At 43.0% G+C, this 72,089-nt stretch overlaps 1 protein-coding gene across 1 annotated transcript; it reads right to left on the bottom strand.

The window, feature by feature from the left end:
* Positions 1-32,407: 32,407 nt before the first annotated feature.
* LOC140071094 (NADP-dependent alcohol dehydrogenase-like) lies at positions 32,408-57,108 on the bottom strand. The gene is made up of 9 exons (XM_072118391.1): positions 56,938-57,108; positions 55,384-55,485; positions 50,533-50,671; positions 49,649-49,736; positions 48,478-48,700; positions 36,938-37,198; positions 36,640-36,775; positions 33,665-33,800; positions 32,408-32,639 (listed from the first exon to the last, which is right to left on the bottom strand). Exons 1-9 carry the CDS (start codon positions 57,010-57,012, stop codon positions 32,615-32,617), a joined length of 1,185 nt encoding a protein of 394 aa, XP_071974492.1. The 5' UTR covers positions 57,013-57,108; the 3' UTR covers positions 32,408-32,614.
* Positions 57,109-72,089: the final 14,981 nt, after the last annotated feature.

Below are 72,089 nucleotides of genomic sequence, written 5' to 3'. Positions count from 1 at the left end.
ATAATACGTCACTGATTAGGACTGTATGGCATGACAATACATGTTGTGTATGTTGACTTAGAGAAAGCATGCGTAACTAATGGGGTCATACTCAGGGAGTTCCCCTCATGATTTTCACATACATGTCTAGCGATGGTGGTATAATTCCCGTTCAGTATATCCCTGACATGTTCTCGGATTCGCACGCGGAACTCCCTATATGTCTTACCCACATATTGGGTTCCACATACGCATGTCATCAGGTAAACGTGACATTGGGCCACAATTCTGCAGCATAAAAAAAAATTAACCAAAAAACTTGCAGTTTGCCTTACTAATGTGCAAAGTGCACCAGATTATTAAAGACTTTAGTGCACCAGTTTTATTTTGCTGCACCGCAACGTGCCTTTAGGTGCACAGTTTTGTGTGTCACAGTGGACGCCCTGGTGCAAATGCTTTATAAATACAGGCAGTCCCCGGTTTACATACAAGATAGGGTCTGTAGGTTTGTTCTTAAGTTGAGTTTGTATGTAAGTCGGAACTGTATATTTTATCATTGTAATCCCAGCCAGAACTTTTTTGGTCTCTGTGACAATTGGATTTTAAAAATGTTGGGTTGTCATAAGAATCAATATTAACACTAAAGCTTCATTACAGACACATTTGATAACTGTTATAGCTGTTTATTGTAGCCTAGGACTAAAGTACAATAAATTACCAATATCCAGTGGTCTGTTTGTAACTATGGGTCGTATGTAAGCGAGTGTTCTTAAGTAGGGGACCGCCTGTACATGTGTAAGGCGTTTGCACAAGTATTTATGTGCACAAAGCACCAGATAAATGACAATTGTGGACCAATGTGTTGTGTTTTTTATGTTAAAAAATGTAAACCTTTTGTACAATAAAAATGTCTTTGTTCTCCATATTCTTATGCTAATAACTTCTTCATACTTCAGCATATGAAAAGTGTCATTTTTTTGCAGGATGAGATGAGGTTTGATTTCTACCATTTTGAGATCTGTAGGACCTTTTAATCACTTTTTATGTATTTTTAAATTATTTTTTTACATTTTTTTTATGTGTTGCAAAATGTGTTGCAAAAAAGTCTCCATTTGGACATTTTCGGTTACGGGGTTCACGGAAAGAATAACAGAATTATACTTTGTGTATTTTAACATCAGTTCTAGGGAAACGGTATTTTTTTTACAATTTTATAGCATCCATAGGGTACTTTAAGCCTAGAGTGTCTGATCCCTTCTACCATATACTAAAATACTACTGCATTGCAGTGCATGGCAGTTTTGCTATGTATCTGTAACAATGTGCCACCTGATGTCCTGGAGGGTTATATAGACTCCAGGCTGACATGGTTACAGATCGTTGCCAGAAGCACTTAACAGGTTAGCATCCATGACCGATGTCAAGACCGATCAAGGATGTTAGCCAAAGGTGCTTGCTGCAATATGCTCTATTGAGAGAGCTCAGCCTTCTTACCCCCTTGCTGCCCACCAATGTACTTTTACAGTGGTTTGTGAAAAGGCGTTAAATTAGAGATTAAAAAAAGAGATTATGACATTTCCTTGAATATTTGGGGGTAAAAAGATCTGTCTGAACAGCAGACAATTTTACATTTTTCCAAATGTTTTCCAAATGTGATTTCCTTGGTTTAAAATAAATAAAAACACATTGGAGCTCTTTTATTAAGGGTCGCACGCACACTTTTGTCAGTGCACCTTTTTTGGGGCTAAAACAGCTCGCACAGGTATTTGAGAAGTGTCCTGATAAATAACCCCCACAGTATCTGTTTCTGCAACATCTGACCACCACCATAACTGGATCGAGACACATCCTGAAAAACAGTGAGGTATCAGTTAATAATTTAGCCAACATATGCCAGATACTCTACTGTTTTGCCGTACATATAATTTAAAAGACAATTTACATGAATAAAAATTTAAAATAAGAATTATTACTAGAGGCTAGACATGATACATCCGGGCCCATATTATATATTGGATTTGATGGAGGTCCACAAGTCAAAACACTGATGAGACTCCCACTCACACCAACTGTTCATGTGTTCTGGTTACTTTATATTGAAACAGTTTACTGCCTTTTATTATTGAGTTTAAGGCTTATAAACATTACCACATTGGAATAGTAGATCACCCTTATTTGCCTCTGTGGATCATGTGAGACAGTTGTAACCTTCATAAATTCTTACTTTTGAACAACTGAGCTTGAATTGCCCTTGTTTTATATTTTATAGTCATGCTTTGTGCTTGTGCGCAAATTCTAATTATTTGCTTTGTGCACATCTTGCCCTACATAACAGATGACCTGTAAATAAGTTTTCAACCTCAATGATTGTTTTTTTTATAACAATGTAACAATATCTAATGTTGCTTGGTGCTATTTAGTAGAATACAAAAGAAAGACTTCAAATAAAGAATAAGGTCCATGACAACCAGATAGCCTTCAAAAGTCAAAGCGCCTTTTATTGGTATTGTGCGTTTTTCATACTATGTCAAAACAGGTTAACTATTAACTTGTAAGACCAGTTCTATCTTGTTCTATTGGTCTTCATTTACATTCATGTAACAGTTTTATGGAGTTAAAGATTAACTTAAAGAAATATCCTTGACAAATGTTCTGAGATATAATACAGTTACAAATCATTCTAAAGATCCACTGTATGTTCTGCTTGGCTTATTATTATCACAGTTATGCTTTATAGTTGTGGTGAAAATTATTGGCACCATTGATTGTTTAGTGTAAAGAAGATATTCTCTGAAAAAAAGCATATATGTATCAACATTTTAAATGTTATGCTATTATATTGAATGGGAACAATTAGGTGGGCAGAACAGGAGGGTCTGATTTGGTAGCAGTTTTGTGGCTGGTGTCATGGTGGCTTGATCCTAAACAAGGCCTCATCCACTCCTGTATGGGCCTGCAGGGTAGGAGCAAGAAAAGAAGGGGGAGACTATGTTATAGTAGATAGTGCCCTTGGGGCATGGTGTATAAAGGTGGTCAATCCCTGGCAGGGGGCAGAAGGTAGGCCCTTGGTGTTAATGGAAGGCCAGAGATGCACCCTGGAGACACTGAAATAACATTTTAAAAATGTAGAGCTCCTTTAATAGAAAAAAGCAGTCCAAATCAGCCGCAGGCTGTTTCGGCAGCAGCAACATGCTGGCAATGGTTTCTCCTGTGACTAGCATGTCTGTTGGATGGCTTGTGTTGTAGACACTAATCCTTACTTGTAGGAATGTTTTATGACCACAACCCTGGATCTGTGGGTCAGCTAGGCTGGATTATCTCCTTCGGAGCATGTTTGGCTCTGCTGCAAGAGCAGCTCAGCTATACAAAGAAGACCACAACTAAATTATGACTAAATTCAGAACTGCAGACTAAGTTTCCTGTGTAGGAGTATTTTCCTCACTATTTCCTCACAGAAATGCTGAGGGAGGAGGGGGAGGCATGCACTCGCACATTGTAACAGCCCGTGAAGCAAAAGCATGGAAGGGCTAGGGTAGCACTTCTGGCTCATTAGCACAATTTAAAACATTGATTTAAAAGGAATCAAGACATGGATAACAGATATAACATGATTACCACAGTCACAGTGTCTGGATATATGAATAAATGTCCATGGTTTACCATGCTTGATTTTTTTTACTTTTTTTATTTATCAAATCAGCATACCAAATTACATACATTACCTTTAAAAATAGTTTATTAATAACCCTCTTATTACATTCTATAAAATTTTTGTATCATATGACTTTATAAATCACACATTTTAAATGTTAACATATCAAGCATCTTATAATGTACATGTCAGGACTTGCAAATTGCATTGAATGGCTCAGGTTTAAGGCTTTTTGCTGGAAAGCCACACCCAGAGCTGCCTGTGATTGACAGCTGCATTTCTAATCTTGGGAAAGCTGGGTGTGCCTCTGAACTCGTTTTGCCTGCAGCTGTGGTTTGAGTGATGGACGGCTGAGCCAGTCACTGCTGGAGGCAGTGTCCATTACTGCTTTATATTCTGCTCAGCCCCTTCATTTGGTGCTGGTTATTGCAGTCTATCTGTGTATCTAGTGCTCTTGCTATTGTGTTTCTGGCTATTCTGTGTACTGACTTCTGCTTTGCCTACTGACCATTCTATTTGCTATACGTATCTGTACCTTTGCCGCTATCTTGGTTTTGACCCGGTTTGTTGACTTTGCTTGTCTGTCTGTATTGTTGTTTGTCCCTCAGTATCGTTTATCTCCTAGTGTGACCCCACCTTCCTGTCTATCTAGTGTCGGTTTCTGTTACCAGTGTGAACACTGACCTATATAAGTATCCCGGTCACCAGCAGTTGCCGGACAAAGTAGGTTTTCTCTGTCATCTTGTAGGGTCACTCAGGGACTATCAGTTAGGTTCCTGATAGTGGGTTCGCCCTTACCAGGGCGGTTTATCTGCTTTAGGCAGGGCCTTAGCCTGCAGGGACGTCGCAGGGTGAGTTCGCCACCACCTACCTAGTCTGACAGCTAGCGCCGAGCCTGGTTGTGGTTGCGCGATTGCTGGACAGGTGTTGACAGTACACTCACCGGCCACTTTATTAGGTACACCATGCTAGTAACGGGTTGGACCCCCTTTTGCCTTCCGAAATGCCTCAATTCTTCATGGCATAGATTCAACAAGGTGCTGGAAGCATTCCTCAGAGATTTTGGTCCATATTGACATGATGGCATCACACAGTTGCCGTAGATTTGTCGGCTGCACATCCATCATGTGAATCTCCCGTTCCAACACATCCCAAAGATGCTCTATTGGATTGAGATCTGGTGACTGTGGAGGCCATTTGATTACAGTGAACTCATTGTCATGTCCAAGAAACCAGTCTGAGATGATTCCAGCTTTATGACATGGCGCATTATCCTGCTGAAAGTAGCCATCAGATGTTGGGTACATTGTGGTCATAAAGGGATGGACATGGTCAGCAACAATACTCAGGTAGGCTGTGGCGTTGCAACGATGCTCAATTGGTACCAAGGGGCCCAAAGAGTGCCAAGAAAATATTCCCCACACCATGACACCACCACCACCAGCCTGAACTGTTGATACAAGGCAGGATGGATCCACGCTTTCATGTTGTTGACGCCAAATTCTGACCCTACCATCCAAATGTCACAGCAGAAATCGAGACTCATCAGACCAGGCAACGTTTTTCCAATCTTCTACTGTCCAATTTCGATGAGCTTGTGCAAATTGTAGCCTCAGTTTCCTGTTCTTAGCTCAAAGTTCGACGTACTGTGCGTTCAGAGATGCTCCTCTACCTACCTTGGTTGTAACGGGTGGCAATTTGAGCCACTGTTGCCTTTCTATCAGCTCGAACCAGTCTGCCTATTCTCCTCTGACCTCTGGCATCAACAAGGCATTTCCGCCCACAGAACTGCCGCTCACTGGATGCTTTTTCTTTTTCGGACCATTCTCTGTAAACCCTAGAGATGGTTGTGCGTGAAAATCCCAGTAGATCAGCAGTTTCTGAAATACTCAGACCAGCCCTTCTGGCACCAACAACCATGCCACGTTCAAAGGCACTCAAATCACCTTTCTTCCCCATACTGATGCTCGGTTTGAACTGCAGGAGATTGTCTTCACCATGTCTACATGCCTAAATGCACTGAGTTGCCGCCATGTGATTGGCTGATTAGAAATTAAGTGTTAACGAGCAGTTGGACACGTGTACCTAATAAAGTGGCCGGTGAGTGTATATCTATATACAAGCTGTCTTACTCTTCCCCGCCCACAACCACCCACAACCCCAGGCCAGAGATGGGATAACAAACCCCCCTTCTTTTCTCATTTTATTATGATTATCATCTGGACCAAATGTTATTCCAATTGTTCATCCTCTTTCTACTAGAGTTATATACTTTTTCATATTCTTTCACCCTATTGAGTAGTGTTTCCCATTGCTGTATTGAGGGTGATACAGTGTTCTTGCAATTTTTGGCAATAATCACCTTTGCCAGAAGTGACAATCTGCATATGGATATACAGTAATGTGGACCTCTATTTTTTGTGGACTTCTTCCCAGAAGTATCCAGTTTTACTCCAGCACATATGGAAAAATCCTGCTTCTACATCTCCACACCACCAGCACGCATCTTTCCCATTCTTGCTATTTTTTGTAGAGTGTAATATAGTCTATGTATATAACTAAAATGCACCATTCTATGATTCATGTTTAGTGATGTGCGGTTACTATTTTGAAATATCATGTTCCTACCCTCAGTGGACAACACATCAACTTCCTCTTCCCAGTGTCTTTGTGCCTTAAGCTTTGAATATTTCTTATTTTCCTTGTTCAACACTTTATATATTCTTGAGAGTAAGCACTAATCCAATTTGTCCATATTGTGTCAATCACAGTGTCCTCTTCTATCATGAATTCCGTTTTACCTGTACTAAATGCATCCATTACCTGCTCATAAAAATAATAATGTTTATGTGACATTCCGTACTCCTTTTGTAGTTCAGAAAATGTGATTTAGCTCCCATTTCTAAACATTTGTGCTCCAATTGCTCTCCAAAAAAGTCCAGTTTCTTCTATTTTCCCAAATTCCATAATCTGAGTCTTGAACCACAATGGTGTACTCTCTATTGGTCCTCCAATTCTTCCAATTAACCGTGAGTTGATTTGCACAACGTTGCCCCAATCTGATCCCTGGATACGGCAGTCTACCACCACAGGCTTCCCCATCCATTACCCAGGTACTTATCTTACAGACACTCAGAAGTTGCCCCAGGGAGAACCAGTACCTTAGCCTCTCCCTCCATATTTCTTGCACCCACCACCTGCTGGAGACCTGCCAGGCTGTAGGACAGCTCTCCGGTCCCCATACCAGCACTGTGACATCAGAGCGCCCTAGGCTGCAATCTCCAGCCACTCCAGTATTCTGGACCTCGGATGCCTCCAGGACCCCAGGAAAAGGCTAGGCCCCGTTGGGGGATGTTGCACATGTATCAGGATTTCTATCCCATACTACCTCAGCTAGTATTGTTTGGCTCTCTGGGAAAGAAGCAGGCGGAGAGTGTCAGGTTCACAGGAAGTGCAGTCCTCAATTAAAGGGGTTATCTGGGTTTAAAAAATTTCTTATGGCCGGGCTGGGGAGGGCTATTTAAACACAATAAACATGTACTTACCTCGTCCGGTGCTGCCGATGTCCCGCGCCGCGGCCGGTCTTCTCTGTTCAGCAGTTTCATTACAAGTGCGCACAGGGAGCTTCCGGCCGGCTGGAAGCTCCCGTCCGCACCATGTCCCAGCGCTTACAATGCTGAGAGATAGGGACGGATGGGAGGAGCCGGCCACATTGCGGACCGGAAACTCCCTGTGTGCGGCTTCCGTGCCCCTGTAAACAAACAGGGGCGCGGAACAAACGGACCGCGGCGCGGGACATCAGCGGCGCCGGACGAGCTAAGTGCATGTTTATTATGTTTGACTAGCCCTCCCCAGCCCGGCCATAAGTAATTTTAAAACCCGGATAACCCCTTTAAATAAGCCACCTTTGCAAGGCCGCCGCTATTACATCCTGGACATCAAAGGGTTAATGCACTGACATGGGATGTTAGACACTGGGGCAGGTAAAGACTTATCTTTTACTGTGCTCTGGCAATGTTAATGGCCTGCTTCTGCCGGGCACTGCTGTAAATCAAGAGATCTTGAATTAATTTGATTTTGGCATAAGGCCTCACAAATAGTGGGAAAAGTCAAGGGTCTGAAATTTATGGATTGTATGCATTGTATATAAACCTATTCTTTAACCACTACACCTATGAGTTCACTTATTTGTAGTTAGGTATAATAACCACAAGGTGGCAGACCTACACCACACTATAAATCTTGGAAGATGTCAAAGTACTGAGGTATTTTAGTTGTTGTTTGATTATTAACTTTTCAATTCTACAGCTTTATGCCAACAGGACCTTTCGCTGGTTATTTCTTTGTTATTACTTTATTATTTTATCTTTACATGCCATTCCCTTTGCCCACATTCAACACATTCATTTTTTACACCTAAATACTCATAGTAATTTATCACAAAATAATACGTATACCTATACGAATGGAGTCCTCCAAAATTCCTATACTACATATTTAATTGATAAATGTTGCATATATTCAAAAGTATCAATCATTTGCCTTAAAAAAAGTTTGTGCATGGCACTGCATTTGCCATCTCACTAAGCCCTGCTTTGAACCTTGCTTCTCATTTGTATTACAAGTGGCTGTTTGCTTTTTTATGATAACATCAGGACCGTATTTACCATGAGATAAGGTAAGTGTTTACTCTTAGTTGAAATATTGTAGGTCCCTATGGAGAGCGAATATAATGATTCAGTCCATTAAGAGCATTATACAGAGGTGCTGCCTCCTGCTTATGCTGAAAATGTGACTGCTGCAGGAGGGAAGGAAGGAGGGAGGACATAGTAGAAAGACGACTGCAACCGACTCCTCTACTATTCCCATTTCCACACATGCCACTTCAACCGAAAGTGTAATCGTCATTTAAAAATTATTTTTTAGATTGTGTATAGGAGGATGTAGTGACTTGCCCGACTTTCTTCAATATCTAATTTTACCAATTCTTCCTTTCCACTTTCAGACCATAACCTCCTTTATTTACTTTCAATAATCCTTCACCTTCTCTGAATCTCACCACCAATCGCTCATACTGGAATATGATACTCAATAGATACTCACCATCTCACAGAAAACTTACAGTCCATCCCCCATCTTCTCTTTCACCTGTCCAAACCTGGCTACTAACCACTATAATCACACTGTCAGAAGTACCCTAAATGAAATGGCACCACTCACTATCCGAAATTTTTAACACAGACGCAGGCAAACTTGGCACACAGAAAAAACTTGTTTCCTTCGGCAGTGCTCCAGGATTGCTGAACATCCGTGGAGAAAATCGCGAACAAATTTTGCTTTGTTTCTAAAAAAAAAAAATTAAGCTACTGTATATATACTCGAGTATAAGCCGACCCAAGTATAAGCCAAGACCCCTAATTTTAACACCAAAAAATTGAAAAACCTATTGACTTGAGTATAAGCCTAGGGCAGGAAATGCATTGGACACAGCCTCCACAGTATATAGCCAGCCAATGCCGGAGCATTGCTGTATAGAAGAGGACCTGCCGGAGGTAGTCGGAAGGTGAGTACACTGTTTGTTTTTTTCTTGACCTGTGTATAAGCCAAGGTGACATTTTTTGTGCTGAAAAACTTGGTTTATACTTGAGCATATACAGTACTTCCTCCCACCATCATCATGGGGGACTTCAACATCCCTGTTAACACTCCCATTTCCCCTCCTGCCTCTCAGCTCTTAGCACTAACTACTTCTATAGGTCTTTCACATCTCTCCGATTCCCCCACTCATAATGAGTGAAACATCCCTGATTTCAGTGGCGTAACAATAGCCGTAGCAGCCGTAGCGCTTGCTACGGGGCCCGGGCGGCACAGAGGCCCGGGAGGAACAGCCAAGACAAAACTTATAAATGCTTACTGTGACGATGGGACCGCCCTTGGACAATAATACGGGCCCCTGTACGGGCACAGCAGCCTGTCTACAGGAAATGTAAGGAAGTCCCATATATATATATATGTAGATTGATGTACGTATGCTGTATGTGCTGTATGTATATACTGTACGTATGTATATGTGCTGTATTTATGTGTATGTGCTGTATGTATATGCTATGTGTATGTGCTGTGTGTATGTGCTGTATGTATATGCTGTGTGTATGTGCTGTATGCATGTGTGTATATGCTGTATGTGTGTATGTGCTGTACAGTATATGCTGTATGTATGTGTATATATGCTGTATGTGTGTGTACAGTATATACTGTATGTATGTGTGTATATTCTGTATATACCGTATATGTATTTGTGTATATATTGCATGTATACGCAGTATGTGTGTATGTGTATAAACTGCATGTAGACACATGCATATAAATATTTATATCTATATGGTGTGTGTGTTTATCTGCTGTATATACTGTATATATGTGTGTATATGCTGTATGTGTATGCATTGTGTGTATACACTATATATACTGTATATATGTGTGTATATGCTGTATGTATATGCATTGTGTGCAGAAGATTCAAGACAAGGAAGCAGCACTCCGTGGAAAATTCAGTGTTTTATTTCGCCAGTGGGCATCTCGGAGTGCTGCTCCCTTGTCTTGAATCTTCTGCTACATACGGGATTTGCAGTCAGATCCTTGCGAAGCTTGCACCCACCACGAATTTTAAATTCATTTTTCACCGTGCTGCTCCCCCCAGTTTTTCTTTGAAGCTATATGCATTGTGTGTATACACTATATATACTGTATATATGTGTGTATATGCTGCATATAGATTCAGTATGTGTATATGGCGTTTTTATACTACATGTATGTGCAACACCCTCGCCGATGCAATGGCGAAGGAGTGCTTGCGAATAAGCCCCATAGCATGTCACCACATCACACAGGGGACATTGCAGTGGTGAATCCTGCCTGGCAAGGCAGAAGTTAAGTGTTTTGTATGATGCAAGATGCTATTATCCAATGATCTGTGTTACATCCTGTCTCTGTGAACTGAGAGGTAATTGGAGGAGCAGCCACCACCTGACCAAGGGGAGATGATAAAACCCCTGGCCAAGAATATTCTGCAGAGCAGTTAGCTGAGCAGTAGCTCAGAAGCAGACTGGAGTCTCTCCAGTACAGACTCTTCGGAGTCTGTACAGCCAGCACACCAGACCAGAGCAGGAAGAGCCTAGCCCCTGCCTGAAGTGGAGCTAATAGCTAGGTAGTGAGGAAAGGGGTATCATCCTACCTTCAAGGGTGATACCTGAAGATATCCAGGATCAAGCTGAAGCATCCTTCCAGGACACAGCTACCTCCCAGCCTGCCATTGTATCCAGGCTGGTGATCTACATCCTGTGGCTCCCTCCAAATACCTCTCCAGTACTCCACCATCTTGTTAAAGGCACGTTGCTGATGTTCCTGTCGGTTCCAATAAAGAACTGTAAGTGTTTCTGTTCAACCTCTGCCTCCGTCTGGTCCCTGCTACTACAACTCCGGCATTCACCATCACGGGCACCCTGTCCACCACACAGAGACTCACACTCGGGACATTAAGGGGTTGCCCCAGGGAGATCCGCTATAGCAGCCTCTCCCTCCTCATTTCTTGCCAACACCACCCTGCTGGAGACCTGCCAGGCTGTAGGACAGCCCTCCGGTTCCCCCGTACCAAGCACCGTGACAATAGCATGCTTAGGCCGCAACCGCCAGCCACTCCGGTACTGCGGGCCCCGGCTGACTCCAGGCCTCACCGAGAAAAGGCTAGGCCCCGGTGGGGGATGTTGCATATGTGTATACACAGTGGGTGTATACCTTATGTAAAAGAATGGGGGTCATTTACTAAGGGCCCGATTCGCGTTTTCCCAACGTGTTACCCGAATATTTCCGATTTGCGCCGATATCCCCTGTATTGCCCCGGGATTGTGGCGCATCGGCGCTGGCATGCACGCGACGGAAATCGGGGGGCGTGGCCAAACGAAAACCCGGCAGATTCGGAAGAACCGCCGCATTTAAAAAAAAAATGTGTCGCGGAGCTCGCACTTACCTTCACTTAGCCCGGCTCGGTGTATTTCAGTGCGTTTCGGGGAACTTCAGCGCAGAGGAACTGCCTTAATAAATTCCCTCCGGACCCGAATTCACCGCAGAGAATGCGCCGCTGGATCGCGAATGGACCGGGTAAGTAAATCTGCCCCAATGTGTTTATGTGTGTATGTATGCTGTATGTATGTATATATGAAACTTTGATGTATATATACTGTATGTATATACAGTTTGAGTTTGTATATGCTGTATATGTTAGTGTATAAATATATAAATGAGTACATAAACTTGGGCATATGAGTGTATATGTATGTATGTGTGTACGAGTACATAAAAGTGAGTGTAGAATGTTATGTGTATATAAGAAGGAGGAAGCCACAGCACCGAGGAATAGAATATGAAGAAGTCTTTATTGGTGCATCATCAAGGCATTGATTGAAAAAGATTCGCATTAGAATCGAAACGTCGCTTTTTTATGCCTTGATGATGCACCAATAAAGACTTCTTCATATTCTATTCCTCGGTGCTGTGGCTTCCTCCTTCCTATATGCCACTTTAGAAGTTCTGAACGCCTGGACTTCTGGCTGCGGGCACCAAACCCCTGAAGGGATTAATGTGGATTGCTGTCCTCTCTCTTGAATGTTATGTGTATGTATTTGTATCAATGTGTGTGATTGTATAAACGTGTCTGTATGCATGAATTTTTTTTTTAGCGAGAGGGGGGCCCCATGAAGAAATCTGCTATGGGGCCCTGCCTCTCCTAGTTACGCCACTGCCTGATTTTCTTCAATATCTAAATTAACCAATTCTTCCTTTCCACTTTCAGACCATAACCTCCTTTCTTTTACTTTCAATAATCCTTCACCTTCACTGAATCCCACCACCAATCGCTCATACTGGAATATGATACTCAATAGATACTCACCATCTCACAGAAAACTTATAGTCTTCACTGTCTCCCATCTCCTCTTTCACCTGTCAGAAGTGAAAAATAGAAAGAAACACAGGCGGCTCACCTAGTGCAATATGTCACTTAGATGTGTTGTGTAGTGACTATGATATCTGTTCACCTTGAGACACCTTGTGTCTTGTGCGTTAAAGCAGATGTGAGAGGTTCAGTCTTTTTCTTGGTAATCATGCGTAGGGTATGCTGCGTCTTTCCGGGATCCGGTAGTGGATTGTGTCAGATAGGGAAATCATATAGATATGGTAATGAAAAAAAGATCAACAAGAGTGCTTGATCCAGAGTAAGATGCTGCCTGGCTTGCTGCGCTTGGTATGACATGTCCACGGCTGTGTGTGCAGTTTATTCATTTTTGGTATATACTTGTATGTGCAGGATATAATTATGGGCTGTTTATTGCTGGTAAATATTTATATGTGTGGCATAGTATCAAAGTATATAAGGCTGTTTTTCCCCATAACCCCTGATGTATTTTTGCTCTCCAGAAAGGCATCCAGGCCTCTCTTGAACATGTACATTGTCTGTAGTGGAGGCCAAGGCGAAGTACAGAATCATAAGGCAAGATTGTGATCGGGGACAGGAAGGAGGTCGAGATAGGCAGCACAGGATCACAGTCGGGGACATAGAGGAAGGTCAGGATGGGCAGCACAGGCGCGAAGTCAGGAACAAAATCGAGATCACAATGGGAAATCGGCATAATCGCACAGGGCATCAGACAAGCTTTCTCTAAGGCTATGAGTCACAAAGATCTGGCAGGGAGCACAGAAAGGGGCTAGGAATTTATCAAAATTGGAAGCCGACCACCGCCAATTATCCAGGTATTTGTACATTGTAATAAGGATATTGGTATCTATGTGTTTGGTATATTGATTGCTGGAATATACTTATATTGATATTTGTGGTATATAGATTTTAGGTGTATATATGTGTATTTTTAGCTAAAGACATGTCGACTGCTGGAAGCACTCAAATAGTAGTATGTGTCTTTGCAGTTAAAAACATTTGTTTGGGGGCACACTGAGATGTATGCGCCCCACCTGTCCTGAAACCCTAACTATGCCTCTGTTAAGAAGAGAAGATGATGAAGTGAGGTACCTAAAATTTTTGTGTTGCTTAATTTGCAGAGATAAGTTGTGGCTGGAAGAAGCTGATATGGCAGCCAGGTAGAGACTCCTTCAGATCAAAAACATAATGGGGCAGATTTATCAAGTGTCTGAAAGTCAGAATATTTCCAATTGCCCATGGCAACCAATCACAGCTCCCCTTTAAAATATTCATGAGCACTGGTGAAATGAAAGCTGAGCTGTGATTGGTTGCCATGGGCAACTGGAAATATTCTGACTTTCAGACTGCTTGATAAATCTGCCCCAATGTGTAAATTACCAGATTTACAATAAGTGCTGATGTTTCTCATGAGCTCACAATTCAGCAGTATCTCACCTGTGTTGTGTCTGTTATCTTTTCTAAGACTGTCTATTATCAACACAATTTAACCTCTTTGCGCACCTAGACGTGATACTACGTCATAGGATGTGGGTCGTTCCCGTACCTTGACGTAGTATCACATCATGGCGATCGCCCGGGCTCAGAAGAATTAAGGATTTTTTTAACCACCACCAAGAAAGAGTTAATAAAATATGATTGATTATTAGCTATTGAGCCCCCCGTAAATGCTGTACCTGAAAAGTGGATCTCATCCACAAAAAAAATAATCACCACATATGGGGCATCCTCATACTCGGGAGAAATTGGGTATCAGACTTTGTGGAGTTTTTTGTCATTTAATACTTTGTAACGGTTTAATTTTTGGCCAAAATTAATACATTGTCTAAAAAAAATTACAGCTTGTAAATTACACCTCCATTTCGTTTTAACCCATGTGAAGAATCTAAAGGGTTAACACACTTCTTAAAGTTGATTTTTTACACATTGTGGGGTGTAGTTTCTAAAATGGCGTGATATATGGGGTTTTACTGTTGTTTAGGCCTCTCAAAGTCAGTTAAAGCTGAGGAGGTGCCTCTAAATAAGGGTTTTGGCGATTTTCATAAAAATGAGAAAAATTGCACCCAAAATTCTGAACCTCCTAACAACCTAGAAAAGAGAGAGGATGCATAAAACCCTATGCCGATATAAAGCAGACATTCCGGAAATGTTAGTTATAAAGTTACTTGGGTGCTATGACTATCTGCCTGAAAAGCAGAAAATTTTGAACTTTGAAAATGAATAATTTTTTTAAATTTTTGCCAAATTTAAATTTTTTACATAACTAAACACAAAAGATATCATCAAAAATGTTCTATTACTTTGCAGTACAATGTGTGACGGTAAAACAGTCTCAAAATCCCCTGGATATGTTAAAGCGTCACAAAGTTATAACCTCCTTTAATGATACAGGGCAAATTTTAAAAACCAGGCCTGGTCCTAAAGGTCTAAAATGGCTTAGACACAAAGGGGTTAAAAGTTAAATACCATGCTTGTGTCGCATGGAAGTCAGCAGAGATGCGCCACAAAAGGGTCACGTGCGCCACAATCCCAGTGCACACACTTATTTAATACCTCTGCAAGCTGTTTTAGCCCCCAAAAAAGTGCACAGTCCAACAAAAGTGTGCACCGCGACCCTCAGGTAATAAGCCCCGATGGTGCACATTTAGTAACATTTAGGGTTTTTTTGGTGCACCTTTATCATGGGGTGTGCAACACAATTCTGTCGGACTTTGCTTGTTCAATATGGCGACCAGTCTGACTGAGCACCAGAACGCCCCATGATTTGTGTCTATTGCAGCTGCATCACAAATGGGTCACTTGCGACACAATTGTAGGCAGTTGCAGGCACTTCTTAAATACCTGTGCAAGCACTAGAAAGAAAGTGCAAAGTCCGACAGAAAACTGGCGCACAATGCTTAGTAAATGTGCCCATTGTGTGAATGCTGCATACAACAGTTTTTGAATCTATATCTATCAGTGGATCATTGGAGAGACTCTTCCTGGGTCCAGCACTGCTCTCTTCTAGTAATGTGCTGGAAAGAGGTGTTAGCTTGGCGGCTCTGATAGGGGACATAAGCACTGAGAGTACACTGAGAGGGCAGCATCAACACTAAATGGGGCCCTCGTCATCTGTCCACTATATACTCACTGTTAGCCATAATTGGCATTTTTTCAGCCCCCTCTAGATTTTGTTCTTAGGCACAGATCTAATTTTAACATATCAGGGGATAAACCAACCCCATGTTCACTGACTGGGTCTTGAATAGAGATGAGCGAACACACTCGTTCGAGCTTGATGCTCGTTCGAGCATTAGCGTACTCGAAACTGCTCGTTGCTCGGACGAATATTTCGCCAGCTTGAGAAAATGGCATCTCCCGCCGTTTTGATTTTTGGCGGCCAGAAACAGAGCCAATCACAAGCCAGGAGACTCTGCACTCCACCCAGCATGACGTGGTACACTTACACGTCGATAGCAGTGGTTGGCTGGCCTGATCAGGTGACCCTGGAGTAGACTAGTCCCTGCCCGCGCTGCTTGCATCATTCTCTGTCTGGATGCCATTAGGCAGAGAGCTGCTGCTGCTGCAGGGTGTTATATTAGCTTACTGTTAGGCAGGAGTGAGTCTACAAGAACCCAACAGCCCTTGTTAGGGCTAGAATATATATTTTTTTTCTTTGCTTGTGGCTGGGCTTGCTGGCACTAGTAGTGCAGCTAGTACCATAGGGGTTTGATTGAATTAGGCACAGTTTGCTTTTTCTTTTTTTTTTTACTTTTCTTTTTTTTATAACTCAAAGTCATCAGGCACAGCACAAAATCCAGTTGTGTGCTGTCAGTGTAGGCTAGAAACTAGCCATATGAGAACCCAACAGGCCTTCTTAGTGCTACAATAGCGTTATATATTTTATTTTTGGTTAATTTGCTTGTGGCTGGCCTTGCTGGCACTAGTAGTGCAGCTAGTACCATATTGTGACGAATTTGCAGGGAGTCTTGCGAACATTCTGTTTAGCTCTTAGTGACACACATATCCATCTCAAACACCTAAGTGGGACAATTTATTAGGGGTTTGATTGAATTAGGCACAGTCTGCTTTTTCTTTTTTTTTTTTTTCAGAACTAAAAGTCATCAGGCACAGCACAAAATCCTGTTGTGTGCTGTCAGTGTAGGTTAGAAACTAGCCATAGCAATAGGATAGCATTGTTTTGTTAAAAAAACAAAAACACAAAAAAACACAAAAAAAAACCACACAAAAAAATTTTACAGTTTACACTTTAATTTTGAAATTGTTGAACCCGAGGGCTAGGGGTAGAGGACGAGGGCGTGGGCGTCCAACTACTGCAGGGGTTAGAGGCCCTGGTCCTGGGCGGGGTGAGACACCACCTGCTGATGAGGGAACAGGAGAACGCCGCAGAGCTACACTCCCTAGGTTCATGTCTCAAGTTATTGGGACTCGTGGTAGAGCACTGTTGAGGCAAGAACAGTGCGAACAGCTGATGTCGTGGATTGCGGACAATGCTTCTAGCCATTTGTCCACCAGTCAGTCTTCCACGCAGTCCACCCATGTCACCGAAATCAGCACTCCTCCAGCTCCTCCACCTCAGCCTCCTTCCCCCCAGTCTGCCCCCTCTCAGGAAAATTTGTCATTTGAACCGGCATACTCAGAGGAACTGTTTTCTGGACCCTTCCCAGAGTCACAAACCACTTGTCCGGTTGCTGCTGAGCTCTTTTCCGACGCCCAGGTTTTCTACTGGTCACAGTCTGTGGGTGATGATGACATTGTTGACGTAGTGGAAGAAGTGTGTCGGACGATGAGGAGACACGGTTGTCAGACAGTGGTGAAGTTGTTGTCAGGGCAGGAAGTCCGAGGGGGAAGCAGACTGAGGGATCAGAGGATGATGAGGTGACAGACCCAAGCTGGGTTGATAGGCCGGGAGAACGCAGTGCTTCTGAGACGGAGGCGAGTCCTCGACGAGAACAGGTTGGAAGAGGCAGTGGTGGGGCCAGATGGAGAGGCAGGGCCAGAGCTGGTGCATCAGCGCCAAATGTTTCACGTAGTGAAGCCCCCGTGGCGAGGGCTAGATTTTCAGAAGTCTGGAGGTTCTTTAAAGAAACACCGGATGACCGACGGACTGTGGTGTGCAACCTGTGCCAAACCAGGATGAGCAGGGGTTCCACAACTACTAGCTTAACTACCACCAGTATGCGCAGGCATATGAATGCTAAACACCCCACTCAATGGCACCAAGCCCGTTCACCTCCGGCCGGGCACACCACTGCTCCTTCCCCTGTGTCATCTGCTGCCTTTGCTAGTCAGCCCCCTGCCCAGGACCCCGGCCCAAACACCTCCCGTGCGAAAACCACACCTTCGTCTCCACGATCCTCCACAGCATCCACCAATGTCTCCATGCGCAGCGTTCAGCTCTCCATACCCCAGACGCTGGAGCGCAAGAGGAAGTACAGTGCATCCCACCCACACGCCCAAGCCCTCAACGTCCACATCTCCAAATGACTTAGCCTGGAGATTCTGCCCTATAGGCTGGTAGAGACCGAGGCCTTTCGAAACCTCATGGCGGCGGCCGCCCCTCGGTATTCGGTCCCCAGCCGCCACTACTTTTCCCAGCCCTGCACCAGCACGTGTCAGACAACATCATCCGTGCCCTGACCAACGCCGTTTCTGACAAGGTCCACCTGACCACGGACACGTGGACGAGTGCTGCCGGGCAGGGCCACTATGTATCGCTGACGGCACATTGGGTTAACTTGGTGGAGGCTGGGACCGAGTCTGACCCTGGGGCTGCTCATATACTGCCGACGCCGAGGATTGCGGGGCCTACCTCGGTCCAGGTCTCTCAGGCCTACTATGCCTCCTCCTCCACCCACCCTCCTCCACCTCCTCCTCCGAATTACCATCCATGGGCATGGCGCCATCAGTCGGTAGCTCTAGGCACAGCAGCAGTGCCATCGCTAAGCGACAGCAGGCGGTGCTTAAAACTGCTGAGCCTAGGCGATAAAAGGCACACTGCCCAAGAGCTATTACAGGGCATCACGGCGCAGACTGATCTGTGGCTGGCACCGCTGAACCTGAAGCCAGGCATGGTTGTGTGTGACAACGGCCGTAACTTGGTGGTGGCTCTGCAACTCGGCAGAATGACACATGTGCCATGCCTGGCCCATGTGTTAAATCTCATAGTTCAGCGTTTCCTCAAGACATACCCCAATCTGTCTGATTTGCTCACGAAGGTGAGCCGCATCTGTGCGCATTTCAGGAAGTCCAGCACAGATGCTGCCACTCTCAGGGCAGCGCAGCGCCGCCTCCAACTGCCCGCTCACCGACAACATTAACCATGTTATCCAGAGTTTACCAGCAGCGCAGAGCGATTGTAGACTGCCAGATGTCAACTTCCACCAGAACTGGTAGTCTGGTCAGTCAGCTTCCTCAAGTCTACAATGAGGAGTGGACGTGGATGTCTGATATCTGTCAGGTGCTGAGTAACTTTCAGGAGTCAACACAGATGGTCAGTGGCGATGCCGCCATCATCAGCCTCACCATCCCGCTGCTTGGCCTGTTGAAAAACTCTCTGGTCAGCATGAAGTCAGAAACTTTGCACTCGTCACAAGAGACAGGGGAAGAAGATTCCCTTGTTGATAGCGAAAGCACCCTCAGGTCTGTTTCTCAGCGCATATCGGAGGAGGTGTGGAGGAGGATGAGGAGGAAGAGGAGGAAGAGGAGGAGAATGTTGGCGAGACAGAAGAGGGGAGCATTGCTCAGTCCTCCACGTGTATGGGCAGAAGAAGAGGAGTTGGAGGAGGAGGAAATGGACAGGCCAGTGAGGGGAGTGAATTCTTGCGAGTTGGGACTCTGGTGCATATGGCAGATTTTATGTTAGGCTGCCTATCCTGTGACCCTCACGTTCAAAGAATTTATTCCAGCACCGATTACTGGGTATTCACTCTCCTTGACCCACGGTACAAGCAAAATCTTTCCACTCTCATCCCTGGAGAGGAAAGGAGTGTGAGAATGCATGAATACCAGCAGGCCCTGGTGCACAAGCTGAAACAGTATTTCCCTTCTGACAGCGCTAGCGGCAGAGGGCGTACTTCTGCGGGACAAGTAGCGAGGGAGAGTAGGTGAGCAGGCAGCTTGTCCAGCACTGGCAGGGGTATGCTTTACAAGTCCTTTGCCAGTTTTATGTCACCCCAGCAAGACACTGTCACCTGTCCCCAGTCTCGGCAGAGTAGGGCTGATCTTTACAGAAAGATGGTGAGGGAGTACGTAGCTGACCATACCATCGTCCTAAATGATCACACAGCTCCCTACAACTACTGGGTTTCAAAGCTGGACATGTGGCACGAACTGGCGCTGTACGCCTTGGAGGTTCTTGCCTACCCTGCCACTAGCGTGTTGTAGGAGCGGGTTTTCAGTGCAGCTGGTGGCATCATCACCGATAAGCGTACACGCCTGACGACTGACAGCGCTGACAGGCTGACGCTTATCAAGATGAATAAAGCCTGGATTTCTCAGGATTTCCATTCTCCACCAGGTGAAAGAAGCACCACCTGAATAATGTATGCACTCCTCCTCCTCATTTTCCTCCTTCTCCTCCTCTTTGTACACTAAAGCAGAGGAAACTGGCTATTTTTTGCCAGGGCCAACTGGCTCTAGCTATAGTATTATATGTATTTAATTTTTCTCGGGAGCCCCCTACCCGGTCCTCTGTTTTAAACAATTTTTGGGAGTGCCACATACAGGCACTCAATCTATTTAATTTTTCTGGAGGACCACCTACCTGCTCCTCTGGTTTGAAAACTTTTTTGGACTGCCACATACAGGCACTATCCAAATTCAATTGTCTCCATAGCAGCCTCCACACGTCGTCTTTATAGCTGCCTCCACACATTGTCTCCATTGCTACCTCCACACATCATCTCCATAGCTGCCTCCCAAAGTTGTCCATATAGCTGCCTCCATACATCTTCCCCTTAGCAAACGAGCTGTGTCAGGCAGAATTTTGGGTTGTTTTCATGGCTTCCACATCAAACTTGTTAACTTTGTCGCCACCCTGCTGTGTTATCCACAAAATATACTGGCAAACTTTTATCATTTACCGATATTATTTCAGCGCTTCTTGCGCATCTGTTTACATTCCCCTCACCCGCCATAACCAAGCCAATTACTTATAAGAACAGTACTACACTTGATCTTATACAAAAGGTTCTTAGAGGTGCTGTTTGTAGCCCTCGCCTGTTTGAAAAATATAATTTTTTCAAAGTAAACGCTTCTGGCCCGTGTCCCATTTTGGGTGGGGAGGAGCCGAGAGACAGGGGCTTGGACAGGTGAAAGCTCGCCTGGCAGCGGACCGCCAGCTCCATCCCAAGATCAAACTAACATAGTTTTAACTGCAGCTCCTTTAATAAACTCCTACTTTACTGCCTGCATACATCGTCCCCTTATCAAATGAGCTGTGTCAGGCAGAATTTTCGGGTGTTTCACCAGATACATAATGGAACTCGGCCCATCTGTCGCCGCCATGCTGGAGACCTGAAGTTGCAATCATAGCAGCGCAATATGGATGCCCCACACTGTCGCACTTAATCATGGAACCATTTCCGAAAAAACAATTAAAAATAGAACCGCTATGCTATTCCATTATTCCTAGATGAAATATTCAAACGACCCCGCCTGCTTTGAAAATTATATTTTTTTCAAAGTAAACGCTTCTGGCCCCCAGGCCCATTTTGGGTGGGGAGGAGCCGAGAGACAGTTGCTTTGACAGGCAAAAGCTCGTCTGGCAGCGGACCGCCAGCTCCATCCCAAGAATAGGCAGCCTCAGAGGCATCCATGCATACTGCCCCTGCTGTTTCCTGTCCATTTTGCCTCCACAATCCTCCACAGCGTCCACCAATGTCTCCATGCGCAACTTTCAACTCTCTATAGCCCAGACGCTGGAGCGCGAGAGGATATACAGCACATCATCCCCTTTATCAAACGAGTTGTGTCAGGCAGAATTTTCAGGTGTTTCACCAGATACATAATGGAACTCGGCCCATCTGTCGCCGCCATGCTGGAGACCTGAAGTTTCAATCATAGCAGCGCAATATGGATGCCCCATACTGTCACTCTTAATCATGGAAGTCGTCTCCATGGCTGCCTCCACACATCGTCCCCTTATCAAACGAGCTGTGTCAGGCTCATTTTTCGGGTGTTTCACCAGATACGTTATGGAACTTGGTCACTATGTCGCCACCATGCTGTGTTATCGACTAAATATACTGTCAACCTTTTGTTCACATAGGAAATCATTTCAGCGCTTCTTGCTCACCTCCTTTGGTTCCTCTCTGCCACCCATTGGTTTGAATCCTGAGTCCATTTGGGGTATGTCGCCATGCCACTCTCTAGCCTGCCGCTGCTGCCACTGCCCATTGACTTCAAAGGGGTTCGTTATTCGAGACGAGCACTCAAGCATCGGGAAAAGTTCGTATCGAATAACGAGCACCCGAGCATTTTAGTGCTTGCTCATCTCTAGTCTTGAAGTCATTTCTCCAGTGTTTGCTCTACTATTAGGTGGTATGAAGTTAGACTAGTCAGTCTTCTACTGTGTAAGGTTTATTACACAGATTCAGCTCATGGCAAACAATCAGAGCTCAGATTTTGTTTTATAAGCTGCGGTAGGAAAATGAAAGCTGTGCTCTGACTGGTTGCCATGAGAAACTAGAAGAACTATGCTCTCAGATACTTCTGATAAATCAGCTCCAACGTGTTTAATACTGTACAACGTTATCTGCATGTTTTACACTTTCATTAGTAGTCTGGTATTCTTTCTAGTAAAAAAGCAGGGTGGGCCCGAAGATGATTTCCTCTGGTGGGTCCAAGATACGCAGTCTGACCCTTCTTGAAGGGGAACAGAGGTTGCGGTTGCATCTTGGCCAAGAAACCATGTGAGGAGACAAATACATTATATTTGGGGGATTGGTAAAGATTTTGCATTGTGGTGCAGCAGCTACAACGCAAGACAAAATGTGTTGGCATGTTATTCACCTTCCATATTGCTGTAACTGCATTTGTTTTAATGGATAAAGAATTAAGAATTTTGGAACTTTACTGGAACCCTCGGAGTACTGGATAAATCTATCTTTGCAGCAGCTACAGTAGTTACAAAGAATCAAAATACACAACATCTTAGTGCATATATCAAAAGATATCACAAGGTTACAGAATACAACAAAAGAGAATAAATACTGGTGATGTAGAACCCTCACAGGTGTACACCACCAAAAAAGTTGTTTTCTATGTACAAAGTAAGGGAAGAAGGGGAAGAATGGAAAAGGTGTGAGTGTGTCTTTTATTGCACTCATTTAAAAAGGAATGGGTTATTGAGTCCCTTTTTTATATATTTTTCTAGTATTTTTTTATTTATTTATTTTTCTAGTATATTTTTTTTTAGTAGTGAGGGACGCCCACTAATAAAAAGTGTACAATTTTTCCCTCACTACTATTGAAACTTCCAAACTTCCAAACCAAACTGCAAGTATAAATTATTTGTTGACACTTTGGTTGCTAAATATTTAGACTCCCAAGAGAATTATATACAATTGAATGCTACAATGTTTCTCTGCTATCTTTGTGAACAGGATCCTGCCCTGGATTAACCCCTTGATGGCTGTGATGCAGTGTGTATGAGTTTACTTTGAATGCAGTAAGAAACATTGTTGCATGTAATTGTATATAATTCTCTTGGGAGTCTAAATATTTAGCAATCAAAGTGTCAACAAATAGTTTATAAATGTGGTTTTACTTCCCTGGAGTAATTTTCTCCTTCTATATAAACTAATTGGGAGTTTCAATAGTAGTTGGGAAAAATTGTATACTTTTTTTTGTGGGATACACCTGACTGTTTAAGGAAGGTACCCCTAGACTGGGGGCTGATGTTCTTAGATGAAAAGGGGTAAACATTTGGGTACTAATGCACTTTAATAGGGTTGGTGATCTGTGCCTTTAAGATGTGTTCTTACTCCTCCCCTGTTGCTTACCTCCTGACCTCCTCCCCACCTACAGGGTATATACGGCTGATGACTCAAGGATAACTTCCTCTTTTAGGCAACACTCAAGCTGTGGGGGAGCAGATCTGTGTAGGGGTACACAGATCTGCTGGTGGCGGAATGGTGGAAGATTTGAGATGGTGGTTGCTCGGTTGGCTGACTTGCCAGCTGGGAGGCGAGCTGGGCATACATATTCCAGAGCTCAAAGATTTCTCATTCTATTCCAAATGCCTGAATTCAGAGTTAACATATAAAATAAATAAAGCTGTAACCTAATTTTCCACCCAGAAAGAAGTGTCTGTCATATTTTGGAAGTTACTTATATAGTTAAATTTTACTGATATTTGTGTTATGGGTAATCAATTAAAGTGCCCTTAAGGTGTTCTGTTGCATGCCCTCCCGTCTGTGGGATACACCTGACTGTTTAAGGTAGGTACCCCTAGACTGGGGGCTGACGTTATTAGATGAAAAGGGGTAAACGTTTGGGTACTATTGCACTTTAATAGGGTTGTTAAGATGTGTTCTCATTCCTCCCCTGTTGTTTACCTCATGACGTGCTCCCCTCCTACAGGACATTGGGGTGTATATGGCTGATGACTCAAGGATAACTCTCTCTTTTAGGCGACAACGCTCCTCACTACTAGTCCAAGTGTGGCATAATAATAATAATAATTCTTTATTTATATAACACACAGATTACGCAGTGGTGCACAGAGTTTGCCAAATCGGTCACACAAACCTACTGTACAGCGGTGACCAGTGAGAGTAACGATAAATACACTCTGAAGAATAATATATTAACCTGTTAACGCTCAGCGTCCGATATATATCGATATACCGACAAGCTCAAAACTTATCAGCCAAAACTTACCACTAAAATGAAGTACAACATGTGAGGAAAAAACTATCTCAGAATCGTTTTGATAAGTAACAGTGTTCAAAAGATATAACCATATAAAGCGACGCAAGTCAGAATCCAAAAAATCGGGCTGAGCTCTAAGCTACAAAATGGCTGCGTCCTTAAGGGGTTAAAAAAGGGACTCAATAACTCATTCCTTTTTATATGAGTACAATAAAAGTTATGTTTTAAAAGACACACTTACACCTTTCCCATTTTTTCCCTTCTCCCCTTACTTTATATATAGAAAACAACATGCATTCATCAGATCCAATTAAAAGTATATATTCAGCTTTATTTTTCAAAATGAGAGAAAACAATATGCAATTACAACGCTCACCAGAGAAGAATCAAACATTTACATTGTAGCAACATGTCCCTCTAGTGGCAGCTACTTAAAATTACAGCAATTAAACTTGGGAAGAAGAATAAGGGCAGTATCATAATATGGTAGATAAGCCACACTGAGATAAAAGACAGTCCGAATCTGACCCAACCAACCCCACAAATCGCCCTCCCTGACAACTTGGGCCTACTGACCAACTAAAAATATTTGTGACAATGCATGATAGTGGAAAATTTGAGGTAACAGCAACCTGATTTATTAAAACACATTTAAATTAGCATTTTATAAAACATAATAACACAAGACCAGTAAAGTGCACATAACAAGGTCAAGGAGGGTTTAAAACCTGTAACATCACCAGTAGAAATCCCAAACACATTAGGTATCGCCGTGTCCCAAAATTCCCAATCTATCAAAATATAAAAACGGTTATTGACTGCGGTGACCTCCAAAACTGGAAATGGCGCCCAAATGTCTGAAACGCGACTTTTACAACTTTTTACATGACTTAAAAAATGTAATAAAAAGTGATCAAAATGTTGCACAGTCCTCAAAATGGTAGCAATGAAAATGTCGGCTCATTTCGCAAAAAATGACACATAACACAGCTCCACATACCAAAGTATGTAAAGGTTATTAGCTTTAGAAAATGGCAACATTTTTTTTTTATTTTTCGTACACATTCGTTTAATTTTTGAAAATTTATTAAAATGCAATAAAACCTATATAAATTTGGTATCACTGTGATCATAAATTTGGAGCGAAGAGTGAAAGTCGTAATAACTGAGCCCACAAGAACGTGATGCACATGCATTTTTTTTTTTCCACAGTTGGAATATTTTTCCTGCTTCCCAGTACACGGCATGTTATAATAAATAACATCACAGGAAAGTAAAATTTGTTACACACAAAATAAGCCCTCACACAGCTCTGTACACGGAAAAATGAAAAAGTTATGGATTTTTAAAGGTGGAGAGCGAGAAATCAGCTAAAAAAAAACCCCTGCGTCCTTAAGGGGTTAAACGTGTCTGATGGCAAGATCCCATATTACAGCAGTGCTAACATGGCCACTGGTTCATGTGGAAACAGTATACAAATCATAATTATTATAAACAGATAAAAAACATGTTGAAGCATAATATTATTACATCAACACCCAGGAATAGATGTTCACCCCATCGAAAAAACCTGTATGCTACAACATGTTTTCTTATCAGTTTATAATAATTATAGTTTGTATACAAGAATTTACAGCCTCCTATGCACTGGTATGATATGGCAACTTGCCATATGGTGCCCAGACCTGAGAAAGAAGAACACAAGCATTCGAATCCCATTTGGGCTACTCAATAAGGATTGGTGAATATAACACATGCAGCATTTATGTGGATCTATGTGGATTAGCTACAGTTGTTTTAACCCCTAAGGCTGCATTCACACTAACGCAAGGGGGGCGTATATACGGCCGACGTATATACGGCCGATATACGTCCCCCATAGACGGCAATGGGCGCGCGGCGTGCGGCACCGTACTGCTCCGTACCCCGTGAAAAAATAGGACATGTCCTATCTTTTCACGGCATACGGCGCAGTGCACAATGCATCCCTATGGAGAGCGGCGGGGGTGAGCAGCACACTCCCCCTCCTCCTCTCCCTGCGCGCTGCCGTGTGCCCGCCGTGCTACGGTACAGCGGGCAACAGTAGAGTGAATCCAGCCTAAGGTTGCATTCACACATGAACGTATAGGTGCTGGGCTGTGACCCCTCCCTCTCCATAGCAATGCACAGAGTACGGGCCGCAACACAGGGAAAGATAGGACATATCTGAATGCCTGAACAGAAGCTCACGATGACCTTCCCCAACGTCATGGGGGCTTAAGGAGTTAATGTGAATAATCAGCTAATTTAAGTTGTGTTCATTTTCTGGATAACAATATATGTTCTCTCATGTCTTCTTTCCTTTTATGTATTGTATAAGCCATATGAAACACTGAGCATGAGAAATACTGTATTATTATTATGTACATAGCACAATTAATTCAATACATTAAGACAAGAACAAATTCAAGCACGAAAACTACAGAGATCTGGAAACAAGTGGAATGAAGACCCTGCCTATGAGGGCTCACAATCTATGCGGGCGGATAGAAGGAGACAGAATGTGGGGGCATTCTGGGGGGCATTTATCAATTTGGGCACAGGGTGGCATTGGAAACGTGCTATAATTTTCGGTGTGATTTAAGTTTGTGGAGCAATGGATTAATGATTTGTACTGAATGAACTGTCTCTACATACATGAAGGTGAAGTAGAACTCGATAGACCAGCTTTTAGCTGCTATTTTCTATGTGCCACAAAATCAGTCTGACAAATAGAAGTGTCAAAAAAGAGTCGGATTCACGAGCGGTGCCACAATTTCCTGGCGTAGAAATAAAAGCTGTGCACAAGTGCTGGAATATCATAAATATCCCACTATGTGTGGACATTATTGCCTGTAGTACCGTATTTTCGGACTATAAGGTGCACCTTCAATAAAAGTCTGCTAAAACGTCTAGGTTCATACATAAGGCACACCTCATTATAAGGCGCACATGATTATAAGCATGAATGACCAGCAGGTGGCAGACCTGTGCACAGTTCAAAGCAACTGTTGTCTGTAAGTACGGTTCATATATAAGGCGCACTGGACTATAAGGCGCACCTCTGATATAGTCAGAAAAATATTGTTTCTTAAAAAAAATTAACTGAACTATTGCACAACAGCTGTGAGGGGAGTTTGTTGAAAGTGGAAGCAACTTATCCATGAGGTAGCACAAAACATAAATATATTCGGCATAATTCCACTGAGAAAGGTCACCAAGTGTGGAAATGCATATAAGTCGATAACCCTCTGCTGACTACCGAGTCCCAAGCCTCCTCTGCCACTAACTTCAGCACAAAAACTGGCATGGGTTTTTATGGCCAAGTAGCAGCATGCAAGCCTTGCATCACCAAGCACAATGCCAAGCATCTTAAGGAGTGGTGTAAAACACGCTGCTAGGTTCACATATTTTATAATGCATTATCTGGTCACCCAGATTGTTCGCCTAAACTGACAGTGGAATTTTACCCATATACAGTATGCTTTCTTTTTCAATTCCTGCACCATTGATACTGACAGCAATTCATGTACTAAGTTCTCAAGAGTAATGGCCACTGTGCATTCCCCAAAATACCTGCCACTGCCCCTTTTACAATGGACCTAATACAGGCACGGGTCCTATTTCACCCTATTTACAAACTTATCATAACTGCAATAACCAGTAATAACTATAAAAAATGATATTTTCTGCTTCACAGTCTTACATTTCAGGTTATTGTTTGAAGTCAGCATTATGTCTTTTTCATATAATATTACATAACAAGAGAGCTAAGATTTTGCCATTCACTTATGAATCCATTCTATTTAATTCTATTGTTTCACAAATTAGCTCATTGAAATTCAAGTACATAGCAAAGAATTGAAGGAGCATAAGCAGAAGACATCGACAAAAGTCATGGGCTTGTCAGTATGACAACCATTTGGTTATTTGGCTCATTGCAGAGACATGAAAATAGAAGTGGACATTATATTCTTTTGTGCAACTCACCTTTATATATCCTCGGCCTGATCTGTCAATAAATAAAAAAAAAACTTGTTTGTACAGTCACTTACAACCAAGACATCTGCGCACTGAATTTAATTGTGGTTTGGGAAGGATTCAGAGGTTTTAAAAATAAAAAGTTGTATGAGCGTTTCATTTCACTCTGCACCTCCCCCATTCTCAAAATTCTTATTAGAACTGGCAGAATAGAGGATGTAGCTGATGGTTGCGTGAAGAATTTTGTCTCTGTATGATTTAGTTTTGCTGTAATGTAAAGCTTGTCGTAGTGCTGCACTTATCAGTGTAAACACCTGTTAATAATAACAAAAATGGCATGGATTTTTTCCCCAGCACTAGGATAGGCATAGCTGGCTGTGTACAATACATCTGGCTAGTTGTATATCGTAGATAGTAAGCTCTTTTGAGCAAGGCCTTCTGTTCTCTTGTGTCATTTGAAAATGTTATTGCTGTGTATTATGTATTATTTTAATTGTATATGTACCCCATTGTCTCTAAAGTGATTCAGAATATGAAGGTGATATATAAATAAAGATTTATCTGTATTCTTTTGTTTATAAATATATAAAAAAATGTCATAACCACATATTATCACTACATGGTGGGCCAAGCATCCATCCATATGGATACACTTAATTAACATGGGAATGGTTGGTGATATCAACTTTCTGTTTGTGGTACATTATATAGTATATAATATAAGGGGGAAACTTTTTCCAATGGGAAGAAGGTCATGTAACACACCAAACATTTTGAGAATTTCACAAGAAAAACAATGGTGTGCCCTAAGGTTTTAACATTATTCTTTCATGAGTAATTTACATGTTTATGACCACTTATAAAATGTGTTCAAAATGTTGCCCATTGTGTTGGATTGTCAATGCAACCCTCCTCTCCCACTTTTGACACACTGATGGCAACACCGCAGAAGAAATGCTAGCACAGGCTTCCAGGCCGACCCCCTTAGACTTTTATCTTTGGTCATCTTAAAGGCAATTCTTTATGCTGTGAAGATATGAGATGTGGCACATCTGAAACAACGGATGCTAGAAGCCAATGCTAGAATTTCTAGATGTAGAATGCAGTAGATATATAGTGGGTTGCCTACCATTTAATATTTTTAATCTTAGTGTCATGTGGTACATCAGAAGGACCTTTTGTGAATGACATAACCATAGCACAGTGCCATTTACATTAAAAGGGTATTCCTATCTCAGCAATCATTTATTTGCCTTATATATAGATACATTGCTTCAGCTAGATTATTAAAATGTACCTGTGTTATTATTATTTACCATAAATGTAGCCATGTTGTTTCTAGATACACGATTGCTGTCCTAGGATACGGCCGGCTCCACACTCTTACAGCTGTGGCCACACATGCTCTTTTGAATTCCGAACACCTGGATTCAGTGTTCATTATCACAGAACAGAACTGTGGGGCATGCAGTAACCCCTGGCCATTTCATACGCAAAAAATATTTGTTTCTTTGTGAAATCACTCCAGCAGCGGTGGTTGTATCCAGGGACAGATGGGAAATTAACTTCCCACAGGTACATTTTTTTTAAATCCTATTGCAAAAATGTATGTCAGTTACAAACATGATGGGATCTGTAAGTTTGTTCTCAAGTCGGAACAGGTGTATTTTGTAAGTGTAGCTCCAGTTGATTTATGATTTTTGGGTTGTCACAGGAACAAGGATTAACAATAAACCTTTACCTTTTGATAACTATTATGGTTAAACATTGCAGCCGTGGGCTAAAAGTCAGTAAATTACCATCATCCAGATTTGGGCAGAAATCACAATCTGTAATTAGGAATTGTCCGCATGTTGGGTATTCTTAAGTTGGGGACTGCCTGTATATGACAGATAAATTAAATTAAGTATGAATTTCCAGTTGGTAATATTCCTTTAGCATAAGTAATAGCGGTGTTGGGCAAAACAAGGAATTTTGGTGCCCAGTCAGGCAAGGAAAATTGCTAACCTCTCCCACCCCCAGCTATAAAATCAACTTCTAATGATACAATCAGTGGTAGACAAGAGGTTAAAGGTAATACTCCATTGTAGCCTCCATTTTATTTTATGATCTAGGGGTCCTTTCCACTTTTGCTCCTTTTTTAACTTGTTTAAGAGCTACACCCATAGCAGGAAAGGACCAGGTATTGATTGGTACATTTGGCAGGTAGTTACCGGCCCTTGTACTCTCTTGCTTTAGGTGCCTCTTTGCTCTTCTGTTGCCGGGACATTCAACCAGCGGCAGGACACAGAGCAGGAGGAGGAAACAGGAACAATGAGTATGTGTCAGTTGTACTTTCTGCTTCCCAGGTTCCTGCATTAGAGAGTGCTACTATCAGTGATGATAGTGCCTATTGGCTTACTATTCATCCCTGGGTTTAAGAACCAGGCTGAGAATGTCATCTTAGGTCATTGAACCAGGATTAAAGCACATTCATTTAATGGCATTCATGAATTTCAACCCCACCTAGATGAGTGGATTGGTGCTCTAGGTTGGTTTCTACACCTCAACCCGGCCTTGGGTGTGGTGTGCTAGAGAGTACAGGGCCGGTGCAAGCACTGGGCATACCTGGGCAAGGGCTGTCCATAAGGAATCCATTGGGGTGATGCTTTATATAAATTAAGTATTTGGCATGATAAACTCGGGAATATTTAGGGAACAGGATACAGGAGGAGTTTTAGTTTCTGAATTTTTAACGCCGCCATGTTCACTGCAAAGGGACCTACTGAAACCTGGAGCTGACCCTGAATATATTGCTAAATATATGACGTTGTGATTTGCTTTGCATGAGATGAAAATCATTTGTCATTATTATCATAAGTTGAAAATGGAAGTAAGTCAGACTGAAATTGAAGCAATCCCTCACGGTTTACTTTTTCCCTCATTTACTTGGCCTTGTTCTCACCCGGATTGGATCCCGGTGAACAGGGCTGGGTGGAGGAGGGGAAGGGGTTTTCATTTCTCCTTCCCCTATACGCAGAAGGGTGATCACAAAACGGTGGCACACTGTGTGCTTACTGTACCATGACCGGGCGTCACAAAGGTCTATGGAGGCCGCGATCTGCTTGCAAATCATGTGACCGGTTCTCTGCCCCCATAACAGTCATGTGAATAAGCCCTTACTTTATATGCTTGCATATGTGTTTCTGGTAGAGCAAGTTGACTAACATCTGTAAATTTTCCTATTTATTGAATAAAGCAGAAAATAAAGAGTTATTTCAGCCTTAGAGAAGATCTATTTTCATGCTGTTTACACCTTTCCTGTAGATGCAGAAGAAGGACTCGAGCACCAGAACAGGTATAGAATAAATTGGTTTGAGCTCATATATTGCCTAATTTTTCTAGAAGCACAATAGCCACATCAATAGCTGAGCTGCAGTCACCATACTCGGACACAAGCCAGAAAATGGAACTGCACTTCCAATTATTTGTATAATTTGACCATGGGTAGGTCATTTAAAAAGATACTCCACTGATTGTTTTCCCCATTTCATCATATCCCTAAGACCCCCCAGTATGTTCAAGTCAGCAGGCATTGCTGTCTACCTGAAAATTTATCTCTATCACTTTCTGAATAGGCAATTGCACAGACTGTACCACACAGGCTTTCCACGGGGGTAGCATATATTCTTATGACAGTGCACAAAGGCAAACATCCGCCTCAGGGAAGTACAAGGTATAATTATTAAAATTTGGTCATCAGCATGAATATATCAACATAGGATAAATGCATCAACAGAGAGATATTTGCCCCACAGTAGGCACCCCCTCCCCAAGGCGGAGAACACACATTCACTTACCCATTCACACCTCACACATACAATGAAATGTGTTTGTGCTCAAGACAAAATAAATCAAATAAATCAAAAACATGTATTTGCATTGTATTTTATTGAATTTACGTTGATCATAAATATATAAGTTATATATTTATTCAGAAACTGATTCTACTACCATGTACAGAAAACCTACACATACACCAGATATAAGAAAGCATGTCAGTGTACATAATAGTATTACTGGGAATGCATCTGCAGACGGCTTCATAGCCTGGTCCTATATATAAATTTGCTGTAAGATTAGTAAATCATAATACTACGGATCCTGAAACAAGAAAGATAAAAAGACAGTAATTAAACATAATACTATAATTGTACCATTTATATATTAAGATGTGACTGCTATTTAAGGGCACTATGTATACAGAAATAAATTTACCATAATGGAAAAATGTACATCATAAGTATAAATGTATTTACTGTATAGTTTATTTTGTCGCAGTTATCTCTATAAAATGCAATTACATTTCTTTACTTTGGCATCTTAGTTGCACCCAAAAAAAGACTTGATATGACCAAATAAGAGGTTTTTCCCTTATTAAAAGAAAAAAACTATTGGCCTATATTTTGTGTAAATATGTTATTCATTTATTTCTTCTTTGTCCTTACAAGTGAATTTTAAAATTTTGAAATTAATTAATCTCAGTTATCATAGTCATAGTCATAGTTTATACGTTTGAAAAAAGACACTTGTCCATCAAGTTCAACCAAGGAAGGGAAGGGATTCGATTATGATTTACTGTAAGAAAAAATTTACATTAAATTACTGTTACTGTTAGAAAAAATGGATCAATAAAGGAAATGTTTTTAATTCCATCCCTTGGATTTACCTCTTCATTTCAAATTCTTATTAAGGCAGGGATGTCTCATACCATGCGTACTCTTTGGAGTAAAAACAGGAACCCACTATATGAATGTGGCGAGTTGAAAATTTTGACTACGTATGCTGTTCAAGCGGTGTGCAACATCTCTGGAATGAATTTCTCTGTCTCATAGTAAATTTGGCTGGCCAGGTAGTTCCCACTCTTTATCCCGTTGAAAACCAGACAAAACTTGCAATTTCCTGGCCGTGCGCCAGAAATTTAGACTTTTTTTATTTGTTAATGCCAGAAAACCAGTGTACAAGCCATGATAAATGCCCCCAAAACTTTGTCCCCTTTTAATGAATTAAAAGAATATAAATACCTTGGAGACTGCATAGAGGCAGGGTACATAGAAGATGGATTACCTTTTTTTTAATCTCTCTGGCAAGCCAGAGAATCTGTATATTATCATTCATCATGTACTTACCCTGATGCACTGCGTAACAGCTCAAATGCTTCATTGATGTTATCTAGTGTTAACCTCTTGCTAATCAAATGGTCCAGATTTATTTTTCCTTTCATGTAATCTTGCACCAGTTTGGCTAGTTCCTCACCCTTATAGCCTAGGCGAAAAAAATATTTTATTCTTAATTAATAACTAATAGTAAAATACCACATTTCATTATGCCATTCATTAGGGTTCAACAGGATCTGATTGAAACTGTGCAGGGTCAAAAATACAACAGTCTTCTTATAGGGTGGGTGGAATGGGGGGACGGAGAGAAGAGGAGCGTACACAATGTTTCATTAATGTGTTCGGTCATTACAGTAAAGACACTGCTGACTGACACCAGTATATCAAATCCATCTGACTGAACACCATCCATGACGCCCCTGTGGAAGTTTATCGTCATTGTCACATAATATGATACGCTACCCCTACCATAATTTTAGAAAAATTTTTTCATATTGGCTTGCCTAAAAATTGCTGGTTCAGTTCTGCACAAAGAAGTGTTCAAAGTAGACCAGATCAGCCATTGTTATATTTTAGGACACTTTTACATCTGCATTTTTTATATTATGTATTATATTTATGTTAAGAAACTATTAAATAGAGTATACTAAAATTAAATATGAGTATTTAAACAAACATGTGACCAAATATAGGAACTATACTTAAGTTAATTGGTGTAAAGTAGAGATGAGCGAGTATACTCGTCCGAGCTTGATGCTCGTTCGAGTATTAAGGTACTCGAGACGGCTCGTTGCTCGGACGAGTATTTCCCCTGCTCGAGATCGAGCATTTAATTAAAAAAACACAGTGAAGAACAATGAAGAATAGAATAAAAACAGTGAACACAGTGAACACAGGATCATTTAAGTGAAAAACACAGTGAAGAACACAGTGAAGAATAGATTACAGATGTTCGGCACATCTGCTTACTTGTCGGAAGATACGCGCGGAATGGTGCGAACAAAATAGTATGTGAAGAACAATATATATGTGTGAAGAACACGGTGAGCAGCACAGAGACATGGGGCAGCGGCAGCACGGAGACATCGAGGGGCACGGAGACATCGAGGGGCACGGAGACATCGAGGGGCACGGAGACATCGAGGGACACGGAGACATCGAGGGGCACGGAGACATCGAGGGGCACGGAGACATCGAGGGGCACGGAGACATCGAGGGGCACGGAGACATCGAGGGGCACGGAGACATCGAGGGGCACGGAGAGACATCGAGGGGCACGGAGACATCGAGGGGCACGGGGAGACATCGAGGGGCACGGGGAGACATCGAGGGGCACGGGGAGACATCGAGGGGCACGGAGACATCGAGGGGCACGGAGACATCGAGGGGCACGGAGACATCGAGGGGCACGGAGACATCGAGGGGCACGGAGACATCGAGGGGCACGGAGACATCGAGGGGCACGGAGACATCGAGGGACACGGAGACATCGAGGGGCACGGAGACATCGAGGGGCACGGAGACATCGAGGGGCACGGAGACATCGAGGGACACGGAGACATCGAGGGGCACGGAGACATCGAGGGGCACGGAGACATCGAGGGACACGGAGACATCGAGGGGCACGGAGACATCGAGGGGCACGGGGAGACATCGAGGGGCACGGGGAGACATCGAGGGGCACGGGGAGACATCGAGGGGCACGGAGACATCGAGGGGCACGGAGACATCGAGGGGCACGGAGACATCGAGGGGCACGGAGACATCGAGGGACACGGAGACATCGAGGGGCACGGAGACATCGAGGGGCACGGGGAGACATCGAGGGGCACGGAGACATCGAGGGGCACGGAGACATCGAGGGGCACGGAGACATCGAGGGACACGGAGACATCGAGGGGCACGGAGACATCGAGGGGCACGGAGACATCGAGGGGCACGGGGAGACATCGAGGGGCACGGGGAGACATCGAGGGGCACGGAGACATCGAGGGGCACGGAGACATCGAGGGGCACGGAGACATCGAGGGGCACGGGGAGACATCGAGGGGCACGGGGAGACATCGAGGGGCACGGAGACATCGAGGGGCACGGAGACATCGAGGGGCACGGAGACATCGAGGGGCACGGAGACATCGAGGGGCACGGAGACATCGGGGAGACTTCAGTGGAAGAAGAGCAGCGGATCCCGGGACAGCGTATCTCCCGACAAGTAAGCAGATGTGCAGAACATCTGCAATCTATTCTTCACTGTGTTTTTCACTTAAATGATCCTGTGGTCACTGTTTTTATTCTATTCTTCACTGTTCTTCACTACTGTTAACTTGTCGGGAGATAATATACGCGCGGAACAGTGAAGAATAGATTGCAGATGTTTGCATACATCTGCTAACTTATCAGAAGACATTCTTTTTCAATTAATTAACACATTTTATTCCCGAACCATGGTCCCTTTGAAAAATGCTCGAGTCTCCCATTGACTTCAATGGGGCTCGTTATTCGAGACGAGCACTCGAGCATCTGGAAAAGTTCGTCTCGAATAACGAGCACTCGAGCATTTTAGTGCTCGCTCATCTCTAGTGTAAAGGCTTGTTTAAGGGCTTGGGGGGAGGGCAGGGGATATTTTTAATACTGTTAACCTATCTTTTAGATAGAATCCAACATCCATCTGCATCTAGCTTCATCTTGGCAAGGTGTCAGACCTCACCAATGTTACGTCATCAGTATTACATTTTTTTTATGGTTTATAATCTAAACAATACATTTAGCTCCTATTAGTGTAAACGGATTACTGATGAGTCACCTAATTTTTATTCATATTATTTGGATTTATATATTTTGTTCATTTACAGTACTACTCAAATATATATATATATATATATATATATATATACTGTATATAATCTGTATATATAAAACCTGAGGGATTATGAAAAAGTTTAGCAAATGCTATATATTTACATTTATTTTTAATTCAAATATCCTACCTCCAAATATTGAACCTTTCAGTGTACGTCCTGTGAGAAGCAAACCTGGATTCAAAGGAAGCGTTGCTGTTGGAGATGCCACACCAAGCAGAACAGCAACGCCATTGCTAGCATAAGTACACATAAGAGCGGTCATCTAAAATGTAGTAGAAAAACATAGAATCTTACAATGTTTGTGAGATAACACGAGTAATATTTTTAAACCTGTAGAAATGGTTGTATCAATTCATGCATATGGTAGATTAATGGGAAGTATTCCTCACCTATTACATAACACAGGGGCATATTTTGCTCTTACCATGGTTTCAGTGCGACCTGCACATTCAATGGCAAAATCCACTCCTCCGTTAGTCATCTCACAAATGACCTCATGAATGGGTTTATCATAATCTTTTGGGTTTATGCACTCAGTGGCTCCCAGCTGAATGGCTTTTGGATATTTTTCTTTATGTGTACCAACTCCAATTATTCGTGAGGCTCCTGCATCTTTGCATCCCACTATTGCTGAAAAACCAACACCTCCCAAGCCAAACACAGCACAGGTAGAGCCCTTTGTCACCTGAAAATAGAGAAATTGGTAAAGATTTAATATATATATATATATATATATATATATATATATAGCACTGAAATAATTTAAAATTATTGGGCAATGCAAGTAGTTGTGATTATTATCATGACCATGCCACTTGGGCATGGATGGGGCATGAAGAGACACGGCTGGCGTCGGAGTGGGCCGGCATGGGGCATTCCATCCCTGTGCACTTTATAAAAGCCTGCAAACATTCACAAATGAATCTTCACAGGTTTTACTCAAAACTATGATGGGCCTGGGGTAGTTTTGTTTGCCAGTGCAGCACGCAGGCAGATGCATCATAAGTAGAGATGAGCGAGCACTAAAATGCTCGGGTACTCGTTATTCGAGACGAACTTTTCCCGATGCTCGAGTGCTCGTTTCGAGTAACGAGCCCCATTGAAGTCAATGGGAGACTCGAGCATTTTTCAAGGGGACCAAGGCTCTGCACAGGGAAGCTTGGCCAAACTCCTGGGAACCTCAGAAAAGGATGGAAACACCACGGAAATGGACAGGAAACAGCAGGGGCAGCATGCATGGATGCCTCTGAGGCTGCTTAATCGCACCATTATGCCAAAATTATGGGCAACAGCATGGCCATGACAGAGTGACCGAATGAGGCTAGATAGCATCTAAAACATCCAATAATTGACCCTGACACTATAGGGGATGGCATGCAGAGGCAGCGGCAGCGGCAGCAGCGGCAGGCTAGAGAGTGTCATGGCAACATACCCTAAATGGACTCAGGCTTCAAACCAATGGGAACCAAAGGAACCAAAGGAACCAAAGGAGGTGAGCAAGAAGCGCTCAAATAATATCGGTACATGATAAAAGTTTGCCAGTATATTTTGTGGATTACACAGCAGGGTGGCGACAAAGTTAACATGGAAGCCATGAAAACAATCCAAAATTCTGCCTGACACAGCTCGTTTGATAAGGGGACCATGTATGGAGGCAGTGAACTAGTAGTAGATTAAAGGTGCTGCAGTTAAAACTATGTTAGTTGGACCTTGGCATGGAGCTGGCGCTCCGCTGCCAGGCAAGCTTTCGCCAATCCAAGCCCCTGTCTCTAGGCTACTCCCCAAACAGCACTTCTAAGAACCTTTTGTATAAGATCAAGTGTAGTAGCGTTCTTATAAGTTTGGGATATGGCGGGTGAGGGGAATGTAAACAGATGCGCAAGAAGCGCTGAAATAATATCCGTAAATGATAAAAGTTTGCCAGTATATTTTGTGGATTACACAGCAGGGTGGCGACAAAGTTAACAAGTTTGATGTGGAATGCCCTGTAATAGCTCTTGGGCGGTGTGCCTTTTATCGCCTAGGCTCAGCAGTTTGAGCACCGCCTGCTGTCGCTTAGCGACGGCACTGCTGCTGTGCCTAGAGCTACCGACTGATGGCGCCATGCCCACGGATGGTAATTCGGAGGAGGAGGTGGAGGAGGGGTGGGAGGAGGAAGAGGTATAGTAGGCCTTTTTTAGACCTGGACCGAGGTAGGCCCCGCAATCCTCTGCGTCGGCAGTATATGACCAGCCCCAGGGTCAGACTCGGTCCCAGCCTGCACCAAGTTAAGTGTAGTAGCGTTCTTATAAGTTTGGGATATGGCGGGTGAAGGGAATGTAAACAGATGCGCAAGAAGCGCATGATGCGCATGGAGCTGGCGCTCCGCTGCCAGGCGAGCTTTCGCCAATCCAAGCCCCTGTCTCTAGGCTACTCCCCAAACAGCACTCCTAAGAACCTTTTGTATAAGATCAAGTGTAGTAGCGTTCTTATAAGTTTGGGATATGGCGGGTGAGGGGAATGTAAACAGATGCGCAAGAAGCGCATGATGCGCATGGAGCTGGCGCTCCGCTGCCAGGCGAGCTTTCGCCAATCCAAGCCCCTGTCTCTAGGCCACTCCCCAAACAGCACTTCTAAGAACCTTTTGTATAAGATCAAGTGTAGTAGCGTTCTTATAAGTTTGGGATATGGCGGGTGAGGGGAATGTAAACAGATGCGCAAGAAGCGCATGATGCGCATGGAGCTGGCGCTCCGCTGCCAGGCGAGCTTTCGCCAATCCAAGCCCCTGTCTCTAGGCTACTCCCCAAACAGCACTTCTAAGAACCTTTTGTATAAGATCAAGTGTAGTAGCGTTCTTATAAGTTTAGGATATGGCGGGTGAGGGGAATGTAAACAGATGCGCAAGAAGCGCTGAAATAATATCCGTAAATGGTAAAAGTTTGCCAGTGTATTTTGTGGATAACACAGCAGGGTGGCGACAAGGTTAACAACTTTGATGTGGAATCCATGAAAACAACCCAAATTTCGGCCTGACACACCTCGTTTGATAAAGGGACGATGTATGGAGGCAGCTATATAAACGACTTTTGGAGGTAGCAATGGAGACAACGTGTGGAGGCTGCTATGGAGACAATTCAATTTGGATAGTGCCTGTATGTGGCAGTCCAAAAAAGTTTTCAAACCAGAGGAGCAGGTAGGTGGCCCTCCAGAAAAATGGAATAGATTGAGTGCCTGTATGTGGCAGTCCAAAAAAGTTTTCAAACCAGAGGAGCAGGTAGGTGGCCCTCCAGAAAAATGGAATAGATTGAGTGCCTGTATGTGGCAGTCCAAAAAAGTTTTCAAACCAGAGGAGCAGGTAGGTGGCCCTCCAGAAAAATGGAATAGATTGAGTGCCTGTATGTGGCAGTCCAAAAAAGTTTTCAAACCAGAGGAGCAGGTAGGTGGCCCTCCAGAAAAATGGAATAGATTGAGTGCCTGTATGTGGCAGTCCAAAAAAGTTTTCAAACCAGAGGAGCAGGTAGGTGGCCCTCCAGAAAAATGGAATAGATTGAGTGCCTGTATGTGGCAGTCCAAAAAAGTTTTCAAACCAGAGGAGCAGGTAGGTGGCCCTCCAGAAAAATGGAATAGATTGAGTGCCTGTATGTGGCAGTCCAAAAAAGTTTTCAAACCAGAGGAGCAGGTAGGTGGTCCTCCAGAAAAATTGAATAGATTGAGTGCCTGTATGTGGCACTCCCAAAAATTGTTGAAAACAGAGGACCGGGTCGGTGGCCCTCCAGAAAAATTACATGCATAAAGTACTATAGCTAGAGCCAGTGGGCCCTGTCAAAAAATAGCCAGTTTCCTCTGCTTTACTGTACAAAGAGGAGGAGAAGGAGGAAAATGAGGAGGAGGAGGAGTGGATAAATTATTCAGGTTGAGCTTCCTTCACCTGGTGGAGATTGGAAATTATGAGAAATCCAGGCTTTATTCATTTTGATAAGCGTCAGCCTGTCAGCGCTGTCAGTCGACAGGCGTGTACGCTTATCGGTGATGATGCCACCAGCTGCACTGAAAACCCGCTCGGACAAGACGCTAGCGGCAGGGCAGGCAAGAACCTCCAAGGCGTACAGCGCCAGTTCGTGCCACATGTCCAGCTTTGAAACCCAGTAGTTGTAGGGAGCTGTGTGATCATTTAGGACGATGGTATGGTCAGCTACGTACTCCCTCACCATCTTTCTGTAAAGATCAGCCCTACTCTGCCGAGACTGGGGACAGGTGACAGTGTCTTGCTGGGGTGACATAAAGCTGGCAAAAGCCTTGTAAAGCGTACCCTTGCCAGTGCTGGACAAGCTGCCTGCTCGCCTACTCTCCCTCGCTACTTGTCCCGCAGAACTACGCACTCTGCCGCTAGCGCTGTCAGAAGGGAAATACTGTTTCAGCTTGTGCACCAGGGCCTGCTGGTATTCATGCATTCTCACACTCCTTTCCTCTCCAGGGATGAGAGTGGAAAGATTTTGCTTGTACCGTGGGTCCAGGAGAGTGAACACCCAGTAATCGGTGCTGGAATAAATTCTTTGAACGCGAGGGTCACGGGATAGGCAGCCTAGCATGAAATCTGCCATATGCGCCAGAGTCCCAACTCTCAAGAATTCACTCCCCTCACTGGCCTGACTGTCCATCTCCTCCTCCTCCAACTCCTCCAACTCCTCTTCTTCTGCCCATACACGCTGAACAGTGAAGGTCTGAGCAATGGTCCCCTCTTGTGTCTCGCCAACATTCTCCTCCTCTTCCTCCTCATCCTCCTCCACCTCCTCCGATATGCGCAGAGAAACAGACCTAAGGGTGCTTTGGCTATCAACAAGGGAATCTTCTTCCCCCGTCTCTTGTGAGGAGCGCAAAGCTTCCGACTTCATGCTGACCAGAGAGTTTTTCAACAGGCCAAGCAGCGGGATGGTGAGGCTGATGATGGCGGCATCGCCACTGACCATCTGTGTTGACTCCTCAAAGTTACTCAGCACCTGACAGATATCAGACATCCACGTCCACTCCTCATTGTAGACTTGAGGAAGCTGACTGACCTGACTACCAGTTCTGGTGGAAGTTGACATCTGGCAGTCTACAATCGCTCGGCGCTGCTGGTAAACTCTGGATAACATGGTCAGTGTTGAATTCCACCTCGTGGGCACGTCGCACAACAGTCGGTGAGCGGGCAGTTGGAGGCGGCGCTGCGCTGCCCTGAGAGTGGCAGCATCTGTGCTGGACTTCCTGAAATGCGCACAGATGCGGCGCACCTTCGTGAGCAAATCAGACAGATTGGGGTATGTCTTGAGGAAACGCTGAACTATCAGATTTAACACATGGGCCAGGCATGGCACATGTGTCAGTCTGCCGAGTTGCAGAGCCGCCACCAGGTTACGGCCGTTGTCACACACAACCATGCCTGGCTTCAGGTTCAGCGGTGCCAGCCACAGATCAGTCTGCGCCGTGATGCCCTGTAATAGTTCTTGGGCGGTGTGCCTTTTATCGCCTAGGCTCAGCAGTTTCAGCACCGCCTGCTGTCGCTTAGCGACGGCACTGCTGCTGTGCCTAGAGCTAGCGACTGATGGCGCCATGCCCACGGATGGTCGTTCGGAGGAGGAGGTGGAGGAGGGGTGGGAGGAGGAGGAAGCATAGTAGGCCTGAAACACCTGGACCGAGGTAGGCCCCGCAATCCTCGGCGTCGGCAGTATATGACCAGCCGCAGGGTCAGACTCGGTCCCAGCCTCCACCAAGTTAACCCAATGTGCCGTCAGCGATATATAGTGGCCCTGCCCGGCAGCACTCGTCCACGTGTCCGTGGTCAGGTGGACCTTGTCAGAAACGGCGTTGGTCAGGGCACGGATTATGTTGTCTGACACGTGCTGGTGCAGGGCTGGGACGGCACATCGGGAAAAGTAGTGGCGGCTGGGGACCGAATATCGAGGGGCGGCCGCCGCCATGAGGCTGCGAAAGGCCTCGGTCTCTACTAGCCTATAGGGCAGCATCTCCAGGCTTAGCAATCTTGAGATGTGCACATTAAGGGCTTGGGCGTGCGGGTGGGTTGCACTATATTTGCGTTTCCGCTCCAGCGTCTGGGGTATGGAGAGCTGAACGCTGGTGGATGCTGTGGAGGATCGTGGAGGCGACGATGGGGTTTTTGTGGCAGGGTCCTGGGCAGGGGGCTGACTATCAGCTGACACAGGGGAAGGAGCAGTGGTGTGCACGGCCGGAGGTGAACGCGCTTGTTGCCACTGAGTGGGGTGTTTAGCATTCATATGCCTGCGCATACTGGTGGTAGTTAAGCTATTAGTGGTGGAACCCCTGCTGATCCTGGTTTGGCAAATTTGGCACACCACAGTCCGTCGGTCATCCGGTGTTTCCTTAAAGAACCTCCAGACTTCTGAAAATCTAGCCCTCGCCGCAGGAGCCCTCGCCACGGGAGCTTCACTAGTTGACACATTTGGCGCTGATGCACCAGCTCTGGCCCTGCCTCTCCGTCTGGCCCCACCACTGCCTCTTCCAACCTGTTCTGGTCGAGGACTCTCCTCCGTCTCAGAAGCACTGTGTTCACCCGGCCTCTCAACCCAGCTTGGGTCTGTCACCTCATCATCCTCCGATCCCTCAGTCTGCTCCCCCCTCGGACTTCCTGCCCTGACAACAACTTCCCCACTGTCTGACAACCGTGTCTCATCATCGTCGGACACCTCTTTACACACTTCTTCCACTACGTCAAGAAGGTCATCATCACCCACAGACTGCGACTGGTGGAAAACCTGGGCATCGGAAAATTGCTCAGCAGCAGCAGGACAAGTGGTTTGTGACTGTGGGAAGGGTCCAGAAAACAGTTCCTCAGAGTATGCCGGTTCAAATGGCAAATTTTGCTGGGAGGGGGCAGACTGGGGGGGAGGAGGCTGAGGTGCAGGAGCTGGAGGAGTGCCGATTTCGGTGACATGGGTGGACTGCGTGGAAGACTGACTGGTGGACAAATTGCTCGAAGCATTGTCGGCAATCCACGACATCACCTGTTCGCACTGTTCTGGCCTCAACAGTGCTCTACCACGAGTCCCAGTAACTTCAGACATGAACCTAGGGAGTGTAGCTCTGCGGCGTTCCCCTGCTCCTTCATCATCAGCAGGTGGTGTCTCACCCCGCCCAGGACCACGGCCTCTGACCCCTGCAGTAGTTGGACGCCCACGTCCCCGCCCTCGTCCTCTACCCCTAGCCCTCGGGTTAAACATTTTGAAAATGAGAGTTATAACTTTAATTTTTTTTTTAACGGTTTTTTGTTTTTGTTTTTTTTTATTTGTGTGTTTTTTAGTTTTTAAAACCAAACGATGCTATCCTATTGCTATGGCTATTTTCTAGCCAAGTATAAAAGCACACTGCTATGCCAGATGAGATGACGCTGAGTTATGAAAAAAATAAACGTAAAATAAAAAAGGAAATGGCAGACTGTGCCTAATTGAAATACAACCCCGGGCCCTAATAAATTTTCCCACTTCGGTCTTTGCGATGGATATGTGCGTCACTAAGCGCAAAACACAGTGGTCGCAAGTCTCACTCCAAATTGCTCACAATTTGCTAGTAGATGCACTGCAACAACTACAGCCACCAGCAGATCAACCAGAAATCAAATATATGTAACGCTATTGTAGACGTAAGTAAGCCTTTTGGATTCTCCTATGGCTATTTTCTAGCGAAGTATGAAAGCACACTACTATGCCAGATGAGATGACGCTGAGTTATGAAAAAAATAAACGTAAAATAAAAAAGGAAATGGCAGACTGTGCCTAATTGAAATACAACCCCGGGCCCTAATAAATTTTCCCACTTCGGTCTTTGCGATGGATATGTGCGTCACTAAGCGCAAAACACAGTGGTCGCAAGTCTCACTCCAAATTGCTCACAATTTGCTAGTAGATGCACTGCAACAACTACAGCCACCAGCAGATCAACCAGAAATCAAATATATGTAACGCTATTGTAGACGTAAGTAAGCCTTTTGGATTCTCCTATGGCTATTTTCTAGCCAAGTATGAAAGCACACTACTATGCCAGATGAGATGACGCTGAGTTATGAAAAAAATAAACGTAAAATAAAAAAGGAAATGGCAGACTGTGCCTAATTGAAATACAACCCCGGGCCCTAATAAATTTTCCCACTTCGGTCTTTGCGATGGATATGTGCGTCACTAAGCGCAAAACACAGTGGTCGCAAGTCTCACTCCAAATTGCTCACAATTTGCTAGTAGATGCACTGCAACAACTACAGCCACCAGCAGATCAACCAGAAATCAAATATATGTAACGCTATTGTAGACGTAAGTAAGCCTTTTGGATTCTCCTATGGCTATTTTCTAGCCAAGTATGAAAGCACACTACTATGCCAGATGAGATGACGCTGAGTTATGAAAAAAATAAACGTAAAATAAAAAAGGAAATGGCAGACTGTGCCTAATTGAAATACAACCCCGGGCCCTAATAAATTTTCCCACTTCGGTCTTTGCGATGGATATGTGCGTCACTAAGCGCAAAACACAGTGGTCGCAAGTCTCACTCCAAATTGCTCACAATTTGCTAGTAGATGCACTGCAACAACTACAGCCACCAGCAGATCAACCAGAAATCAAATATATATAACGCTATTGTAGACGTAAGTAAGCCTTTTGGATTCTCCTATGGCTATTTTCTAGCCAAGTATGAAAGCACACTACTATGCCAGATGAGATGACGCTGAGTTATGAAAAAATAAATGTAAAATAAAAAGAAACTGCCAGACTGTGCCTAATTGAAATCAAACCCCTAATAAATTTTCCCACTTTGGTGTTTGAGGTGGATATGTGTGTCACTAAGAGCTAAACACAACGGTAGCAAGTCCCCCTGCTAATTCCTCACAATATGGTACTAGCTGCACTACTAGTGCCAGCAAGCCCAGCCACAAGCAAATAAAAAAAAAAGGATAACGTTATTGTAGCCCTAAGAAGGGCTGTTGGGTTGTTGTAGAATCACTCCTGCCTAACAGTAAGCTAATAGAACACCCTAACGCTTTCCCTGACCAGCAGCAGCTCTCTCTCTAGCAGCATCCAGACAGAGAATGATCCGAGCAGCGCGGGCAGCGGCTAGTCTATCCCAGGGTCACCTGATCTGGCCAGCCAACCACTGCTATCGACGTGTGAGGGTACCACGTCATGCTGGGTGGAGTGCAGAGTCTCCTGGCTTGTGATTGGCTCTGTTTCTGGCCGCCAAAAAGCAAAACGGCGGGAGCTGCCATTTTCTCGAGCAGGCGAAATACTCGTCCGAGCAACGAGCAGTTTCGAGTATGCTAATGCTCGAACGAGCATCAAGCTCGGACGAGTATGTTCGCTCATCTCTAATCATAAGGTCTAATCCTCATGATTTCTTAACAAAAGAAAGAACAGCGTGATGTTTAAGTTGTGCTCACCAGAGATAAATAGAATGAATGCCAAGGTGTGCAAATCCCCAAAAGAGCACAAACAGGGATATACAAATAGGGAAAACTTCATTAATGTATATCATTTGCACAACGTAAATAATTTTACATTTGAAAAAGGTGATGCACGAAAAGGGGAAAACAAAAAAAGAGCCTCATGATGTATTCATCAGGAGTGGGGATTTATCATATGGAACACAGAGATCCCCCTATGTGTGGCCATATAGTGGTTGGGTTGTGAGTTGTCTCTAGAGAGTTTTTAGCATGTTTTGAAATCATATTAAATTGCCTCATGTAAATGAGCAGATTGATATAGTATATTGTAGCAAAAGGCTCAATATTTCCATTTCTATTCTTTGTATGTTGAGAAGCAAGGAGGTCGTCCAGTCAATGATACAGAGGTTCCTTCCTTATGACTGTATGGACAGTCATAAGGAAGGAACCTCTGTATCATTGACTGGACGACCTCCTTGCTTCTCAACATACAAAGAATAGAAATGGAAATATTGAGCCTTTTGCTACAATATACTGGTATAAATCTGATCAGCTTTACCTGCTCTATAAATGCCCTTTTACCAAATTTGAGAAGAGGTATGAGTATATTCAGCTATCTTTTCAATTCCTATGGTACCGTATTTTCCGGGCCATTAGGCGCACCGGAATATAAGGCGCATTAGTCCGATGTGCCTTATATATGTAATAATTCCATATATAAGGCGCATCGGACTATAAGGCGCGGGGTCCGGGGGCGTGTCGGAGGTCCGGGGGCGGAGCGGAGACGCGACAGGACGCGACGGGACGCGATGCAGAGAAGAGACGCGACGCGACCCGAAGACGAGAAGTGGCGACGCGGGGAAGGTGAGTGGGGAAGGTGAGGGGGAGGTGGAGGATGGCAGCGGACCATACTTACATAGGTCCCGCTACCGGAGACAGCAGATCTCCAGCGGGAACTGCAGACCACGCGGCAGAAGTTGTTCGTGCCGCGTGGTCTGCAGTTCCCGCTGGAGATCTACTGTCTCCGGTCTCCGGTAGCGGGGACCTATGTAAGTATGGTCCGCTGCCCAGCGCCATACATAGGGCGCACCGGACTATAAGGCGCACTTTGGATTTCCAAGGAAATCCAAGGCTTTTAAGTGCGCCTTATAGTCCGGAAAATACGGTACTTTAAAAAGTATGTCAACTCTTTGTCTTATAGATTTCCCAGCAGAAAAATGGAAAGCCGTAGGCATTTCTTCCCTGACTGATCTTTTTCAAGGTGATAAAATCATGTCTTTCGAGGAGGTCTGTAACACTCATAGCATCCCCAAGGGCGAATTCCTTAATTATAAGAAAATGACGTCGTTTTTGCAACGAACAATAAGGAAATGGCACACTAACAATGTGGCATACAGGGATCTAAACTCCCCCAGTTCTTTAAGTACGAAATTAACATATATGCAAAAATGGGAATTAGAACTGGGGAAGACGTTTTCACTGAGCGATTGGCTTTCATCATTTAAAAGAGCTCAAAACAGTTTGATGTGCCTAAACCACAGCGAATGCTACCTCAAAATTTTTCTGAGATGGCATTTAGCACCCAATAGATTAGCAAACATATACAGTAATGTTTCAAATGAATGTTGGAGAGGGTGCGGGGAGCAAGCAAACCTCCTCCATCTCTGGTGGCACTGCCCGATTGTTATGGATTTCTGGGCACAAGTGATTGGTCTATTTCAGAGGTGGTGTAAGACTAATCTTCCCGCCTCCCCTGAGATTTTTCTTCTCAACATTATAGAGAAAAATACGTTCCTGGCTAGTGACGTCAGAGGTATTTTTCTTAGGCTATGCTCTATAGCCAGGCTAGAGATTCAAAATAACTGGAAAACAAATCACCCACCAGAGATAGATAATTTTGGGGATGTATAAGCTAAAAAACTATGAATTATTCATGTACGACGGGGGAGTTATAAGTAAAAAATATTTTTTTTTGGGGTGGGATATATGGACATGAACACAGAGTCCAAGTCAAAGATAAAATGGATACCGTACTTATAAAAGAATAGGATGTAAGAATAAAAAACTAGAGGTGAAACGTGGGACAGGAGAGACAAGGGCACAATATAAATAAAGCAAGATTATTGCATCTGCATCTATTTAGTTAGGGAATTGTAAATTCTTTTTTTTTTGTGTGTAGGTTGATTGTTGTATCATACAATGGATTGATAAATTGTCATTCTTTTTTTTTTGTTGTATTCATGGCTAAAATAAAATTTAAAAAAAAAAAAAAGTATGTCAACTCTTTATACCCATTTCTAATACATTAATATATCCTTCAATGTCCCTATATAATCAAACGTCATTATTTAGTAGAGTACTTGAATACTCTCCAGTCCACATATTCATTACAGCCTTCTGCTTTTCCTTCTGTGTCATTCACTAGATTGTCTACATGTGTACGTCTGGAAATGAAATCAAGCTATCCAGATGTATATTGTATGGGTTCAGAATGGGTAATTTTATCATTATATCAACTAGAATTGAAACATATAAGGTCTTACGTGTGCAGTGTTTACAGCTGCACCATATCCAGTTGCAAATCCGCAGCCTATGAGACAAACTTCCACAGGGGCTTTGGCATCCACTTTGGAAACGCAAATGTCAGACACTACAGTGTACTCAGTAAATGTACTTGTGCTCGCGTAATGATAAATGGGTTTGCCTTTACAGGTAAATCTGCTGGTACCATCTGCCATGAGTCCTGATTGGGTGCTAAATCCAAACCTATTGGGTAAGAATATTAAATAAATCATTAATATGCTTGTAAAAATATAGAAATTACCAATAATTTTTTTTGAAAAATTTATGCTGAAAAAGTTATTGTAGTTGAATGCAAAAGAAGCTTATTTATTGTAAGATGTAAAATTTTAACATCAGATAAATGTTGTTTTCAAATCTGTACTTGCAGTCAACAGTAGTGGTGAAAACCATATGGAATTGATACCAACATATTAGAAAGTAATTGATGTCTTCATTGCGCAATTGATAGGCTTCATTTGCTGAAACTAGAATAGTCCAGCAACACATTTCTAATATATTAATCTTATAAATGACCCCTAAGATAACAAACATCTTACTGGCATGTTAGAAATATACACATCATGGGGGGATATATCAAGTGTTCTGCCTACCCCATTTGGTCTTGTCGGATGTACTAAGAGGCTCCATCCTCTTAGTATATCTGATACACGACCATGCAGCTGTATGGTTATACGCCTGGTGGAGATATAATCTATTGTAAGTAAAAGATATAATGATGGTGTTTTCCATACAGTTTTTTCTTCTATTTTAATTCTGTCATGTGAATCAGGTGACGGATGCACAGAAAACCTGTACAAACTCCTAAGAGTCCATCAATTATTAGGCTTTGTGGATTGAGTGGGTATTGAATATAATATATTTCATTAAAAAATAAAGACTCTTTTGGTGTCGCTGTATGTTTCTTTGGTGGGCAGGAGTCATGGGTTTTGAGGATGTCTAGGGCTATTAGAGTGAAGTTCTACCCTCTGATCTGCACAGACTGTGGCTCCCATCCCGTATATATGTTAATAACTCCCAGTAAGTCCATACATGTTCCTATGTTTCATTAAACCATTTGTCTTAGACAAAGGAAGTTTCCTTATACAATCGGTTAATTGCAGCACAGAGTGGTTCACACAGATGTCTACTTACTCAAATTTTTCACACAGATTGCAGTTTGCAGTTTTGCAACTTCTGCAACATCCACATTGCGGGACAAAAAGTGGGATGACTTTATCACCTATAAAATGGTAAAAAGGCACTTTTAATATGATTTATTGTATATAAAGATCTTCATTTTTTTGCGCATTATTCACAAAAAAACATTGCATATTCAGCAGATTTCAGCACTTTTCTTCTCTGAATGTTACATCCCAGTACACCTTAATTTTTCAATATAAAGTATTTAATACTGCACAGAAAACAAGTCTCTGCAAATTAAAATGTATAGTTCACTGAATAATTTTACTTATGGTATTTGTTTCTGTACACATAGAAGACATAAGCAGCAGGAAAGCAAGATGCACAATTGTATTGGCAATGGTTTCAGCATTTTGCAGAAATTTGCACTATTCACCTGTACTATTCCCATGGCCAAAAAGATATATAACCACAGTAGTTTGTGTCTGCGCTACAGTATTTTTGACCATGGAGCTCAGTAACACCACATATAAATTCATCTATATAACCTACTGTACACTGGAGACTTCAAAACCATTTATAGTATACATAAAACAATGCATTATTGAATACCTACTGGTAAGTGTGTGATGGGAAAAAAATGCAAAAAAGTACAATTCCTAAGATTAATTACAAAAACTCCAAAGATATCTTAGCGAAAATATAATAAATAAAAAGGGTTTAATGCACTTATTAAACTAGCCACAGCTTGTCCTATTGGTGGTGCTACCAGTGACCATGCTTTCATCCTGTATCCTATCCTGAGGGTGGGGAATACAATGTTAATAGGGAAAAATAATGAATTATACTGTTATCGCTCTAACATTTAGCTTTAGCACACAATTTTGATTACACACCTGGTTTCACCTTTGTGACTCCCTCACCAATACTTTCAACCACTCCAATAGCTTCATGGCCCAAAATCACTGGAAACTTGGTTTGTATTATTTGAAAAAGTGCACTGTTGTCAGACCCGCAAATACCAGAAGAAATAATCTGTGTAAAATGACATGTATAGATAATATTTAGCATATCATTGTTGTAATAGCATAGACTGGAAATAAAACAGAATTGCATTGTAGATGATTTATCAAGTGTTTCAAAGTAAGCCATCATTGCTATGTGCTGGATGTTGTTTTAACAGTTACCACATGGCCCCTTGTATTTTATTGGGCTCAACGCACAGCCATGGTTTTCATGGACCTGTACATGTCATCAGTGTGAACATGTGAAATTGAATAAACAGTGATTAAAAGGTCATACAGTCTCCAAAAAATTACGCCTTTTACAGCTCCATATGCAATAGTATGAAAAAGTTATTAGTGGCCGAATATGTACAAAAGATTTAAATTTTTTAAACTCTATTAACACCTAATAAAATGTATCAAAATGTTGTATCCCTGTGATTGTACTGACATAAATAACAAAGGGGAGGTGTCATTTGCAGCACACTGAAAGCTGTAAAACTGAACCCAAAAGAAACTGGCACAAACTGGTGGTTTTTTTTGGGAATTTCACCACATTTGGAATTTTTTTCCTACTTCCCAGTACACATCAGGGGGTACAATTTGTTACTCAGAAAACAAGCCCTCATACACCTGCATACCAAAAATGGATTTTTAAGGGATGGGAGCAAAAATTGAAAAACAAAAAAAAAAGTAATGGGAAACAAGGGGTTAACATATTTTAATGAAGTTCATTGAATATTAGAGAACGTTCTCTCATTCAAATCTCCAACACAATCCCATTCTGTTTGCCTGCCATTTAATAACAACCCAAAATGTTTTGGCTAAATGAAAGATATTGTTAAAAGGTGAGCATTTATCATAATATTTAGAAAACGGCATGATATATTACCATCTATTACTGTCTATTTTATGCATTTTAACTTTTCACGTATATAAACATCTGATTAACCAGTAATACAAACAATAAAGTAAACTCAGATTAATAAAAATACAAAAGGTGATGCATTAGTGGAGTTATTTTATATTTCATATATGCCATGCTGCATTTTTCCTTATTTTAGATGAAGATATGGTGTATTAAAGGGGTCTTTGTGGCGTTCAGCAATCTCCTGTTCTCATGATTTGTGGGGGTCTCCTCACTGAGACCCACACAGATCGACAAGTTAGGCACTATCCTGTGCATAGGGCCCAACTTGTTTGGTGGGAAAACCTCTTTAATGTTATTTAGGTTTCTTGGTATTGGAATGTAAAGTTTGTATACAGGACGCATAATAGAAGAATAAAGACTTTCCTATAACGCAATGAATACAGATACATAAACAATAGAGCTTGGAAATGACGCACAGTAATTTATGTGAGCTGTCCTTAACTGAACTAGAATTCATCTAGATGCCAAGTGTCAAACTCTGCCAGATAACAGTAACCACACCTATTAAATAGAAGAAGTATTCATAGGACAGTTTTATACCTTACAAATGCCATTGTTGTGCCATAGATGAGTGATCATATAGAGTAAATATTGTGCATATGTTGAAACCCATGGAACCAATGAAACAAATGGTTATGCCATCTACTCCACATCTACGGATGAGTTCACATATTGTAGGTAAGTAAACCTTTGTGCAAAATGATGAACGTAACCATTTGGAGCCCTCTTTGACATAAAAACAAAGAACTATATGACTGACCTGCTAAGCCATTTATCTAGTTCATATTTAATAACTGGATAACTCAACCCTATTCTAGCTGATCAATTTGTAAATTTTAATCTGGAGTCTGGCTGTTACCCACCAATGTGCAAGAGGAGTGGAACATAAAGTGCAAGAAATACCAAACATCCTAAAATTCATAAAATCCCCTCACCCCCAAGTTGTATAAATGCAAATAAACCCAAAACAGTGTGTACCACCTATACTCTGTGCATGTTGGCTTCGGGTATATGGATGTGTGTACTACGACAACATGCCTTTCTGTCTATAAAATACCTGAATCCTTTAGAGCCGGATATTGAAATGAAAGCAAAGCTTCTGTGTTTGTCTTAAGTACTAAGTTCATAAAGCCTATGTTTACTGGCATTAAATCAGTAAGACAATGGGGGGGGATTTACTAATTCTGCACAAGCACGACTGTTGGCATCGGAGATCAGTCCCCGGAAAGCACAGCCCGATGTTTTAAAGTGGCGCACTGCTGTAAGTAAATAATGGGTAGACGGCGCCATAAAAAAAAAATGCCGACATCAATGAGATGTGCGCCAAAATCTTACATGGACTGCGCCTTTATTTTGCTTTCTGACAAATTTTTTCCTAGTCTATTGTGCGCCAAGATTTGCACCTAAAAATGTTGACAAAATACACATAAATGTGATGGATAATGTGGAAAAGTTAGGCCATGCCCAACTGCGCCAAGTCGGAATCATCTGTTCTTTCTGGCGCAAACTCATTAAAAATAATCCACAACAATTCTGCACCAAAAAAAGAAAAATCCCGGCATTTTTTGGCGCCGATACGATAATACATGCCCCCCAAAGTGTGTATAGAGATTTGTTCCAATAGAACACATGTCAATAAGCTGCCTTTAAAAGGGATGAGCAAGATCAAAACTAGTATGGACTATCGGGATAGGGATGTAATATTACCACTGTAGAAGGCATTGACCTCACCTGGAAAATGCCATCCAGTTCTGGGCACCAGTCCAGAAAAAGGATGCCCGGAGCTGGAGAGGATACAACGAAGAGCTACAAAAATGATAAGGGTATGGAGCGTCTCAGTAACGGAAGTCCTCAATGAGGAAAGATTAAATCAACTAGATTGATTTAGTCTCGAAAAGAGATGACTGAGAGGTGACATGATTAATTTATATAAATATATGAATGGTCCATACAAAAAATATGGTGGAAAGTTGTTCCAGGTTAAATTAAAGCAAAGAAAAGGGGGCAATGTTTGCGTATGAAGAAAACAATGTTGAATCACCACAGGAGATAAGGCTTCATTACTGTGAAAACTGTAAATCTGTGGAATAGCCTGCCTCTGGCGCTGGTCACGGCAGGTACAGCAGAGAGCTTCAAGAAAGCTTCAAAAAAGATGCCTTTTTACATCTAAACAACATTGATTGTTATAATATAGAATTGTTCCCCTAAATCCCTTCCTCTTCCAATCCCTTCCCTTCCTTGGTTGAACTTCTTGTACATGTGTCTCTTTCCAACAATATGAACTATGTAACTATTTAACATTAAGTGGAACATTTCTTGGGCTATAGAAAATTCTATAAAACATATCATAGAATAACCAGACTCACCAGCCAAGCCTTTTTTTTACATTATTTTAGCTGTAAATAGGGGCTTCAAAAGAGGGGCACAAATATATATCTTAGGGTCCAAGTTTCTATTTTTTGAGACCCTAATAACTAATTTCGCTGCTAGTGCTGCATGAATGGATCATGAGATGCTGCTGGAAGATATAGTCAGGCCATGGTTGGTGTTTATGAGAAGAAGGTTTAAAGAGAGGTTAGCTCCATCTTGTCACAAAAAAAAAATAAGCCATGTGTTTAATAAAAATAGAAAAGTTGATATTTATAATACATAGGAAACATTTAAAAAAATAGCTTTAAAGAAAACCTGTTACTTACAAACTTACTTTGGCAACCTCTGTCCTTACTGATTTTATATTTTAATATTAAAAGTGTTGAATTCTGTCTTGCTAGAAATATAAAAAGGGCTCACTCGGGTGTAATATTAAATAGAGGTTACAGGCAGCCCCCGACTTTTAAAACCCAATTGTCACAGAGACCAAAAAATTCGAGGCTGGGGTTACAATAATAAAATATGCAGTTCCGACTAATACAAATTCAACTTAAGAACAAACCTACAGACCCTTTCTAGTACGTAACCCGTGGACTTCCTGTATATAGAGAAAGGAGGGGTAGGAATGAGCAGGGGCAGATTTACAATCTTTAAATCTCCTTTCACCTGCTCAGCATATCATACATTGGGAAACATTTTGGCACAATTTACTGACATAGACTAAACCAACTATAGCATGTAAAAGTAAGGTTAGACATTCTAACAGACATTCTAGATTTATCATCCAGCATCAGGCACAGTGAAAAATCTGATGCAGCATGCAGACTGTCTTGTCTAACTGTGCAATATATCACATTTTTGATATGCATTGATGCATGTGGACCAACATATTAGATTTTTATCACACCCCTACCATTGACTTGATCTGAGGCTGTGATTATTATAGAGTATTATGGAGCAGACACCTGTCACTAACAACCCCAATTGGTGCGACCAATGATTGTGTGTCTTAAATATCACAGCACTTTTAGGACAGTGGGTACCACACTATTGGATTTAATCACCATCACTGGTACCCTGGCATGTCTTATTTCATACCCCAATCCACCCTCAAGTGGCGAGTGGGGATCATAGCCACAAAAAATTACAATTTCTATGCAATGCTCTAGAAATTGCTACATTTTATGCCTGGCAAGCTAGGCATGATGACTTGGCTCATTTGTCTTTCTCCAGTCCCAGAAGTTTTGTTTTCACTGTACAGTATTAGCAAAGGACTATTTAAACACCGTAATGCATGCATGATGCATTTGAACTAACAGAAAACACTCTAAAAACATGACTTTTGTACATTGAACCTTTATGTAGAATTCCAAACTGCCTCTGAGTTATTTAATTTCATAAAAAGTTTGCCCTATATTAACATATTTGCAATTTTACATTACCTTTATTCTGACTTCATGAGCCTTTGGTGGAGCTACTTCAATCTCTTCAACGCTGAGGGGCTTACAAGGTTCCCAGGCAATAGCAGCCTTGCATTTAATAACCTTGAAATTAAAACAATTGTTAAGCAAACATATAATCATCTGTGATGTGAAAACTGCCAATGAATTCATGTCTATTCATGTCAACATATTCATCTTGTATAATAGTTAGTTTTATATTAATATAATATTAACACTACGTCATGGAATATGCCAACGACATTATTAGAAAACAAGTAACTTTTATATAGCTTAGGCATTTGAATGTAATATAATGTTTATGTTGAAAAAAGACAAAAAACCCCAGCAAATATTGCAGATTCACAAAACGGATAAACGGGATATGTAATAGAGAGTGTTGAAAGCCATTATAGCACAGCAAAAACACCAATAAATGTCAGGTACAAAGCAATAACATCAGCTTTTTTTCACTGTGTTATCCATGATTTTGATGTATTGTGTCCACATTTGCAAATTTTGAAAAAATTACAAAGCAAAACCTAATGCATATGGACACAGTGGTGGTCATTTACTAAGGGCCCGATTAGCGTTTTCCCGACATGTTACCCCAATATTTCCGATTTGCGCCGATTTTCCCTGTATTGCCCCGGGATTTTGGCGCATCGGTGCCGGCATGCACGCGACGGAAATTGTGGGGCGTGGCCGAACGAAAACCCATTGGATTTGGGAAAAACCGACGCATTTAAAAAAAAAAGTGTCGAGGGACTCGCGCTTACCTTCACTAGGAATAGGCCGGTGAACTTCAGTGCATTCCGGCGGGCCTCGGGGAACTTCAGCGTAGCAGTGCCACCTGGTGGACGTCAGAGGAACTACCTTAGTGAATCCCGGCCGGACCCGAATCCACCGCAGAGAACGCGCCGCTGGATCGCGAATGGACGGGGTAAGAAAATCTGCCCCATTGTGGACACATTGAGGGATATTTTTTTTCTTCATTTTCTTAGTAAAAACAAATGTAAAAAAGGTGTGCAAAAGTGCAGAAAGAAGCAAGACTTTGAAGATGTGACTTTTTAAAAGTCTCATCTTCCACACCAGGCAGCAATGTTAAACTTTTTGACGTAGATACAAAAATAAGGAAGTACCAGTTTTTCATTTAGACTTTTCTTCCTGCACGAAAATGTTAACAAAAACTACTTGTGTCCTTCTAAACTTCTCCAACTATACACACTACGCAGTTATTTTTGACATTCCAGCATTACAGTTGCTTTTTTTTTTTCAAAACTTCTAAACAAACTCCAACTTCAATTTATCCCCATTGTATGCGGGAGCAGTATAAAAATGTTAAAAGAAAATGAAATCCAAAATTATTCAAATCCACCAAAGCCACTGTAACATTATGCATTAGTGTTCTCTAAGGTGGAATCAGCTATTGTACATTTCAAACCCATCTGCTATGAATAAATCATTGAATGTACAAGAAAAGACACATTACACAGAAATTATAGAACTTGATAGCAAGTAAGACAAAAAGTAGTTAAAAGGATAATAGTGTAATACTTTTCCTGCCGTGCTCATGGTGGTGATCTTGCTGCAGTGTCTGTTCTCGCTCGTCTGCACTCTGATTCTGTTCATCTTGCCTGTGTCGCAGAGTTTTGTGTAAGTCTATGCCACTCCCTGGAATTTCTCCCTGTCCAGCCTCAAGTGTTGTGTCTTAGGTTGCCTTATAAAATCTTCTGCCTGGCTGAGATTTTGGCAACTTAAATATCACCTATAAACAAATAATGTGTCATTCTGGGCTGTACATTGACAATGAATTGTTTGCTAAAAAAAGTTAATATTTCATCAGCTGCATAATTATTAAAGGTTAAATGAGTTCAGTTAAAAATAGTCACATTATTTAATCCAGGTATTGATATGTGGCAGGTTATGCAGCAACTATTAGTAACTGAGAACTGCACTTTATTTGCCCTCCCAAACATTTTTTTGAAACCTGGCACCCTTGTAATTCTAACAACTTATCTTTTTTTATAATAAAACATGCGCTGTTTGCCATATGAATAAATAAGATGGTATCTTCATGAAGGAATATATATATATTATATTATTTTAATGTATTTATGCATTGATTTAACCTAGAAGGATGTTTTATTACAACTTGTGACTTCTTTTGCTTTGGTTAACAAAGGATGGTTATTTATACAAACGTCAATGTGCTGTTTGATGTGTAGAAGAGAGCAGGAAAGATCAGATATTGCAAGTATCTCTTAAAAATGCTAATTACGGTAGTCGTGTGACAAAAGAAACCATGCTATTAAGTTTATGGCTATTGTCTGCGTAGAGACAAATGTCTATCCTGCCACACAACTCTCCCTCTGCATTTCAAAGAAAGAGTATTACAACCCGGTGTCTGACAGGTATATTCTCCTAGTGTTCTCCATAAATCATACCAGCCCAGTTCAATTAACAATTGAGCTAGAGTGGTAACGTGAAGGGAAGGATCTGGGGCAGGTCTGAATTTATCCAACTGTAAATCATATAATGTATTAAGATATCCCATACACATAATGGAAGTGTTTCCTAGAGGCAAATGATAGAAAGGGTGTGTCTCATAAGTTCAGCAAAAACCATATTACATTTACTGGTTCACCCAAACCCCTTACATTCCAAGATACAATAGAGATTGACATCAATCCATTGTTATAATGGGCAATCTAGTGCATAAACAGTAAAACAAAACTTAAAACTCAGATACACAAAGTTGCAGGGACAGGGGTATATTAGGAATTACCTCCTTGGACTACACTTCCATGAACGCTGTGGGATCTGCACCTTCAGCGCATTCAGGCAGCCAGAGTACTCTGGTGTTATTCTGCTGCAAGCGGTTTTCCAAATCATTGGATTTCTTAATCCAAGATCTGCCACCTTCACCAGAGCAGCAATCTGCGCAGGGACTGGGGCTGCATCATCCTCTAGTGAGGAGATGTGGTGCTCTGTTTCGTGGACTCTGTCACTTAGCTTTTGCATATCCTGGAGTAGCAGACTCACGTCCACCCGAATCTTGTGCATTTTAGATGTGAGTGAATCTCTGGAGCCCTGTATAGCAGCAAGCAATTACGTAAAGACCTCCTTCGGTGTAAGCTCTTGTTCCCCTTCCAAGGTCTAAGCGTCCTCTTATCTTGCAGACCTTACATGTGTAGCCGCACCACTAGAAAAAAATAGGTTTCTGCTTTTAATAAAGACCCTTTATTTGCAATTTCTATGGTTTGGGATACATTTTGGATTTATTGCATATGTGTTGATCATATCTGTGTTAATCTGAGGTTAAAAAAGTTCACTCTTGATTCAGCATTGCAACAGGTTTTTCTACAGGACTTTTCTTGTGCTGTTCCACCTTTCTAGAATGTGCTGCCTAGAGAAATCAGATTAATTCTTGTTTTCAGAGATTTAAGCATGCCCTTTTTAGGTATATTACATTTTATAACATCAGTGTTTCTCGGAATCTGATTCATTCATTTAAAGGGTTGACCACTTTACCTCATGTTTTTCGTAATGTGTGTGTAAGTGTGGGGGGAAGAATATTAGATATTTTACCAATGTATATCTATTAAATATTTAAATTCCTGCTCCCCAAACTTGCACGTTACAGAAAACATTAGGTAAAGTGGACAACCCCTTTAATATTATTTCCAACAGTTCCATGAGGCAATCCTTAGTAGCACTCCCCCATGAGTATGAACTATGAGATGGATTTAGGTTCACAGTATTATGGAACAAGTCGGTACAATTTTATTATATCATACAATTATGGTGAAACTTGTCATTTAAGTGATTAAACTTAAGGGAAAATATTCTTACCTGTCACAAACATCTCTCAAGCCTCTCGTGGGATAAGCGCTGGCGTCCACCAAGCAAAATAATTAACACCGATGATAATTCTTAAAGACTGTTAAGGAGGTCGCACTGGTTTCAGACGCCATCTTGACTACTGTCCGCCATCTAAGATACAGCGGCCACCTTGGGGGGGGGGGGGGTATGCTTCCCTTTTAGAACCTATAGAGTTAAATGTTTTAATTCAGCTATTTTTCTCATTTAAACTGTTGTTTGCCTTTTCACAATATCCTTGGCATTTCTTAGCGTCCTTCGGGCCTCTGTATTCTTGTTATTTATTTTGGTTATGAAGAAGCTTCTAGGAGCCATTGTGTAGATAAGCATGGCTGTAAACAAGGCCTGGTCATTTTTCTCAGAATGTGCTGGTACAAAAACATAATGGCCAATAGGATCTAGGTATCTTATCAACATCCCAAATGCTGATCTCTATGTGTTAAAATATAGCTGTATCTGTTTGAAATAAACAGTGTGATTTGAGTGCATTGGAAGACCGACTGTGTTTTTCATTTACTCTGTCAGCTCGCTGCCGGCAGCTATCTCATCCTCCCTCAAAGGGTTAATTAGGACTCACCTTACAAAAGTCAAGAGGGCTGTTGGGGCCCTGCATAAAAATCCCTAACAATATTTGGCGTCCATCTGGGTGGGTTTAGGAGTAAACAACAACAGCACCAGGACAGCCTCCGTGAAGTGTCCCCGCCGGCTTGGTGAACAGAACTGACCAGAGAGCTCTCAGGGTAAGATATTAATTTTTGTTGTCTACCTTGATATGTCACTTCTGGTTCACTGGTTGGACGGACCGGGTAAGACTGTCTCTGTGTTATGTATTTGCCACTGTTGTTCACTGTAACCTAAGCTCATAGTTTTTGGCAAAGAACCACTTTGTAAGGTGATGGACAGAGACTGGACAGAGACGGATGGTCAGACAGTCTGTGACGTTAGCTGAAACTGTGGGACGGGAGGGAGTAACCCTTAGAGGTCCGCACTGCTAAAGTAGGAGATACTTTGTTGTGATTGTCAGATTATCATAGTGTCTATAGTACTGTTTGACTAGTGTCAATAGGGTTACCCATAGAGGTAGAGAGCTCAATTTGTGCACGTGCAGCGGAGACCCGCTCTGATCAAGTGTGCGTTTAGCTTCATTTTGAAGTCTGAACGACTTTGTGGATGACTGTAAGAACTAGTAGTGACTTGGTAAAGAGTCAGTAAGAGAGTTGACTTGGTAAAGAGTCAAGGAGAGAGTAGTTCAGTAAAGAGAGTTGATTTGGTTAAGAGTCAATAAGGGAGACTTGGTAAAGAGTCCTCTGTGGAAGTCTGGTATCTAGTTTCTTTGGGGTCGGTCACACAAGGTGTCGGATTCGTTGTATCTGTGGGGGACAGGTTTGGCAGTGTTGCAGTTGTAGACATTTGTGATGGGAAGTAAGCAAAGTAAAGTAAGCCAAGGGTGCGGACCTAGAAAAGCTACTCAGATTGTGTCTCACATGGAGGGGAAATATGATGTAAGTAGACAGAAGGTTGTTGAGTTAAGTAGGACTGATGGAAAAGTGCAAGTTGACATGATCGGACATAAGGCTGGTAGTTTTGTGTTGAAATGAAAAGTAGTATTGAAGGTTTGAAGGTTTTGGGATGTGTCAGATGATCTGATGATTGTACAAGTGAGAAAACTTTGGAAACAGACACTTATAGCCTCTGACTGACGGACGGACCAGGACAGAGTGACAGGAATCCTTCAGAGTGCCCAATGAAGAAAGAGATGGGCGATAAGGGACATTTCAAAGTTTTTGATGTGGAAAGAATTTGAGAAAAAGAGATTTTATTATATTTTCCTTGGAGAGAAAAATGGCCCCTGTAACCCAGACTCCACCCCTGTATCTGGTGGTTAGAGAAGATGACACGCCCTGCCATCCTTCGGTGGCGGCCATCTTAAGTCAGTTTATTTTTCAGTGGCGGCCATTTTAAGTTATATTCCCTTCAAGTCCCTGAAAGTTGATTGCTGTTGGCAGCCATAAAAGCTGTTGTGGGGCTTTGTAGGAAAACAGCTGACCATGCTTGGGGCGTCTGCTAAGGGTCTTGGAGTGTGGGAGGTTGTTTGAGTATTATTCAAATTTATTGATCCCGATAATTAGAGAAAAATTACTATGAAAAAGTGTTACAATGTCTCCGGTACCTGCTTTCTGGCATTTAAGGGGTTAACAAAAGGGTGGGGGCTGTTGGAGCTGCGTTTTGTTTTGTAAAGGACTGACATGTAAGTCTAAGGCCTTGCCTGAATGCTGTGTCTGTCTTATGTGACCTTGATGTTCACGGAAAACTGAATTTCTCCATATTGAGTTGCTTGGAATCTGTGTTCTGTTATCTCGTGGTTTACAGGCTAGTGAGAACATTTACATTTGGGAGGGGTAGATCGCTGCGTTTGGACTTCTCCCTGACAATCTAGGAAGGACTTGAAGAAATTTATTTGGTTGTGGAACAGGGATACAGTATGATGTGATGTCCTCCTGTGTACCCCATGAACAGACTAAGCAAGAATGAGCCCCCCAACTGTATTACAGAGCCTATGACTGACTTTTGTTCCTTTTTGATTAAAAACCATCTTAAGTGTACCTGGATTTTATTGAGACGTTGGAGTCTGGCCAGAACTTTATAGGTAGCACAGAACACTGGGCTGGAGATGTGGTGGAGGGACTCTGACATTGACGTTCAGAGGGAATAGAGGATGTTTCACAGACCACGCCAAAGTGAGATTGACAACATCTCCGGAAGTCTCAACCGACCAACCCAAGTGGGCGTTGCGGGGAGGCGACATTACTGTAGTGAGTGGCGGAGATTGCCCCGACAGGGCAAGACAAGGTGGTTACGGACAAGGATGTCAGCGAGAACAGCCCCCCCAAACAGAGTTATCGCCTTTCATTGTAGAACTCTCCCCTGCTGGTCCGATGATGATTTTATCCCATTCCCAGTCAAGAAAAGACTCAGAAAGAACATCCGGATACATGTAGGATGGTCCATGATCTCTAAGCTGCCAATGAGTGTACTGAAGCCCAGTGGTCCCTAGCCCAAACTGGCAGCAGTCCCTGAGAGTGACATATTATTCACTGTTATTGATTTGGCAAATGTTTTACTCTTTGTGCCCCTACATGAGGATTGCCAGTGCCTATTTGCCTTTACCAGTTCAGTATTCCAGTACACCTGATGGAGATTCCCACAAGGGGGGGGGGTAAAACTCACCCAGCCAATACCCCACGGCCCTACAGGGAGTAGACTGGCAGACTAGCCCCTTACTGGATGTTCTCCTTTTCAGTATGCGGATGACCTACTGTTTTGTTTGCCAGGATGCATTTATTGACCTTATGTGTTTTCTGTTCCAGAAGGGTTGCAAAGTTCCCAGAGACAAGCTCCAGTACTGCCAGGAGAAGGTGGTCTTCCTAGGCCACTGCTTCTCAGCCACAGGCAGACACCTGACAGAGGAAAGAAAGCTGGCAGTCCAGAATGTGCCCCTGCCCTGAGGCCTTAAGCCTCTTCACATGTTTCTAGGACTGGCCAGCTCCTGCAGCCTGGGATAAGGTCTGCTGCCTCCAGCCCAATGCTGCCCCTTTCTGACTGAATTGCCTCTTCCCCATTTGCCCTTAGTCAGGAGGCAATTGATGCATTCCATAGCCCTAAGCTGGCAAATCCTGTCTGCCCCGGCCTTAGGCACATGCCACTGAACCAGACCTTTTATTTTATTTTGCACTGAGTATCTAGGCCACGCCACAGGTGTCTTAGCCCAGTACGGTGGTGGCCTCCCCAGTGGCCCACTATTAGGCCCGGTTAGACTCAGTCGTGAGTGGAGCCCCTCATGTGTCAGTAGCTGCAGCCAGCAATCTGCTCAGCAAGGCCAGTGAGCTGATCCTAGACCCTAGATCACTCAGTTACAGTGCAAACCCCACATACCTTGCACATTGTCCTCACCCAAGTACAGCCCAAGCATCTGAGCAAAGGCCAGACAGCTCAGACTCCAGTGTGCACTCCTGATGCTCCAGGACACACTGATAAGGTGCACAGCTCTGAATCCTGCCGTTCTGTCACCAGTCTTCCAGGATTCAGAGAGGGGGGAGAGAAGGGTGAGTAACCCAGATGTTGAGTTTTTTCTCATAGATGGCTCCAGGTCTGCAGGAGAAGACAGACGGTTCTACACTGGATATACAGTGGTCAGTGGCGCACATGAGGTAATACAAGCAGAACCACTCCCTCCACACAGGTCAGCGCAGGAGGTGAAGTGACGGCACTCAGGGAAGCGCTACAGCTGGTGGAAGGTAAAAGGGCGAACATCTATACTCAAGGTATAGTTCTGGGGTCTAAACACGACTATGAACCCTTATGGAAGGCTAGAGATTTCCTCACCTCTGCAGGGACCCCCTCTAAGCATGGCACGCTGGTTATAGAGCTCATGGATGCTCTCTTACTTCCACAAGAGGTGGGGATAATAAAAGTAAAAGCACACACAATTTGGTAACTCCACAAGCCAAGGGCAAGTATGTGGCTGACTGGATGGCGAAGGCAGCTGCACAGATGGAGCCCAGAGACTGTCCTGAAGTCTCAGCGGTGAGTTCTGAGCTAAAAGTTTGATCCACAGGTGTTCCAGTCCCTGGTGGCCCGAGTGTCATCAGAAGTGAAGGAAGAGTGGAGGAAAGCTGGAGCCCAGATGCCGATGGGACCTGGATGCTGGGAGAGAGGGTGTGCCTGCCAGGAGCCCTGCACCTGACAGTAAGTCAATTAGCCTACAGACACATACACATCCAAAATGGCCATGCTAGTGCTCATAAACCACCAGTGGTTTGCCCCGGGCGTTATTACCCCTGTCACTAGAGTAGTGAAAGCCTGTATAGTCTGTGCCCGCCACAGCCGGGTAAGGTGGTAAAGACCCCACAGAAGGTGACACCTAAGCCGCTGTATCCCTTCCAAAGACTGCAGATGGATTTTATCCAGCTACCAAAAAGTGGTACGTAGGAGTACGTGCTTGTGTGCATTGATCTCTTTCCAGGGTGGCCAGAAGCTTCTCCCATGACCAAGGCTACTGCCAGAGCTGCAGGCAAGAAGTTGGTGAGTGAGATTTTTCTGCAGGTTTGGACTTCCAGAGACCATAGAGTCCGGTCGCAGAACCCACTTCACTAGACAGGTAAATACTGAAACCTTGTCCCTCCTGGGTGTAGAACAGGCCCTGAACACCCCTTACCTTTCCCAAGTTGGTGGTGGGATTGAAAGACTAAACAGCACTCTTAAGTGAGAGATCCAGAAGGCCATGGAAGAAACAGGGAAACCATGGCGCGAGTGCTTTTCTGCTGACCATCATTCAGTTAGGACCACACCCACCAGAAAGATGGGATTGTCCCCTTTGAAGTACTTTTTGGCTGTGCACCCAGACTAGGCCCCTACTTCCCACAGACCCTAGAGATGATGGCAGGAAACCAGGTGGAACATGCCACAGTTGAGCCAGGCCTTGGAGAAGGTCGGCAAAAGTGTTTCTGATTCCTTTTTCAGATCCAGACAGAGACCTCAGGACGCATAACCTGAAGCCTGGAGACTACGTGGTGGTAAAGAGACACCAGGGAGAGAGTCTGGAGCCTCGCTACGATGGTCCTTTCCAAGTCCTGCTGACCAGTGCCACGTCTGTGAAGCTAGAGGGAAGTCAGCACGCTTCCATGCTCTCTATTGTAAACTTATTCTTCTTGCTAGCTGGTCTCTTCTGACTGACTGTAAGCTCAGGGACACCCCAACCATGACCATCACTGTGTCTATAGGACTGACTGTCTGCTCAGGGACACCCCAACCATGACCATCACTGTGTCTATAGGACTGACTGTCTGCTCAGGGACACCCCAACCATGACTATCGCTCCATCTATAGGGCTGACCAGGATGCCCCCAGGTAGGAGACTTTACCTACGGTTGGTGCAGACAGTGACCTTTTTTAACACTGACAGCACAGGTAACCCTGTATTAGCAGTGTCTGATGTGTACTGGATTTGTGGGGATAGGAGAGTCAGGTCAGGCCTAGAGGTTGGGAAGGTGAGAGTACGGTGGTAACACTTGTGTATTCCTTCCTCGTGATCCCCAGGGATAAGGTTGATCAGACACATAAGAAAAGATAGAGAATCCCAAAGGATTCTGGAGGTCTGAGAGAAAAGCACCTAGATGACAACGTTTATATGGATACAGTGGGAGCACCAGGGGGGGGTCCCAGATGAGTACAAGACCCACAATCAGATATGGGCAGGTCTAGAGTCCATTATTCCCCAGAGAGCTATGAGCAAAGGTGTTGGTTGGGTAACTGTTTTTTATTGTAATCAACAGAGATTTGTGAATTATATCGGAGATGCTTCCCAGACCCGCATGGCTTTGGACATGATCCTTGCTGAGAAGGGAGGAGTCTGTACGATGGTGGGAGTGGCTTGTCGCATATACATCCCAGATGACATCGCCCCCTATGGATCCATTACCCATGCTCGTGAAAAGATTGAAGGACTGTCCAGGGAACTCAAGAGAAACTCTGGGGTGGACACTTTGCCCTTCACTTTGTGGTTGGGGGATTGGAAGGGTTTCCTTTAAGTGGGGGTAATATTGGGGATTGTGATTTTGCTCTTGTCACTTATGGCGTCCCCCTCATCAAGTCCACCATGTCCAAGATGGCCGTCCAAGCGGTAAGAACCACGACAGGAGAAGTGCCCGGAGCGGAGGATGATGCTGCCTGTTTACAAACCTATGGACTATGGGGACTCAGTGATGTGATTTGAGTGTGCGGGCCTGTAACCCCTGAGTGACTGGCCTCCAGGGGATCTGGTGAAGAGTTAACAAGTCCAGCAGGTACGGGCTTAGCCTACCTGTGGGTACCTGGAGCTTGAGGAGGTCGCTCAGGATGGAGTTACAGGCCAGCAAAGCTCAAAGGGGGGAATTGTTAAGGAGGTCGCACTGGTTTCAGACGCCATCTTGACTACTGTCCGCCATCTAAGATACAGCGGCCACCTTGGGGGGGGGGGGTATGCTTCCCTTTTAGAACCTATAGAGTTAAATGTTTTAATTCAGCTATTTTTCTCATTTAAACTGTTGTTTGCCTTTTCACAATATCCTTGGCATTTCTTAGCGTCCTTCGGGCCTCTGTATTCTTGTTATTTATTTTGGTTATGAAGAAGCTTCTAGGAGCCATTGTGTAGATAAGCATGGCTGTAAACAAGGCCTGGTCATTTTTCTCAGAATGTGCTGGTACAAAAACATAATGGCCAATAGGATCTAGGTATCTTATCAACATCCCAAATGCTGATCTCTATGTGTTAAAATATAGCTGTATCTGTTTGAAATAAACAGTGTGATTTGAGTGCATTGGAAGACCGACTGTGTTTTTCATTTACTCTGTCAGCTCGCTGCCGGCAGCTATCTCATCCTCCCTCAAAGGGTTAATTAGGACTCACCTTACAAAAGTCAAGAGGGCTGTTGGGGCCCTGCATAAAAATCCCTAACAAGACCCTGTGAAGTTCATTTTGACAAGATTCCATATAAGTTTTAGAATCAACACACATTTAAAAATAACTTGTGTTCTCACATTCTCTATTTAGTTGCTGTTTATTTACTTGGATGATAGTTAACGGACACTTTGCTTATAGATTTAGCTTTTTCTTTAATATATAAAATTATAAATGTTTGAATGGGTTATATATTACTTCAAGTACCTATATCCAATTGGTCAGGATAGCAGTGGGAAAAAGTAAATACAGTACTATAATTGTGTGAATCCATTACAAAGGGTGTTTCTGTTGACATTAGCCCGCAAATACTATACAGGTTGTATCCATGCCCTAAGGTGTGGAATTAAATATTAGAATTAGTTTGGAGAACAACGCCCTTAATAGCTAACTGCACAGATTATAGTTAATGTGCAACTGAAGATAATCCAAATGGTGGCGTTCTATCTACTGCATTGGCGTAAACATTGGAACTGGAGTGATTAACACCTTAGCGCTCTGCGCCGTAGCTGTACTGCGCTGAGTCCCGCGATTAGCGCTCAGCGCAGTACAGCTACGGCGCAGAGACGATGCCGGTTCAGCGCTGTATAGCAGCCGAACCGGCATCGCTAGCCGCGGGATTTCAGCGGTAATCTACCGCTGACATCCCCGGCTAACACCCGCGGTCGGAGTGGGCTCCGATCGCGGGTGTTTAACCCGTTAAATGCCGCGGTCAACGCGACCGCGGCATTTAACATGCCTTCTGGGGGTCTTTACCCCACGATCGCCCCCCCGCACCGTTTTCGGGGGGGGCGATCGCTGTTTTGGCTCCTCTGGGGTCCGATCGGGACCCCAGAGAAGCCTTGGAGGGTTTACCTTTAAGATGGCGTCTGTGACGTCATCTTAAAGGCAAAGTGTCAGCCTATGCATCTGCATAGGCTGGCACTGATAATACCCTGCAATACATTAGTATTGCAGAGTATTATCAAGAACAAGCAATCAGATGATTGCTTGTTCATATCCCATGGTGGATCAAGTAAAAAAATGTAAAAAAAAAGGTTTTTCAATAAAAAATTACTTTATAAATCACTAAAAATGCCCATAAGCCAGAAAACATATAAAGAGACATATAACGCTCAAAAAAGTCTAAATCATAACACAAACCCCACATATATAGTATCACCGCGTCCGTAACAATCCATAGAATAAAACTAAATAACTATTGAACCCATATGATGAACGCCGTAAAAAAAAAACGTCAAAAACCTGCCAAAAATTATGATTTTTACCTATTATATCCCACTAAAAATGCAATAAAAAGTGATCAACAAAACATATGTACTCCAGAATGATATTGTTGCAAAGAACAACATGTCCCGCAAAAAACAAGCCATCAACCAGCTCTGTAGCCAAAAACGTAACAATGTTATGCCACTTGGAAGACGGCGATGCAAAAATGATAGATTTTTCCCCACATTAGGGTTTTATTTGGCAAATTTAGTAAAACATAAGAAAAAATATTAATGTCTGGTATCCCCGTAATCGTATCGACCCATAGAATAAAGATAACAGGATTATTAGGATATACAGTGAACACGGAAAAAAAAAAAAGTAAAAAATCCAGTACAGAATTGATGCTTTTCTACTCATGACCTCAAAAAAAGTTCCAAAATTTTCAACAATAGGTGATACCATCCCCAAAATGGTAACACTGGAAAAAGCATCACGTCCCGCAAAAAAAATGCCGTCACATGGCCCAAATAACAGAATAGCGAAAATTTTATAGCCTTCAAAAGGGGGCAACCAGAAAACTAAAATCCTGGCAGCTGCAGGGTGCTCCTTCCCTTCTGCGCCTCGCTGTGCCCCCATAACACAAGTAACGGCCACGTGTGGGGGGTCGCTGCATTCAGGAGAAATTGTAGAACAAATTTTATGGTGAGTTTTCTCTTTTTATCTTTTGGAAATGTGTAAATTTTAGGGCTAAATGAACGTATAACCGACAAAATTTGATAAATTTGAAATTTCTAAATTTCACCGCCATTTTGATTCAATTACTATGAAGATCTCAAGGGGTTAACAATCTTTGTAAAAGCTGTTTCTGATAGTTTGAGGGGTGCAGATTTGAAAATGGGTTGGTTATATAGGGGGTTTTGTTGCTAAATATGTAAAATTTGATTTCAAACAGTATTTATCCCCAAAATAGTCAATTCCGAAAATACGGAAAATCGCTATTCGATTTGTAGGCCGCGTGACGTCAAAATAAATTATCCAAACATTTCAAAAATTATGAAAATGTAAAGTAGACAAATGGGAAATGTTATTCTGCAAGTTATTTAGGTGGTAAATCTATCTGCCTGAAAACGCGGTGATTTAGAATTTCGAAAATGGCAAATTTTTCTAAAAATTCATCATTTTTTTCTTTTTTTTGTAAATAAACGCAAAACTTATCAGCCAAAATTTACCACTAAAATGAAGTACAACATGTGGGGAAAAAACAATCTCAGAATCGCTTTGATAAGTAACAGCGTTCAAAAGTTATTACCACAGGAAGAGACACTGGTCAAATTTCAAAAAAAAGTTGCGAGCCTTAACCTGCAAACAGGCTGCGTCCTTAAGGGGTTAATACAGAAATCAAATATAAATTTTCCTATTGTATGTTTGACATCTTACCAGCATCCCAATACTCGGTAACTACTTTCTGTATAGTTTGATGAGCACCGAGAATGGGAGAACCAATGCAGCACACATGTGAAGTCATCTAACGGATGAACTAAAAGAGGAAGGGTGTTGGAAAATAAACATTTTAGAAATTCTATTGGGGAATTTGATTTGATAAATTGAGATTTAGAGTGGTATTGCTCCAGAGGACCAAACATGTTTGAGCTTTACACGGAAAGCCGATTCACTGTCTAATAGAGTGCCAATGGTAGGTAAGAGCTGTGCTCTGTAATTTCTGATAGTATTATTTGTAGTTACAGGATGTATGATTGACCCGCAACTCCATCAATATTTCAAAATTGGACCTCTGCCCTTGTGATCGCAATGGTCCCGACAGACGCCCCCAACACACTATCTGACTGCAATCAAACTTTGCACCACCCTTTACTTTTTCCTGTGGGGGTGCTGCAGATGATCTGAACAGGTGGGTTTACCCAGATATTACAGCTAACTTCTGTGTCTCCGTAAAAAAAAATGGGGGAGATTTATTAGAATTATCTGAGAGCAGAAATGTTCTAGTTAATACTCATGGCAACCTTTTCTGTTTCTTCAAACTGAGCCTTGATTGGTTGCCATGAGCAACTAGAACAGTTCTGCTCTCAGACACTTCTGATAATTCTCCCCCTATGTGATGAGTTTGGCATCAGGTTTTGCACTACACTGGACCTGTGCAAAACTTAGACTAAAAAATGTATCCTGCGGTGTTTTTTTCATTTCACTCAGTACTGGACTATAATAAAGGCTGTTTTCACCAATTAAATCCTTGTACATCTGTTCCTGCTATCAATACACATGTACACAAGAGCCATGTCAGGACCTTTGAAGGTCCTGAAACAACAGAAGCAAAAGGGATGCATCTTCCATTCCCCATGGAGCTTAAAGAGGACCTGTCACCCTGTAAAAACCCATCCTCCAAATGTGCCCCCCATAATCTTCCCCCCGGCCCCTTTCTCGCTAGCCATTTTTATTTTAAATAAGAGGTCGGATCGTGTATCCGTCGCGCTGGCAGTCGGGCTTATTCATTAGGGGGCGTGCCGACACACCCCCAGCAATGTGAATAAGCCAGTCCGCGGCCGCAGCCGCTGTTAGTGCGATGCAGCAGCACCGCGGAGAGCCGGGAGCGATGCGATGCTGCCGACTTCTCGTACAATGTGTCCGCTGGCGGCGGCGTGCTGGGGGTGTGTCGGCACGCCCCCTAATGATTAAGCCCGTCTGCCAGCGCGACGGATACACGATCCGACCTCTTATTTAGTAAGAGGTCGGATTGTTTTAAATAAATATACTGCACATAAATTTAAAATAAAAATGGCTAGCGAGAAAGGGGCTGGGGGGAGGATTATGGGGGGCACATTTGGTGGGTAGGTTTTCCAGGATGACAGGTCCTCTTTATAGAATGTATAGAAAGTGATTTCCAGACTTGTAGAGGCAATAATATTCATACAGCCCAGGGTCCATGGCAGTCTTAATCCACCCCTGATTTCACTATAGTAACTATATTTAACTATGTGCTGGTTGTCAATTTGAACAACCTTTGACCAACACTTTTGTTTGACAGTATTTCTGGACATATGTAAAAGCTGTTTTGCTGTTAAGTAGATTGTCTTCTCTGAGGTCTTTTTCAGGAGATTGTAAGTTCTAACAATCTATACTAATCCAATACATTGCCTGACACTACATCACTATTAATTTTAATGGCTCGTAGTAAATAGCTTTTTATCTTAGCACACTTCATGTGAATGGATACAACATTTCCCATTTTCCAGTATTCAGAAACATCACCTACCTGACATCATACATCAGTCCAATGCTGATATATGCTCCCGTGACCCATATTGCGGCGACTGCGCTAATCACCCGTTCTCGTTCCTGCCTCTAGTACGGCGGCCGTGCATGCACGTCCCCGTCTCCTAGGGCGTGCGTGCCGGCTTCAGAAGATTTAAAGGGCCAGCTTTGGCTCTGGCCACTTCCCAGAATCTGCTGCCTGCCTTGATCTATTGCCGCGTCCTTGACTCTGATCCCGTGCTGCCCGTCCTGACCTCCTGCCTGTCACCGACTACGATTTTGCCTGACGTCTGTGTACTTCGCCTTGGCTATCACCGCAGACAAAGTCACCCCTGTGAAACGACCTGGTGGTACCATGCAGCAACAAGTCCTACCCACTTTGCGGCAGGCTCTGGTGAAAACCGGGTACCACTTAAATTCCGGTCCCAGGTGTCGGCTTACATCATCGTCCGCAGTGGTCCAGTGCGTCCACTACCCCTGGAGCCTGACAACATGGCACAGCAAATATGTTTGCCATGCCACTTGACTAAATATAATCTTCAACATCTACCTAAATGAGTGCTTCCATTGTTGGTTTGTCTCTTATATTGGGGTAGGATCCCTAATGGTGACCACCCACAACTGTCAAAATGCGGCTATACATCTACAAACTGCCAATAAATAGACCTTTCAGATCATGTTTCTTTCATGGACCAATAAAGTCATGCTCAGAATACGCCCTTTGCCTTACTTGAAATACCCACACCCATAGATATTGTCATGGGTGCCCCTGTGACCCATATCCCGGGTCGCAGGCACACCCGGGTACCTCCATGTGCCCCCAGCCCCTATCCGCAGGAGACCTCACCTCTCC

The sequence above is a fragment of the Engystomops pustulosus genome, chromosome 1 (assembly GCF_040894005.1).
Source record: "Engystomops pustulosus chromosome 1, aEngPut4.maternal, whole genome shotgun sequence".
Lineage (NCBI taxonomy): Eukaryota > Metazoa > Chordata > Amphibia > Anura > Leptodactylidae > Engystomops > Engystomops pustulosus.
The sequence above is the reverse complement of the archived record's forward strand: the minus strand, read 5'-3'. Positions and strand labels throughout refer to the sequence as shown.

What these genes read in the sequence shown, in the direction of transcription:
- LOC140071094 (XM_072118391.1), bottom strand. Translation starts at nt 57,012, where the DNA reads ATGAACAGAATCAGAGTGCAGACGAGCGAGAACAGACACTGCAGCAAG. An exon ending in CCATGAGCACGGCAGGAAAA is followed by an intron (nt 55,486 to 56,937) that starts GTATTACACTAT and finishes TTTAATTTCAAG; the next exon opens with GTTATTAAATGCAAGGCTGC. An exon ending in CTCATGAAGTCAGAATAAAG is followed by an intron (nt 50,672 to 55,383) that starts GTAATGTAAAAT and finishes CATTTTACACAG; the next exon opens with ATTATTTCTTCTGGTATTTG.